The sequence below is a fragment of the Magnolia sinica genome, chromosome 10 (assembly GCF_029962835.1).
Source record: "Magnolia sinica isolate HGM2019 chromosome 10, MsV1, whole genome shotgun sequence".
Taxonomy (NCBI): domain Eukaryota; kingdom Viridiplantae; phylum Streptophyta; class Magnoliopsida; order Magnoliales; family Magnoliaceae; genus Magnolia; species Magnolia sinica.
In genome coordinates this window covers 11,964,340-12,036,428 of record NC_080582.1, presented here as the reverse complement: position 1 = coordinate 12,036,428, position 72,089 = coordinate 11,964,340, and the positions used below count along the sequence as shown (strand labels likewise).

The window sequence follows — 72,089 nt, the reverse complement described above, 5'->3', positions numbered from 1 at the left end:
TCGAGGCTGATACATATATAATAAAATCACATACATGCTACATTTTGTGGTAGAGATATACAATTGATGAAGTCTTGGAGAAATTTGCCTTTTCTATTAATATAGTTTTTCTGTTTCTATTTCCAACACCATGCTTCTGTGTCTTATATTAGTTACGTCCATAGAGATGTGAAGCTTAAAAATTTTCTACAGGATCAGAGAACTTGCTCTGATACCATGTTGACTGCAGACAATTTTATGTGATAGAATGCAAGATGTGATATTTATAAACCTCTAGTACCAAATGCAGGAAGAATCTAGAATAGCTAGGAGGATTGGAGAGATCCAGAAAGCAATATAGTTGCAAGTTTGCCATCACAAAAGAATTACAGGAATGCCATTACAAATCATCCCTCAACAAGTACAGCTTTGTCTATTATATAATATGCACAGGTGATTGATCTTTCTCAAAGTATCTGGGTATCATGATTCCGGGAAAATCAGTACCAGTTCATGTGAAATGGATCAAGTATACTTTACCTGGCCGTGCTTCCCTTTGTATGTATTTTCAATGCATCTTAGGTGAGCATGTGCCTATTGTTCTTTTTTTTCTTTGCATATTTAGCTGATATACTTCACTAAAATCTAATTTGATTTTCTTTTTAATTCCGTAAGTTTTGTGTGCTTGTGTGTTTTGTTATGTTGGTGCATGCTTTCTACAGTTGGGTTTGTTCACATATCGCATGTACATTGATGTCACGCGCTTTACATATGGTGCCTGTAGGTTTCCAAATCAATAGGAGATGCATACTTGAAAACACCAGAATTTACTCTGGATCTGTACAACTTACGAATTATGATTTCTATAGTGTTTTTCTGGTTTTCCACATGGAAAGATGATGATTCAAGTTTTTTTTTTTTATATATATACACACACACACACACACACACACACACACACACTCATAAATATGAAGCTGAGAGTCTGTCGTGTAAATGTGTGATCATTTTTTGGCATATTTACCTCTTTACATAATGGGATAAGATAGAGTACCAGGTCACTTTTCTCACATCTTATCATAGGTGTGAAGGAGCTTGAGGCAAAATGGATTGGATGGGCTGGTTTATATGTACCAGATGAAATGGATAGCGATCACTTACCAAAGCACTAGCAGAAAAGGTTTGTAAGATGCAATCTTCATTCTTAACTTGTCTTTGGCCTTGAATTTAGGATGTAAATGACAATGGAGCCACTTTTCTAGTGTTGGTTTCCTAGAAGACAGTTTTGTTGAAGACCAAACAGGAATTCAACTTTGCTAGGTTTGGCTGGGTTAAGGGTCAACCAGAGCCAACCCGATCTGTGGAGAACCCGATCCACAACCTGCTCTAATCCGTATTGTAACCCAAGTGAGACTGAACAAAAAATTGTTTTCTGGATAGTGCATCTTGCTAAATGGTTCTCTTATATATGGAGATCACCAAAGTATATGATCTGGATGTTGTTTGTGACAGTCCTGATTATGTCCCTGAAGATGTAATATGAAAAGCTTTTTATTCTTAACATGATCTCTTTCTTGTCCTCTTTTGCAAAGTTGTGAATTTTGTATCAATGTTTTATATAAATCTCTCACTCTATGAATCTATTTATCTACCTGTCTCTCTCTGTGTCTATCTATCTACTAATTTATTTTGAACTACTTTCCTTGTATAGTGATGCAGGATTCAGTAGCATTCACGGTGAAATCGATTTACTATTCAATACTACCAGTTCTTGTGATATTTTTTTCAGCAACATTTTAGTAATCCACTATAATTTTTTTTTAACTTTTTTTTCTGCAACATTTTGGTGCACAAGTAGTCACAAAGTGTGAAGGTAAGCAGGAACTGATTTGAGCATGGGAATGGAGAAGCTTCAGCTTCAGCTAGAATAGTGTACTGAGCTGATATGTCCAGTCCATCCAAGCAGGAGTTATGCCTTGGTGATCCAAACTGTTGATCTGATGGGCTCTGGACAGATGTCAGATGCCTCAAAAATCTTTCAGGTTCAAATATCCTAGCTATCCAACCTCTGCACTTTCTCCAGTTTTTAGGTATCTACCAGTTTTTTTTTTTTTTTTTTTCCTTTTTCTTTTCCTTATGGACATGGTGAATTGCTGTATGTGAAAAACATCTTGCGGTTGTAAGCAAAGGCTGTTTAACTTGAATTGCAAATGTTTAGCTTAATCAAAAAGAAATCTAATTGGGTTTTATGCTTTATCATAGTAATAACTATAATTCAATTTGATAGTGCATCCAAACACGCTCTAAGCTGGTTGTATGCAGCCTTTTTGGAGTTATTGTCGTACATGCTTATATCAAAGGCTGGATTTTGAGTCACAAAACCGTTTACTGGAATTGGCTAGAGAAAGAGGTAACACACCTGAAAGCTGCTTTAGTCCTAATTTTGTCTGTATGCCAATGTCATCTCTTCCCTTTTTTCCGGTCTTCTGATCCATTAGGGTTGGATTCTTATATTTAGTTAGTCATGTGCAGGTTGTTTACATATTGGATCAAGTCATGTGCAGGTTGTTTACAATCTAGATTGTCCAGCTTAGCAGCAAACTTCCTAAAGGTCAAAATTCTGGCACCTGTTTGCTAATTATGTTGTGTATGAATCAATGGGAGGATCCTTATAAATTGTTTGGCAAGTCAATCCTTCAGATGTGACAATTTTGGAAGGGATACTAATTTTCCATGATCCTCGGGTTCGAGATTTGATGAACATGAAGATCTTTGTTGATACAGGTTCATTCTTCTTGCTTCTTCTTTGGGTGTCTGAATGTCATTGGGCATCTTGTCTTTGAGAATTTGGATACTTATATTTATGTGAATTTGATTGAATTCAGATGGGCTGCCATAGCTTCTTATCTCCCTCAAAGAACAGAATGGTATCAAGAACTACTGGAATACCTACTTGAAGAAAAAGCTTAAGAAGCTCCAAACATGTGTGGATGGCCATATGAGTAATAGGACCTCAGGCCCACAGCTATCTCCAAAGGACAATGGGAGAGAAGGCTCCAAACTGACATTCACATGGCTAAGCAAGTTCTATGTGAGGCCTTGTCCATTGAGAAATCAGACTCTTTTGGACCCAAAGGTTAGCCATGGCTCCCAATCCCACACCAGGCCACTCCAAGCATCTACCTACGCATGGAGCACAGATACTGTGTCCTGATTGCTTGAAGGATTTTTTTTATTTAACAAGGGGTCTGGCCTTGGTGAAGTTCTTATTTTTTAATTTTATTTAATGTGTTCTTGTAAGTGATTTAACCCATGAAATGAAGTGGGTTGATGGGCATGCATTACGCCACATGAACCTCCGTGGAATGGAATAAGGCCATTTCTCAGTAGTGGTCCAATATAGGCCCCGGCTAGCCTTTTTATTTCTTGGGCCTTGTCAAGTGCTCAGATCGAGATTGGCCCACTCACAGAACTGATGAAATGCATTTGGTATTATGCTATTTCAGAGTGCATCTTACAGTGTTCTGTTTTGAGGGATATGTTGGGATCACTGTAGATGAATCACCCTTTGATATTTGGCCTCTCTCTTGAGTTTTCACCACTAATGTATTTTTCTTCTGTGTTCTTAAGCCATAACATAAGATGGTTCAGATCTATGAATATTGGATATCCACCATCCAATATTTGGATCATCAGACCTTGGGCCCCACATTCACACAATCTGAATCTTGATTATCAGACCTTGGGTCCCACAACCCACTACAAAGCTTTCAAGATTAAGCTTAACCTACAGCCCTATGTGTGGGGCCACTGTTATGTATGCATGACATTCAAATTACAGGTATAAAATATGTAAAATAATAATAATAATAATAATAAAAGGTTTTCAGCCAAGTTTAAGATCTTTAGCCTTTTCTGCTTTTACCTTTTTTCAAAATAGGAAGCAGCAGTAGATCTTCACAATGGCTACATTACCAATAGCTACAGACTTTAACCGTATCTATCTTCCACTACGGCTTTTAACCGTGCTTTTGACTTTTTGGTCATGCTACAAAAGCGGCGTCCAGCACAACCGCCGGTAAAGATTCATGACCGCCGGAAAAAACATTTATCAAGCCACGAACACTGGCACTTACCTGACCGCCGGTAAAACTTTACCGGCGATTTACTGCCTCAGTTAAAACCGCCGCTAAAGGTCAATTTTGATGTAATGATTGGGTCATAGGTCCATGGGCTGTGACTTGGTTTGGGATTTAAATGGTCTTTCTATCTTATAGTAGGCCACTAACCCAAATTAGTTGCACCCTCTACCACTCTGCCTAAATTGGGTTTTTTTTTTTTTTTCTTTACAGTAGTGATGGATCCAAACTTTCAACATTGAGCTTATGATCCATGGCATACATGTATGTCAATTCAAGTGTCTAAATTATGAATACTATTGATGGATTATGCCTCCAACTAGATAGGACAATTCCATACCTTCCATATAAGATAGTTGAAAAAATGCGGCAATGGATATTAAACTAAAAGAAGACCCAAGAGCAGAGGCAAGGATTTTCTACACTGAGCGATATATAGGGCGTGGTTCACCAAAGATGTAGTGCGATAGACCAATGGTCTGGACTACTAACCATTAGGCACCACACTATAGTTTTGGTATTTCTCAAAAGTAATAGATGAAGAAATCCTTTATAATTCTTAAATTTTTCTTGGTGATTTTCAATATGGGGAAAAAAGGGCTAGGCAATGATACAACGGACTACACTTACGAGGAGAATTAATGAGATTTGCAAACCAACTATCTAAATCTCTTATGTTGCTGAATCTTATGCAAAGTCATCACTTCTCCAAATTCATAAAAACAATATTTAAATGAACAAAATATCCTCTCTTTTTAATAAATGTAGCATTTGATGCATGGCTGGCACTGGACCCAAATGAGATCGCTGGCGATGTCCATGGCCAAGTAGTGCGTAAACGATGCGGTGCCAATGCCGATCTGGACCACATACATGAAGGGCTCTGTGTGGATCAGCAACCTCAACTGAGTGGTGGTCGCGTGCCTCAACAACTCCAGGGTTTTTCCGGCTAAAATATTCGTAGTTCGTTAATCATGGGAGCGTCCCTGGCAAGGGAATCTGCAGAGGAATCGTTTCATTAGTAGTAATAAGAGCGGAAATTAGATTGCTACAGAGGGCCCACTATAAATTAATATTAGTTTATCCACACCGTCCATCCGTTTTTCCATATCATCATTTTAACCGTTGATCCCATTATTGAAGCATCCCAAAAGCTTAAGTAGACCATACCAATAGAAATAGTAGAAGTATTGATTTCCACCTGTGGAAGTATTATTTCCTGTGGTGTAGTCCACTTGAGGTTTTGATATGTTTCGATTTTGGGCTTGTGCCCTAAAATGAGATAGTAAAATGGATGGACGGCATGGAAAAAAGACATAATTCATTATGGAGCTCACAAAATTCACTCAGTATGTTACTGATCAGTAATCTTCCAATTCATAGTCCCTTACCTGGGCCATGTACATTGATGATCCAAACCATCCAAGAGGTAGGTCCCATCATGGATAGGCCATGGCCAAAGTGTGAATTTTCACAAATGATCCTAACTATTCGATTGGTGGAAGGGTAAGTTCATGTTCAAGCCATTTTTGATTGAGCCGGGCTTAAATAGAGATCTTTCCAACGTGTGGCCATATGTGTGATAATTAGCCACCCGACCCAGGGATGTACTACCTATCTGTCCCTAACTAGGAACTGACTCTGGCCATAAGATACCACCTTGATGTGTATGGGTTTTATCTACACCGTTTATCAATCTTGTCATATAATTTTAGATTATATAGCCCAAAAATAAATCAGAGAGTTGACGCCAGTTATTGAAACATATATGAGTTGCAATCGAATTTATTCTTATTACAGTATGCTCAAATTCAAAATAATAATAAATAAATAAACAGTAGCTGTCATTCTGCAACTCAATATCAAAGCTTAGATAAAAAAAATCAATCAAAGATTAAATTAAAAAAAAAAAATCAATCACGTGCTATCACTCTGCAATCAAATGGATCAATCCTATGTTATCACTCTATAACCAAATGGATTAATCGTACTGACCATGCCTAATCCATCAATATCTTTTATATGGCTGAACATTGAAATCATTTTCGTGTTAATATCGATTGCATGTTCTTTGTTGTCAGTGAGAGCAAACACAGTTGGACCGTATCTACTTAGACTGAAGCCAAAGGATCTGGTGAGAATCACGGCCTTTCTTACGTCCTTGTAACCGTGAATCTAACTTAATAACGATCATTGGTTCAAAATCAAATGACCCATCATTTTCATATCATCATCTATTATAGAGGATTCAAGCAGACTCGAATGACATGCCGATAAGTGCATCCATTTCCTTTTATACGATTCGTTTAATTTTGAAATTACTAGAATGAAAAAAAGATTTCCAGTTTCCCCTAATCGTTCCTTCGATACCTTAATCCGCGGCTTATATCTCTTCACCGTTGTAAAAATACCAAATGTAGCAGCAGCTGCATGATCACCCTCCACGTCAGAAATGCATGCATCTAGGATTTTTGAAGTCGACAAGCCTGATACAAACATTTGGTTTATCGCAGTGAAAATGGCAACGGTAGTGGGTGCTTTGCAGCCCAGTCCGACATTTATGGAAATTCTTATTCTTAAAGAAATGGATATTCCGACCGAATTTGCATTATGCTTCGTCATGAAGATGCAGCGTCACGTGCAGAGTCTAAAGTAAGAACAACCTCATCTGCAGAGTTTAAAGTAAGAATCAAATTAAATTTATTATAATACTATTCAACCAAAATTTGAGTTAGCACCCATACCTTCAGATCTAAACGCAGGAGTCAAATCGAATTTGTTACTGTAATTCGATTCACTCTTCAACGAAGTTGCGATCGACTCTAGACGATCTGATTCTCTCCTCAACAAAATTTTCATCGACCCTAGATGATCCGATTCCTTCATCAGTGAAGTTGATATTGTCCTTAGATGTTCATCAATCTTCCCATATAATTTTACATTATATGGCCCAAAAATGAAGTAGAAAGTTGATGCCAGTCATTTAAACATATATGAACATATATGAGTCGCAATCAAATTTATTTTTAATACAGTATGCTCAAATCCAAAAAGAAAAATAAAAAAACAGTAGTTGTCATTCTGCAACCTAATATCAAACGTCATATCAAAAATAAAAATCACTCACGTGCTATCACTCTGCAACCAAATGGATCAATCGTATGCTATCATTCTACAACCAAATGGATCAATTGTATTGACCATTCCAAAAACATCAATATCTTATATATGACCGAACGTTGAAATCATTTTCGTACCAATATCGATGGCGTGTTCTTTATTGTCAGTGAGAGCAAACACAGTTGGACCGTATCCACTTTGACTGAAGTCAAAGGATCCGGTGAGAATCACGGCCTTTCTTACGTCTTTGTAACCGAGAATCCAACTCAATACCGATCGTTGGTTCGAAATCAAACTACCCATCATTTTTAAATCAGCATCTATTATAGAGGATTTAAGCAGACTCGAATGACATGCCGATAAGCGCATCCATTTCCTTTTGTACGATTCGTTTAATTCTGAAATTACTATAATGAAAAAAAGATTTCCAACCTCCCCTAATCGTTCATACGATACCTTAATTCGCGGCTTATATCTCTTCACCATTGCAAAACTACCGAATGCAGCAGCAATTGCATGATCACCCTCCACGCCGAAAAATGCATGCATCTAAGATTTCTGAAGTTGACAAGCCTGATGCAAACATTTGGTTTAACGTAGTGAAGATGGCAACGGTAGTGTCTACTTTACAGCCCAATCCGACATTTATGGGAATTCTCTTTCTTAAAGAAATGGATATTCCGACCAAATTTACATTCTACTTCGTCATAAATGAAGATACAGCATCACGTGCAGAGTCTAAAGTAAGAACAACCTCATCTGCAGAGTTTAAAGTAAGAATCAAATTAAATTTATTATACTACTATTCAATCGAAATTTGAGTCAGCAGTCATACCTTCAGATTCAGGAGTCAAATCGAATTTGTTACTGTAATTCGATTCACTCTTCAACGAAGTTGCGATTGACCCTAAACGATTCGATTAATTCCTCAATGAAATTGTCATCGACCTTAGATAATCCGATTCCCTCATCAATGAAGTTGAGATCAACCATCGACGTTCATCAATATTGCCATATAATTTTAAATTATATTGCCAAAAATAAAGTAGAGAGTTGACGCCAATCATTGAAACATATATGAGTTGCAATCAAATTTATTCTTATTACAGCATGCTCAAATTCAAAAAATTAAATAAATAAACAGTAGCTGTCATTTTGCAACCCAATATCGAAGCTTAGATAAAAAAATCAATTACGTGCTATCACTATGCAACCAAATGAATAAATTGTATGATATCACTCTACAACCAATTGGATCAATCGTACTGATCATTCCTATATCATCAATATCTTCCATATGACCGAATGTTGAAATCATTTTTGTGCCAATATTGATGGCGTGTTCTTTGTTATGAGTGAGAGCAAACACAGTCGGACCGTATCCACTTTGGCTGAAGCTAAAGAATCCGGTGAGAATCGCAGCCTTTCTTACATCTTTGTAACTGGGAATCCAATTCAATACCGATCGTTGGTTCGAAATCAAATGACCCATCATTTTCAAATCAACATCTATTATAGAGGATTTAAGCAGACTCGAATGACGTGCCGATAAGCGCATCCTTTTCCTTTTGTACAATTTGTTTAATTTCGGAATTACTATAGTGAAAAAAAGATTTCCAGTCTCCCTTAATCGTTCCTTCAATACCTTAATCCGTGGCTTATATCTCTTCACCATTACAAAACTATCGAATGCAGCAGCAGCTGCATGATCACCCTCCACACTGGAAATGCATGCATCTAAGATTTTCGAACTCGACAAGCCTGATGCAAACATTTGGTTTAATGCGGTGAAGATGACATCGGTACTGGCTACTTTGCAGCCCAGTTCGACATTTATGGGAATTCCATTTCTTAAAGAAATGGATATTCCGACCGAATTTGCATTCTACTTCGTCATAAATGAAGATGCAGTGTCACATGAAGAGTCTAAAGTAAGAACAACCTCATCTTCAAAGTTTAAAGTAAGAATCAAATTAAATTTATTATACTACTATTCAACCAAAATTTGAGTCAACACTCATACCTTCCGATCTAAAAGCAGGAGTTAAATCGAATTTGTTACTGTAATTTGATTCACTCTTTAAGGAAGTTGCGATCGACCTTAGATGATTTGATTCCCTCTTCAACAAAATTTTCATCGACCCTAGATGATCTTATTCCCTCATCAACGAGGTTAAGATTAACCCTAGACGTTCATCAATCTTGCCATATAATTTTAGATTACATGGCCCAAAAATGAAGTAGAGAGTTGACGCCAATCATTGAAACATATATGAGTTGCAATCAAATTTATTCTTATTACAGCATGCTCAAATTCAAAAAATTAAATAAAATAAAATAATAATAATAATAATAATAATAAAAGCAGTAGCTGTTATTCTAAAACCCAATATCAAAGCTCAGATAATAAAAAAATATCAATCACGTGGTATCACTCTACAACTAAATGGATCAATCGTATGCTATCACTCTACAACCAAATGGATCAATCATACTGACCATTCCTAAAGCATTAATATCTTTCTATATGATTGAACGTGAAATTCATTTTCGTGCCAATATTGATGGCATGTTCTTTGTTGTCAGTGAGAGCAAACACAGTCGGACCGTATCCACTTTGGCTGAAGCTAAAGAATCCGGTGAGAATCGCAGCCTTTCTTACATCTTTGTAACTGGGAATGCAATTCAATACCGATCGTTGGTTCGAAATCAAACAACTCATCATTTCCAAATCAGCATCTATTATAGAGGATTTAAACAGACTCGAATGACATGCCGATAAGCGCATCCTTTTCCTTTTGTACAATTTGTTTAATTTCAGAATTACTATAGTGAAAAAAGATTTTCAGTCTCCCCTAATCGTTCCTTCGATACCTTAATCCGTGACTTATATCTCTTCACCATTACAAAACTATCGAATGCAGCGGCAGCTGCATGATCACCCTCCACGCTGGAAATGCATGCATCTAAGATTTCTAAAGTCGACAAGCCTGATGCAAACATGTGGTTTAACGTGGTGAAGATCGCAGCGGTAGTGGCTGCTTTACAGCCCAGTTCGACATTTATGGGAATTCTCTTTCTTAAAGAAATAGATATTCCGACCGAATTTACATTTTGCTTCGTCATAAATGAAGATGTAGCGTCACGCTGCAGAGTTTAAAGTAAAAACAACCTCATCTACAGAGTTTAAAGTAAGAATCAAATTAAATTTATTATACTACTATTCAACCAAAATTTGAGTCGACACCCATACCTTCAGATCTAAAATAGGAGTCAAATCGAATTTGTTACTATAATTTGATTCACTCTTCAACGAAGTTGCGATTGACCATAGACGATCCGATTCCCTCCTCGATGAAATTGTCATCGACCCTATATGATCCGATTCCCTCATCAACGAAGTTAAGATCAACCCTGGACGTTCATTAATCTTGCCATATAATTATATTTAGATTATATGGCCCAAAAATGAAGCTGAGTGTTGACGACGGTTATTGAAACATATGTTAGTTCCCACTGTTTTATTTTAAAAAAAAAAAAAAAAAAACGAGTTGTTACAATTTATGTACCACCTATGTAATTTATTGGAAATAAAATATCAATTACGTGCTATCACTATGCAACCAAATGAATAAATTGTATGATATCACTCTACAACCAATTAGATCAATCGTACTGATCATTCCTATATCATCAATATCTTCCATATGACTGAATGTTGAAATCATTTTCGTGTCAATATTGATGGCTTGTTCTTTGTTATGAGTGAGAGCAAACACAGTCGGACCATATCCACTTTGATTGAAGTCAAAGGATCCGGTGAGAATCGCGGCCTTTCTTACGTCTTTGTAATCGAGAATCCAACTCAATACCGATCGTTGGTTCGAAATCAAACTACCTATCATTTTTAAATCAGCATCTATTATAGAGGATTTAAGCAGACTCGAATGACATGCCGATAAGCGAATCCATTTCCTTTTGTACGATTCGTTTAATTCCGAAATTACTATAATGAAAAAAAGATTTCCAGTCTCCCCTAATAGTTCCTTCGATACCTTAATCTGTGGCTAATAACTTTTAACCGTTGCAAAACTACCGAATACAGCAGCAGTTGCATGATCACCCTCCACACCGAAAATGGATGCATCTAAGATTTTTGAAGTCGACAAGCCTGATGCAAACATTTGGTTTAACACGGTGAAGATGACAATGGTAGTGGCTGCTTTGCAGCCTAGTCCGACATTTATGAGAATTCCCTTTCTTAAAGAAATAGATATTGCAACCGAATTTGTATTATGCTTCGTCATAAATGAAGATGCAACGTCACGTGGAGAGTCTAAAGTAAGAACAACCTCATCTACAGAGTTTAAAGTAAGAATCAAATTAAATTTATTATAATATTATTTAACCAAAATTTGAGTTAGCACCCATACCTTCAGATCTAAACGCAGGAGTCAAATCGAATTTGTTACTGTAATTCGATTCACTCTTCAACGAAGTTGCGATCGACCCTAGACGATCCGATTCCCTCCTCAACGAAATTGTCATCGACCTTAGATGATCCAATTCCCTCATCAACGAAGTTGAGATTGACCTTGGACAGGCCAGTGGATCGACCGTAACTGTAACCAAATTACCTTCCCTGAGTATTGTGCATCCATTCTTGCCATTATGGGGGCCAAGTTTAGCTATAGTTGATGTAGCGAACGTAATAATTGAAAAATCAAAAAACATTAGTTGTCATTCTGCAACCCAATATCAAAGCTCAGATATAAAAAATTAATCGATCACGTGCTATCACTCTGCAACCAAATGGATCAATCGTATGCTATCATTCTACAACCAAATGGATCAATTGTATTGACCATTCCAAAAACATCAATATCTTCCATAATACCAACCGTTGAAATCATTTTCGTGCCAATATCGATGGCGTGTTCTTTCTTATTAGTGAGAGCAAACACAGTCGGACCGTATCCACTTTGGCTGAAGCCAAAGAATCCGGCGAGAATCACGACATTTCTTACGTCTTTGTAACCGGGAATCCAACTCAATACCGATCATTGGTTCGAAATTAAACTACCCATCATTTTCAAATCAACATCTATTATAGAGATTTAAGCAGACTCGAATGACATGCCGATAAGCGCATCCATTTCCTTTTGTACGATTCGTTTAATTCTGAAATTACTATAATGAAAAAAAGATTTCCAGTCTTCCCTAATAGTTCCTTCAATACCTTAATCTGCGGCTTATAACTTTTAACCGTTGCAAAACTACCGAATACAGCAGCAGTTGCATGATCACCCTCCACACCGGAAATGGATGCATCTACGATTTTTGAAGTCGACAAGCCTGATGCAAACATTTGGTTTAACGCGGTGAAGATGACAATGGTAGTGGCTGCTTTGTAGCCTAGTCCGACATTTATGAGAATTCCCTTTCTTAAGGAAATAGATATTGCGACCGAATTTGTATTATGCTTCGTCATAAATGAAGATGCAACGTCACGTGGAGAGTCTAAAGTAAGAACAACCTCATCTACAGAGTTTAAAGTAAGAATAAAATTAAATTTATTATACTACTATTCAACCAAAATTTGAGTTAGCACCCATACCTTCAGATCTAAAAGCAGGAGTCAAATCGAATTTGTTACTGTAATTCGATTCACTCTTCAACGAAGTTGCGATCGATCCTAGACGATCCGATTTCCTCAATGAAATTGTCATCAATCTTACATGATCCGATTCCCTCATCAACGAAGTTAAGATTAACCCTAGACGTTCATCAATCTTGCCATATAATTTTAGATTACATGGCCCAAAAATGATGCCAGTCATTTAAACATATATGAACATATATGAGTCGCAATCAAATTTATTTTTAATACAGTATGCTCAAATCCAAAAAGAAAAATAAAAAAACAGTAGTTGTCATTCTGCAACCTAATATCAAACCTCATATCAAAAATAAAAATCACTCACGTGTTATCACGCTGCAAACAAATGGATCAATCGTATGCTATCACCCTACAACCAAATGGATCAATGTACTGACCATTCCTAAAGCATCAATATCTTCCATAATACCAACCGTTGAAATCATTTTCGTACCAATATCAATGACGTGTTCTTTGTTGTTAGTGAGAGAAAACGCAGTCGGATTGTATCCACTTTGGTTGAAGCCAAAGGATCCGGTGAGAATCGCGACCTTTCTTACGTCTTTGTAACCGTGAATCCAACTCAATACCGATCGTTGGTTCGAAATCAAATGACCCATCATTTTCAAATCAACATCTATTATAGAGATTTAAGCAGACTCGAATGCATGCCGATAAGCGAATCCATTTCCTTTTGTACGATTCGTTTAATTCCGAAATTACTATAATGAAAAAAAGATTTCCAGTCTCCCCTAATAGTTCCTTCGATACCTTAATCTGTGGCTAATAACTTTTAACCGTTGCAAAACTACCGAATACAGCAGCAGTTGCATGATCACCCTCCACACCGAAAATGGATGCATCTAAGATTTCTAAAGTCGACAAGCCTGATGCAAACATGTGGTTTAACGTGGTGAAGATCGCAACGGTAGTGGCTGCTTTACAGCCCAGTTCGACATTTATGGGAATTCTCTTTCTTAAAGAAATAGATATTCCGACCGAATTTACATTTTGCTTCGTCATAAATGCAATTGCAGCATCACGTGCAGAGTCTTAAGTAAGAACAACCTCATCTAAAGAGTTTAAAATAAGAATAAAATTAAATTTATTATACTACTATTCAACCAAAATTTGATTTAGCGCCCATACCTTCAGATCTAAAAGTAGGAGTCAAATCGAATTTGTTATTGTAATTCAATTCACTCTTCAGCGAAGTTGCGATCGATCTTAGACGATCCGATTCCCTCCTCAATAAATTTGTCATCGACCTTAAATGATCTGATTCCCTCATCAAACGAAGTTGAGATTAACCCTTGACGTTCATTAATCTTACCATATAATTATATTTAGATTATATGGCCCAAAAATGAAGCTGAGAGTTGACGCCAGTCATTGAAACATATATAAGTTGCAATCAAATTTATTCTTATTACAGTATGCTTAAATCTTAAAAAAAATCAAAAAACATTAGTTGTCATTCTGCAACCCAATATCAAAGCTTAGATATATAAAAAAAAAAAAATCAATCACATGCCATCACTCTGTAATCAAATGGATCAATCATATGCCATCACTTTACAACCAAACGAATCAATCGTACTGGCCATTCCTAAAGATCAATATTTTCCATATGACCGAACGTTGAAATAATTTTCGTGCTAATATCGATGACGAGTTCTTTGTTATCAATGAGAGCAAACACAATCGAACTGTATTCACTTTGGCCGAAGCCAAAGGATCCGGCAAGAATCGCAGCATTTCTTACACCTTTGTAACCGAGAATCCAACTCAATAACGATCATTGGTTCAAAATCAGATGACCCATCATTTTCAAATCAGCATCTATTATAGAGATTTAAGCAGACTCGAATGACATGCCGATAAGCACATCCTTTTTCTTTTCTACGATTCGTTTTATTCCAAAATTACTATAGTGAAAAAAGATTTCCAACCTCCCCTAATCGTTCCTTCGATACCTTAATTCGCAGCTTATATCTCTTCACCATTGCAAAACTACTGAATGCAGCAGCAGTTGCATGATCACCCTCCACGCCGAAAATGCATGCATCTAAGATTTTCAAAGTCGACAAGCCTGATGCAAACATTTGGTTTAACGCAGTGAAGATGCAATGGTAGTGGCTGCTTTGCAGCCCAGTCCGACATTTATGAGAATTCTCATTCTTAAAGAAATGGATATTCCGACCGAATTTGCATTCTACTTCGTCATAAATGAAGATGCAGTGTCACGTGCAGAGTCTAAAATAAGAACAACCTCATCTGCAGAGTTTAAAGTAAGAATCAAATGAAATTTATTATACTACCATTCAACCAAAATTTGAGTCAGCACCCATATATTCAGATCTAAAAGCAGGAGTCAAATCGAATTTGTTACTGTAATTCTATTCACTCTTCAACGAAGTTGCGATCGACCTTAAATGATCTGATTCCTTCCTCAACAAAATTGTCATCGGCCCTAGATGATTCGATTCCCTCATCAACGAAGTTGAGATCGACCCTAGACGTTCATCAATCTTGCCATATAATTTTAGATTATATGGCTCAAAAATGAAGCAGAGTGTTGACGACGGTTATTGAAACATATGTGAGTTGCAATAAAATTTATTCTTATTACAGTATGCTCAAAATAAAAAAATAATTTAAAATAATTTTAAAAAAGTAGTAGTTGTCACTCCACAACCCAATATCAAAGATTAAATTTAAAAAAAAAAAATCAATCACGTGCTATCACTTTGCAACCAAATGGATCAATCCTATGTTATCACTCTATAACCAAATGGATTAATCGTACTGACCATGCCTAATCCTTCAATATCTTCTATATGACTGAACATTGAAATCATTTTTGGTTTAATATCGATTGCATGTTCTTTGTTGTCAGTGAGAGCAAACACAGTCGGACCGTATCCACTTTGGCTAAAGCCAAAGGATCCGACGAGAATCACGACCTTTCTTACGTCTTTTTAACCGGAAATTTAATTCAATATTGATCGTTGGTTTGAAATCAAACGACCCATCATTTCCAAATTAGCATCTATTGGAGAGGATTTAAGCAGACTCGAATGATATGCAGATAAGCGCATCCATTTTCTTTTGTACGATTTATTTAATTCTGAAATTAGTATAATGAAAAAAAGATTTTCAGTCTCCCCTAATCGTTCCTTTGATACCTTAATCCGCGGCTTATATCTCTTCACCACTGCAAAACTATTGAATGCAGCAGCAGCTGCATGATCACCCTCCATGCCGGAAATGGATGCATTTAAGATTTTCGAAGTCGACAAGCTTGATGCAAACATTTGGTTTAACGCGGTGAAAATTACAATAGTAGTAGCTGCTTTGCAGCCCAGTCCGAAAATTATGACAATTACCTTTCTTAAATAAATGGATATTCCAACTGAATTTGCATTCTGCTTCGTCATAAATAAAGATGCAACGTCACGTGCATAGTCTAAAGTAAGAACAATCTCATCTGTAAAGTTTAAAGTAAGATCAAATTAAATTTATTATACTACTATTCAACCGAAATTTGAGTCAGTACCCATACTTTCAGATCTAAAAGAAAGAGCCAAATCGAAGTTGTTACTTTAATTCGATTTACTCTTCAACGAAGTTGTGATCGACTCTAGACGATCTGATTCTCTCCTCAACAAAATTGTCATCGACCCTAGATGATCCGATTCCTTCGTCAGTGAAGTTGATATTGTCCCTAGATGTTCATCAATCTTCCCATATAATTTTACATTATATGGCCCAAAAATGAAGCAGAGTGTTGACGACGGTTATTGAAACATATGTGAGATGTACATTGATGATCAAAACCATCCAAGAGGTAGGTGCCATCATGGATAGGCAATGGCCAAAGTGTGAATTTTCACAAATGATCCTAACTATTCGATTGGTGGAAGGGTAAGTTCATGTTCAAGTCATTTTTGATTGAGCCGGGCTTAAATTGAGATCTTTCGAACGTGTGGCCATATGTGTGATAATTAGCCACCCGACCCAGGGATGTACTACCTATCTGTCCCTAACTAGGAACTGACTCGGGCTATAAGATACCACCGTGATGTGTATGGGTTTTATCTACACCGTTTATCAATCTTGCCATATAATTTTAGATTATATAGCCCAAAAATAAATCAGAGAGTCAACTGCCTCACTGACCTAGGGAGCTAATTTTGTTGCTTCTAGCTCTTGTAGAAGCTATACTGTTATATAAATAAATAAATAAATAAAAGCGTGTTCTTATCTCATTTTGTCAGCCATGTTGCCCTTGAACACTGCCTCCATTTGAGTTCTTCCTCCTTGAGATGTTGTGAGTATACCACGACAATCATACTGACCATTCCTAAAGCATTAATATCTTTCTATATGACTGAACGTGGAATTCATTTTCGTGCCAATATTGATGGCATGTTCTTTGTTGTCAGTGAGAGCAAACACAGTCGGACCGTATCTACTTTGGTTAAAGCCAAAGGATCCAACGAGAATCACGACCTTGCTTATGTCTTTTTAACCGGAAATCTAATTCAATATTGATTGTTGGTTCGAAATCAAACGACCCATCATTTCCAAATTAGCATCTATTAGAGAGGATTTAAGCAGACTCGAATGATATGCAGATAAGCGCATCCATTTTCTTTTGTACGATTTATTTAATTCTGAAATTAGTATAATGAAAAAAAGATTTTCAGTCTCCCCTAATCGTTCCTTCGATACCTTAATCCGTGGCTTATATCTCTTCACCACTGCAAAACTATTGAATGCAGCAGCAGCTGCATGATCACCCTCCATGCCGGAAATGGATGCATTTAAGATTTTCGAAGTCGACAAGCGTGATACAAACATTTGGTTTATCGTAGTGAAAATGGCAACGGTAGTGGGTGCTTTGCAACCGAGTCCGACATTTATGGAAATTCTTATTCTTAAAGAAATGGATATTCCGACCGAATTTGCATTATGCTTCGTCATGAAGATGCAGCGTCACGTGCAGAGTCTAAAGTAAAAACAACCGCATCTGCAGAGTTTAAAGTAAGAATCAAATTAAATTTATTATACTACTATTCAACCAAAATTTGAGTCGGCACCCATACCTTCAGATATAAAATAGGAGTCAAATCAAATTTGTTACTATAATTCGATTCACTCTTCAACGAAGTTGCGATTGACCATAGACGATCCGATTCCCTCCTCGATGAAATTGTCATCGACCCTATATGATCCGATTCCCTCATCAACGAAGTTGAGATCAACCTGGACGTACCAGTGGATCGACCGTAACTATAACTAAATTACCTACCCCAAGTATTATGCATCCATTCTTGTTGTTATGGGGGCCAAGATTAGCTATAGTTGCTGGAGCGAACATAATAATTGATCTGAAGAATAAAAAAACAGTAGTTGTCATTCTGCAACCTAATATCAAACCTCATATCAAAAATAAAAATCACTCACGTGTTATCACGCTGCAAACAAATGGATCAATCGTATGCTATCACCCTACAACCAAATGGATCAATGTACTGACCATTCCTAAAGCATCAATATCTTCCATAATACCAACCGTTGAAATCATTTTCGTACCAATATCAATGACGTGTTCTTTGTTGTTAGTGAGAGAAAACGCAGTCGGATTGTATCCACTTTGGTTGAAGCCAAAGGATCCGGTGAGAATCGCGACCTTTCTTACGTCTTTGTAACCGTGAATCCAACTCAATACCGATCGTTGGTTCGAAATCAAATGACCCATCATTTTCAAATCAACATCTATTATAGAGATTTAAGCAGACTCGAATGCATGCCGATAAGCGCATCCTTTTTCTTTTGTACGATTCATTTAATTCCAGAATTACTATAGTGGAAAAAGATTTCCAGTCTCCTCTAATCGTTCCTTCGATACCTTAATCCGTGGCTTATATCTCTCCACAATTGCAAAACTACCTAATGCAGCAGGAGCTGCATGATCACCCTCCACGCCGAAAATGCATGCATCTAAGATTTTCAAAGTCGACAAGCCTGATGCAAACATTTGGTTTAACGCAGTGAAGATGCAATGGTAGTGGCTGCTTTGCAGCCCAGTCCGACATTTATGAGAATTCTCATTCTTAAAGAAATGGATATTCCGACCGAATTTGCATTCTACTTCGTCATAAATGAAGATGCAGTGTCACGTGCAGAGTCTAAAGTAAGAACAACCTCATCTGCAGAGTTTAAAGTAAGAATCAAATTAAATTTATTATAATACTATTCAACCAAAATTTGAGTTAGCACCCATACCTTCAGATCTAAACGCAGGAGTCAAATCGAATTTGTTACTGTAATTCGATTCACTCTTCAACGAAGTTGCGATTGACCCTAAACGATTCGATTAATTCCTCAATGAAATTGTCATCGACCTTAGATAATCCGATTCCCTCATCAATGAAGTTGAGATCAACCCTCGACGTTTATCAATCTTGCCATATAATTTTAGATTATATAGCCCAAAAATAAATCAGAGAGTTGACGCCAATTATTGAAACATATATGAGTTGTAATCAAATTTATTCTTATTACAGTATGCTCAAATTCAAAATAATAATAAATAAATAAATCAAAAAACAGTAGCTGTCATTCTGCAACTCAATATCAAAGCTTAGATAAAAAAATCAATCACATGCTATCACTTTGCAACCAAATGGATCAATCGTATGCTATCACTCTACAACCAAACGAATCAATCGTACTGACCATTCCTAAAGCATCAATATCTTCCATATGACCGAACGTTGAAATCATTTTCGTGCCAATATCGATGGCGTGTTCTTTCTTATTAGTGAGAGCAAACACAGTCGGACCGTATCCACTTTGGCTGAAGCCAAAGAATCCGGCGAGAATCACGGCATTTCTTACGTCTTTGTAACCGGGAATCCAACTCAATACCGATCATTAGTTCGAAATTAAACGACCTATCATTTTCAAATCAGCATCTATTATAGAGATTTAAGCAGACTCGAATGACATGCCGATAAGTGCATCCTTTTCCTTTTGTACGATTCGTTTAATTTCGGAATTACTATACGGAAAAAAGGTATCCAGTCTCCCCTAATTGTTCCTTCGTTACCTTAATCCGTGGCTTATATCTCTTCACCATTGCAAAACTACCGAATGCAGCAGGAGCTGCATGATCACCCTCCATGGCGAAAATGCATGCATCTAAGATTTTCAAAGTCGACAAGCTTGATGCAAACATTTGGTTTAACGCAGTGAAGATGCAATGGTAGTGGCTGCTTTGCAGCCCAGTCTGACATTTATGAGAATTCTCATTCTTAAAGAAATGGATATTCCGACCGAATTTGCATTCTACTTCGTCATAAATGAAGATGCAGTGTCACGTGCAGAGTCTAAAGTAAGAACAACCTCATCTGCAGAGTTTAAAGTAAGAATCAAATTAAATTTATTATACTACCATTCAACCGAAATTTGAGTCAGCACCCATATATTCAGATCTAAAAGCAGAAGTCAAATCGAATTTGTTACTGTAATTCTATTCACTCTTCAACGAAGTTGCGATCGACCTTAAATGATCTGATTCCTTCCTCAACAAAATTGTCATCGGCCCTAGATGATTCGATTCCCTCATCAACGAAGTTAAGATTAACCCTAGACGTTCATCAATCTTGCCATATAATTTTAGATTACATGGCCCAAAAATGAAGTAGAGAGTAAACACTAGTCATTAAAACATATATGAGTTGCAATCAAATTTATTCTTATTAAAGTATGCTCAAATCGAAAAAAAAAAATCAAAAAGCAGTAGCTGTCATTTTGCAACCCAATATCGAAGCTTAGATAAAAAAATCAATTACGTGCTATCACTATGCAACCAAATGAATAAATTGTATGATATCACTCTACAACCAATTGGATCAATCGTATTGACCATTCCAAAAGCATCAATATCTTATATATGACCGAACGTTGAAATCATTTTCGTGCCAATATTGATGGCATGTTCTTTATTGTCAGTGAGAGCAAACACAGTCGAACCGTATCCACTTTGATTGAAGTCAAAGGATCCGGTGAGAATCGCGGCCTTTCTTACGTCTTTGTAATCGAGAATGCAATTCAATACCGATCGTTGGTTCGAAATCAAACAACTCATCATTTCCAAATCAGCATCTATTATAGAATATTTAAACAGACTCGAATGACATGCAGATAAGCGCATCTTTTTCCTTTTGTAAGATTCGTTTAATTCTGGAATTATTATAGTGGAAAAAGGATTTCCAGTCTCCCCTAATCGTTCCTTCGATACCTTAATCCACGGCTTATATCTCTTCACCATTGCAAAACTACCGAATGCAGCAGCAGCTGCATGATCACCCTCCACGTCGAAAATGCATGCATCTAAGATTTTCGAAGTCGAAAAGCTTGACGTAAATATTTGGTTTAATGCGGTGAAAATGACAACGGTAGTAGCTGCTTTGTAGCCTAGTTCGACATTTATGGGAATTCTCTTTCTTAAAGAAATGGATATTCCAACCGAATTTGCATTCTTGTTCATCATAAATGAAAATGCAGCGTCACGTGCAGAGTCTAAAGTAAGAACAACTTCATTTGCAGAGTTTAAAGTAAGAATCAAATTAAATTTATTATACTACTATTCAACCAAAATTTGAGTCAGCACTCATACCTTCCGATCTAAAAGCAGGTGTCAAATCGAATTTGTTACTATAATTTGATTCACTCTTTAAGGAAGTTGCAATCGACCCTAGACGATTTGATTCCCTCTTCAACAAAATTTTCATCGACCCTAGATGATCTAATTCCCTCATCAACAAAGTTGAGATCGACCCTGAACGTTCATCAATCTTACCATATAATTTTATATTATATGGCCCAAAAATAAAGTAGAGAGTTAACTCCAGTCATTGAAATATATATGAGTTGCAATCAAATTTATTCTTATTACAGTATGCTTAAATCTAAAAAAATAATAATAAATAAAAACCAAAAGCAATAACTATCATTCTGTAACCCAATATCAAAGCTTAAATTAAAAAAAAAAATCAATCACGTGCTATCCCTCTGCAACCAAATGGATCAATCGTATGATATCACTCTACAACCAAATGGATCAATCGTACTTACCATTCCCAAAGCATCAATATCTTCCATATGACCGAACGTTGAAATCATTTTTATGCTAATATCGATGGCGTGTTCTTTGTTGTCAATGAGAGCAAACACAGTCGGACCGTATCCACTTTGGCTGAAGCCAAAGGATCCGGCGAGAATCGCAGCCTTTCTTACGTCTTTGTAACCGGGATTTCAACTCAATACCGATCGTTGGTTCGAAATCAAACGACCCATCATTTTCAAATCAACATCTATTATAGAAGATTTAAGCAGACTCGAATGACATGCTGATAAGCGCATCCTTTTCCTTTTGTACAATTTGTTTAATTTCAGAATTACTATAGTGAAAAAAGATTTTCAGTCTCCCCTAATTGTTCCTTCGTTACCTTAATCCGTGGCTTATATCTCTTCACCATTGCAAAACTACCGAATGCAGCGGCAGCTGCATGATCACCCTCCACACTGGAAATGCATGCATCTAAGATTTTCGAACTCGACAAGCCTGATGCAAACATTTGGTTTAATGCGGTGAAAATGACAACGGTACTGGCTGCTTTGCAGCCCAGTTCGACATTTATGGGAATTCCATTTCTTAAAGAAATGGATATTCCGTCCAAATTTGCATTCTACTTCGTCATAAATGAAGATGCAGTGTCACATGAAGAGTATAAAGTAAGAACAACCTCATCTTCAAAGTTTAAAGTAAGAATCAAATTAAATTTATTATACCACTATTCAACCGAAATTTGAGTCAGCACCCATACCTTCCGATCTAAAAGCAGGGGTCAAATCGAATTTGTTACTATAATTTGATTCACTCTTCAAGGAAGTTGCGATCGACCTTAGACGATCCGATTCTCTCTTCAACAAAATTGCCATCGACCATAGATGATCTGATTCCCTCATCAGCGAAGTTGAGATCTACCCTGGACGGGCCAGTGGATCGACTGTAACTGTAACCAAATTACCTACCCTGAGTATTGCGCATCCAATCTTGCCATTATGGGGGCCAAGTTTAGCTATAGTTGATGTAGCGAACGTAGTAATTGATCTGAAGACCGGAGTTAATGGTGAGCCATTGTTCGACTGCAGGGATATGAAGGGAGATGCACTTGGATCTCTGCATCTTGCCATAGAAATAAGAGAACGAAGAGTGGGGGGTCGATTGCGGGGATGAACGGTGAGTGAAGGGTTGAAAGGTTTTAATGGATGGGGTAGAAGGGAGAGAGCATGAGTTGAAACAGAGAGACTTGAAATAGCCATTGTAATTGAAATAGAGAGATAGAGAGGAGAAGAGAGTTAAATGAAGAGAGCGAAAGAGAAATTACTGAAGGGTTTATATAAATTAGAGTCAATTTTTCTAAAATACTTCCCTCCTAATAGTTTTTCCGCTAAAATATTCGTAGTTCGTTAGTCATGGGAGCATCCCTGGCAAGGGAATCTGCAGAGGAATCGTTTCGTTAGTAGTAGTAGGAGCGGAAATCGGATTGCTATAGAGAAATTACTGAAGGGTTTATATAGACTAGTGTCAATTTTTTTTAGAATACCTCCCTCTCCTAACAGTTTTTCCCGCTAAAATATTCGTAGTTCGTTAGTCATGGGAGCGTCCCTGGCAAGGGAATCTGCAGAGGAATCGTTTCGTTAGTAGTAGTGGGGGCGGAAATCGGATTGCTACATAGGGCCCACTGTAAATTAATATTAGTTTATCCACACCGTCCATCTGTTTTTCCATATCATTTTAACTGTTGATCCCATCATTGAAGTATCTCAAAAGCTTAAGTAGACCATACCAAAGGAAAAAAAGAAAGTATTGATTTCCACTGGTGTTTCGATTTTGGGCTTGTGCCCTAAAATGAGATGGTAAAATGGATGGACGGCATGGAAAAAAAACATAATTCCCTGTGGAGCTCACAAAATTCGCTCCGTACGTTACTGATCAGTAAGCTTCCAATTCATGGTCCGTTACCTGGGCCATGTACATTGATGATCAGAATCATCCAAGAGGTAGGTCCCATCATGGATAGGCCATGGCCAAAGTGTGAGTTTTCACAAATGATCCTAGCTATTCTATTGGTGCAAGGGTAAGTTCATGTTCAAGCCATTTTGATTGAGCCGGGCTTAAATTGAAATCTTTCTAACACATGGTCATATGTGTGATAATTAACCTATCTGTCCCTAACTAGGAACTGACTCGAGCTATAAGATATCACTGTGATGTATATGGGTTTTATCCACACCATTCATCAATCTTACCATATAATTTTAGATTATATGGCCTAAAAATGAATCAGATAATTGACGTCAGTCATTGAAATATATATGAACATATATGAGTTGCAATCAAGTTTATTCTTATTACAGTATGCTCAAATCCAAAAAATAATAATAATAAATAAATCAAAAAGCAGTAGCTGTCATTCTGTAGGGCTATTCTGTCAAGGGCCTGGGCCCTGAAGGAGTCTTTTAAAAGCAGAACGTCTAGCTTTTAACTGACTTCCTGTATCAAAACCCTCTTGGGGGGACTAAACTAGTAATCAAGTGGGAGAATTTGTCTTAGTCACATTACTGATTGCTAACTCGATCGAGTCAACTTGGACTCAGTTGGTACCACATATCAATCCCCGATTCAACCCCGACTCACGCGAGTCTTGTTGATGAGTCTGACTCGAACCCATGAGTCAGGATGAGTCACTGAATCAAAAAGCCCTGAATAATGAGACTTGAGTAACATGGGTCCGGCCTTTTTACACATATGATCCGGAACCGATACGTCCGGGCCTAAATTATACATCTTCTATTAGAAGCCATGTATAAGCCCGAATATGGGGCTATTTACGCCGCTCTCATCGGGGCTTGGGCTTCTTCCTCAGGTTTGTTAGCCCAGGGCGGGCCTAAATTTTATGCTGAGAATCTAAATGGGCCCTGTCGGCCATTAACAGCCCTATAAATAGTAATGGGATCATGATTTTTATTAGAGTTATGCTCTCAGATTTATGTTGGTTCAGTTGGACCGTCCATTTTACAGAAACTGCACCCATTCATACGGCTATCAACGAGCCAGGCTGGCCCGTGGGCTTTTGTGCTGGGTAGGTATTTGGGTTGGATTTGGGGACGTCCTTTCGGCCCATGGTACTGACTTGGGCTAAGATATCAAAAACTTAACAATGTTGGCCCCATCTTATCTACACAGTATGGTCTGATCGAGACCGTGCCCATTTATCTCTTTTACACTGAATGGGGTAATTGGCTCCGGTTGGCCCCACATGTTACAGTCCTAAGGACAAAAAATTAGGTGGTCCACATGATTGGAAACATTGTACAAGGACGTATTCCAAACTACTTCCCTTGGAGTGGCTCAGCTGAATTGTAAACCAGCCTGATTTTTGGCCCAGTGGCAGATATGTGACAATGCACCACATACACCTTAGGATGGGCCCTGTAAAAAAATCAAGGGTGGGTGTTCCTCTCATAACTGTTTCCTTTAGTGTGGCCCACCAAGTCACAGACCAGCCTTTTTTTTAAGGCCCAGGGTCTAACGTGTGACAATGCACCGGATGACTGGAGTGGATTTTTACACACAAAAAGGGGTGCGGATTAGGTACTACCCCGGCCTGTTCCTAGGGCGGGACAGGCGGAGGCTACGAGGGCCAATGATGGGCCATTGTGACGTATGACTTTTATCTGCATTGTCTATTAATTTTTCCATATCACTTTAGAGTACTGGACAAACACCAACGTGAGTTCGACGGATATGCCCACTAAGGTGGTTCCCACGGAGAAGTTCAAGTTCTATGCAACTTCTCATCAATGTTGTCCATCTATTTTTATATATCATTTTATGTTATGAGAGAAAAATTGAGGTATATCGAAATCTCAAGTGGACCACATTACAGGAAATAGTGTTGAATGAATGTTGACCATTAAAAACGTTTTGGGGGCCATAAAAGTTTTGGATCACGCTGATGTTTACTGTTTCCCTTCATCTAGGTCTTTATGACCTAATCAACAGATTGGATGTCAAATAAATAGTACAATGGGCCTTAGGAGGATTTTAATGGTGGATATCCAATCATTATTGTTTTCCTATGGTGTGGTCTACCTAGAATTTATATCCCTATCACTTTTTGCATCAATCCATAAAATGAACTGTAAAAATGGATGAAACAAATACATCATGGTGGGGCCCATGGAGCACCGACCATCAGCCACAGGGTTGGTGTCAGGGGAAGTAGCCAATCCGTCTCCCATGCAGGTGTGGGTGGCCTCAGGATTGCGTAGTGTAGAACACAGCACCAGGATCGGTACTGTGTTGACGTGTGTTGAAACGAGGTATCTCCACTCAGTCTACCAGTTGAGCTATGGATCTGGGTGTCCACAGGGCCCATTTGTTTTGTCAAGTGAGACCAAAAATGAAGTTGATACAAATCTCAAGCAGTGTTGTTATCATTCAATTTGGACTTTTGGCTATTAGTATTGCCAATGACCTGATTTCAATTAATCATGTGTGATTAAATGAGGGGCCGAGCATATTAAAGTCGTGTTTGACTTGAATCAAATTGAATGCATAACTATTTGGCGCCGAATTAGTTAGAATATGATCATATCTGTAAATATTTGCGTAACTATTTGGCCACCAATTATTACAACAATCAAGCATTTTTACCTTGAAAACAATGATTTTTTTTTTCTTCAACAGTGATACCTTAGATTGTACTTCTCAATAAAGTAATAAAGAAATATGTTAAAAATAACAGCTTGATCACTAATTTTATTAATCAAAGTATCAAAGAAATACAATCAACAAGAGGGAAAAAATAAGCATAATATATTACTTACGATGGCCTGCATTTGTGACAACAGTCATGGAAAATATCAAACGGTCATAAGATGGTTATGGTATGAAGTTAATAGAATGTGACCGAAGATGTACCAGGTAAAGACTCAATAATTCGAGGATCCAATGATTGAGTCACGAATATTTAAATAAACCTACGGGTGTACTGTGGTGACACACTGGACAATAACAAATTAAGTTGAGAACTAATGGCTTTAGACTTATGACAGTATAACTGGATGAAATTGGAGTGAATTAAGCTAAGTGACTAAACTAATATATGTCAATCAAGGATAATAGGGATAAGCAACTATCGTAGACTTGAAAATAGAATTGTTTGACTTGTATTTGTGAGAGCCTTGAGCTCATTATTGTGTGCTACTTTTATATGCTTCTAAAAGGCAGTAGTTGTGCATATGACTCTGTTACTCGAGCGTGAGTATTCCAATTGCATAGCAGTCATATTGTACTCAGATTTGGAGTCCTTGTTGTATTGTGCCATTGAAGACTATTTGCTTATACTTTTAGATGGCTTTCCATCATCCGCTCCAACTTTCTTCAGATCTCCAAAGGATTTTGTACATTTTCGAGTTTTCTTTTAAATCAGAATCTTAAAATGATAATGCCATGCATATGCTAATGTGGACACCTCATCCCGTGCATAATGTTGATACCTCATCTTATGCGGATGACCAATTGCAACAAGATATGAACTATTGATGACTTCGGAAATTTTAAATCCATCCACCTTAAAAAAACCCCAAACCAAACCTAATTCCAAACCAAGTCCCAAGTCCAATTCGTAAGCCTGAGTTGAAATACGAGCTAAATGCAAGCCGAATCTAAGATACATTCAACCCGGATTTTGACTCAAAATCCAAGCTCATGCCCTTTAGGGCTTACTTCTATTCTAAACTAATGACGTTAGGGACATCCAAAAAACCTATGGGAGCTCCCCAAGAAACCTGAGGTCAGTCCGATGGCGAGCGGCACACCATGTGTCGTCTGTCGTATAAATGATTTTGAATTTCTAGGTGCACTTCATATGAGAAAAATAGGAGTACTAATTCATGAGGTGAGTGGCACATCATGCACCCCTTGCCACATGGACCACCTTAATATTTGGCGCGGGAGTAGGTAAATGAGAGAAAAATCAATCACCACCTCGAAAGCCTTGCTCGAGCTAAAATAATCACTCTGCCCCTAGTTTCCATCTAATTACACCACATACGAAGCCCCTCAACTAATGAGAAGTTGCTACATGGCACCCCTATAATACCTCGAAAAATTTAGGCCTTGCCCATGTTTATGAGTACTCAATATATTTACCCTCTTGTACATCCCAATTTGAACCCATACATTTTCTAAGAATGACACTTGAACTTCCGCTCATGTTTAGTCCGCGAACCAACCATTAAAATAGCCATACATCAGTAGAGGGAGACATCCGACTGTCCACATCACTTTCGGACTACCCAATCATAAAAAACCAACTTCAAGATCATCAAATCCGCTCGTGTTCACCCAAAATCACAATATTTGACTGTTAAAATTCATTTGTCTTAAAACTCCAATAACCTAATAAACCATTCGATTTATGAATTTAAAAGTAATACACTTGTTTATTTCAAACTAATTCTCTGTTGACTGAATTAAACTAATTAGAATTGTTCTTTACCAATCTGAACCATCCATCAACCTAATGAATTAAAACACCAATCATCAACACCTCAAACTCATTTTCGCATTTGGGTCATTCACTAAAAGTTACCCAATCCATTATCATCTATCCAAAACAACCAACCACTTGACCAATCCAACCCTTTCATCCAGATGGATCATTCTTGCATTTAACTCTCCCAGCTACGCAATGCATTGAACTCCCATAAAGGTTTCAATAAAAGGCTTTCCTCTCCAATGTTCCTTGTATATATGGCCTACTTGAGCTTTACGGCTTCATTTTTTAATCGGGTCTCATTATTATTTGGTAAAACTGATAGGTGGAACAGATTTCTCATAGACATTTCGATGGACCCTGCAATACAAAAATAGAAAGCCCGAAGTTCCTGTGCAAGTATGTTGGTTGGGGCCCACTGCAATGTATGTGATAAATCCATTCTGTCCATCTGTTTTGAGAGCTCATTTTAGGACATATGACAAAAAATGAGGTGGATAAAAAACTTAAGTGGATCACACAAGAGGGGAAATTGGGAAAAGAAATTCTTACCGTTGAAACCTTCCTGGGCTCCACCTTGATGTGTATATGCTATCCAAACCTTTTATAAGGCCATTCCCAATGGGATGAAGTGAAAACACCGTAAAGCTAGCTTGATACAAAACTTTTATGGCCGTAAGGATGCTTTAGTGTGCTCATTGAGTTCCCACTATTTCCTCTCATGTGGCTCACTTAATTGTTGGATACACCTTATTTTGGGTTGAATGTCCTAAAATAATATAGCAAAATGGATGGACATGGCGAGTTTCTCAAAAACATCTCGGTGGGTCTCACCTAGCATCCTCGTGCATGAACTTCCTATGAAAGGCTTTCGCGGGGAATCCACGTCCCGCACCTTCCTTTATTTCGCTTTGATCAAATTTGGTGGATCCTCTTATCATTGTATGAGGCCCACCAGCATGATATGAGTCGTCCATCATCAGCCTAAGGAGTTTTCTAATGCCAATGTCCAATCCTTGCAGGTTTTTATCCTGTAACTCACTTGATCTTCAGATCTACACTAGACCCATACCTTGATCTGACAAATCTAATGAGCGGATTGAATTTCTCTCAGCATCACGATGAACCCTACCTAACTATTTTGTTGCGAGAAAACCCTCGAAGGAATCTCTCGTGGGCTGTTGGAGGAGATTTCAACGTTACTCATTTCTCTTTTGAGAATCCGGATGGCATCATACTCTCGTCGGGCAAGGCTTTATGGGCCTACGGTGATGTAAGTGTTTTATCCACGCAAGAAGTTTGATCCAAAACTTTAGGGCTTGTTTGATTTTCCAATTCGGTGGTAAATGGAGTGTAAATGCATAATAATTATTTCCTTATGTATTTGCCGCACTCTTCCCTTTATTTGATTTGAGCACTTACTTTTTGATGCAAAAATGGAAAAGGCTACAGAATATTCGTAGGTCCCATCATGATGCATGTCGCTCATCCACACCGTTCATCCATTATGCCAGCTGAATTTATGGCATGAGCCAAAAATTGAGGCATATCCAAAGCTCAAGTGGACTACACTGCAGAAAAAAGTGAATCAAACACTTATCGTTAAAACTTATCATGATCACTGTTTCTTTTGGTGTGGGCCACTTGAGTGTTGGATCTACATAATTTTCCGGTTATGTCTCAAAATGTTATGGTAAAATGGATTAACGGAACAGATATATCATATACCTCAGTCACCGTAAGGTCCAAAAATTAAAACTAGCACTTTTGAACTGGTTTCCAAGGTAGAAATTCCCAACAAATTTCAAACGGGTGAAGGGGGCTCTAAGAAGTTTTAGATGATAGGCTTTAAATCCTCACTACTTATTGTGGTGTGGGCCACTTGAGCTTTCGATGTGATGCCTTTTTTATGTAATGCCATAAAATAATCTATCAAAATATACAGACGTGTGAATCACACATATAATTCATGGTGGGCCCCCACAGTGCCCCCGACATGACCTTAGATTGAAAGGAAAAAAGAAAAAAAAAGTGTGCGAAATCCTAGCTAGTGAGGAGAGAGGAAGAGGACCAAATTGCACATACAAGGAAAGAGATAAAGAGAGACAGTTGTGTTCACTTAAGAATTTTTTTATTCATTTTTCTCATGGATTTTGGAATTCAAAAATTTCTACTGCCGCTAATTTTAGAGATAAATGTAACTTGAAAAATAACCTATCCCATAAAAATTTTGCATCTTTTTCCTGTAAAAAAATTAAAGGTAGAGAGAAAATTAATTATAACTTTTCACTGTAAGCAATAGAGTTACCTATAATTCAACCCAGGCCACTACCATGGGGGGCGGATTAGGTGAGACCCAGACTCACCTAAGATTGTGCGACCCTTGCCCTGGGCTCACCTCGATATATGTATTTACTAACCACTCGGTTTTTATATATTTTTCTATCCAAAATTTTAAGCAGATCCACTTATCAGGCGTACCATACCATAGGAAACAGTGGTGATTGATCATTAATGGGTCACTGAAGTTTTAGATCAAACTGATGTTCGGTTTTCCCTTCATCTAAGCTCACCGGAACTTATCAATAGATTGGATGGCAAATAAACATGAAGGAAACGTTAGGGTGCGCCCTAAGACGTTTTTAATGGTAGGACATTCAATAACCACTGTGTCCCCTGGTATGGTCCACCTGATAACTGGATCTGGTTAATTTTTGGAATAATATCCTAAAATAATCCGGAAAAACGGATGAACGGTGTGGATACAGAATACATACATCAGGGTGGGCCCCACGGTAAGGGCTGCACCGTATTGGGTGGGTCCGGGTCACACCTAATACGCTTACACTACAGTGATCCCTCACACGTATGAGAAGCTGGCAGGTGTCCTGCGATTCAACCCTCCCTTCGTTCTCTCCTCGCGCGCGAGTCGTCGCACAAAAAAAAAAGCAGCGCCAAAACCCTAGAAAAACCTCACGGCCCATCTTCCGTTATTGTTTCGGCTCTCCAACCTTGCCGACGCCGGGAATTCGGCACCGGAACCTTCACACGCCGCAGAATTCTCGTCGGCCGGTGAGTTCGTTTTCCTCCTTCCCTTTTCCCGTTCCCGTTTTCTTCTTTTCCGACTCTCTCTCTCTCTCTCTCTCTCTCCCTCCCAGGGTGGCGGGAATCCCAGCGCGAATCCAAAACGGACGGGGCTAGTCATCCCTGGGCACGCTGTCCTAGCGGGAATCCCGAAACAGCCCATGGGCGGCTGGCGGGAATCCCAGAGCAGCGGCCGGGAACCCCGCCCCAGGCTTGGGTCAGGATTCCCGTCCGACGTCAATGTCAGCAGCTGTGCAGCTGGCTTGATCAGAGCAAAGTCGGCCTGCCCGGCACGTTATTAGCGTCAATATCATTACTTTCCCCCATTCTTGTTTTCGCGATGAAGTTGGAACTAGTGTTCGTAGGGGTGTACACGAACCGAGCTAGCTCGCTCGACTCGGTTCGAGCTGGCACCAGTTCGACTCGACTCGGATCGAACCCAGCTCGAACTGAACCAGTTCAGTGACTCGGTTACTTTGATATTGATGTTGCTCACCAAATGTTTGTTGAAATGACTCAAAGAAGTGTCGCTGGTGGCAAGGAAGGTATGCATATGAAACCAACACCCTTTTTTTTTCTTGATTTTTATGTTGCTTAGAAGGTGTTTGATAAAATACCTGTAAACCCATTGCTGCTATCTCAAATACAGTGAGATTTTGAAGGTGCAGTCCAGGTGTTTGTGAAAATGCCTCAATGTCGAACTTGGCTCGAACTCGGCCCGAGCTGCTGAGCAAACCGAGCCGAGCTGGCCAGTCAGGCTTGAGGACTGAGCTGAGCCGAGTTCGAGCTGAGGTCAGCTAGTGGCCGAGCCTCGACTCGGTTCAACTCAATGTACACCCCTAAGTGTTCGTAATATCGGTATCGCACCATGTATCGCACCCTTGGGATATAGATACATATTGGTTATTACACGGGATATATCATTGTATCGCATAATTTATCGCACTTTTGGGAAACATGGCGAAGCATTGGGAAAATTGTTGAATTTTTCAATGAAACTTCAAGGATTATTGAAAAATACCTTAATACACACTTTTAAATTATAAACTCTCAAAAAAGAAGTGTACATAATAGGTTTCCTTTACAAGGAGTCGTAAGCTATGCGCTGGCTAATTAAACTAATGTAACTATATTCAAATTGAATGCATAACATTAATAAATGTATTAAAACATGTATGAAAATATAATTAATTCATTCAAAAGTAGAAATTGTAAACATACCCATCAATAATGCGACTAGTTGATTTTTGGGGCATGATGGACGTTTAATGCTCATCGTTTCATATCGTGCAGCCCACTTGATCTTAGAATCTGCCTGATTTTTGGTATCATGCCTTAATATGCTCTGGAAAAATGAATGGACAGAGTGGATTTCTCACAAGCATCATTGTGGGCCCCACCATGAGCCCCATAGGACCATCCATCTCTAACTTGGTCCTAGCGAGATGTAAATTGCCTACTGATCTTAGGGCCTCACCATAATATATACAATTTATCCACTTTGTCCATCTATTTTTCCAAATAGTTTTGGACCATAATCCAAAATATGAGGCAGATTCAAATCTCATGTGGACCACACCGTTGGAAACATGGGCAATATGAAGTTTTTAATGATGCATCAGTGGAATTTGGATCTGCTTAAAATTTAGGATTTTTTTTTTTAAATTTTTAATTTTTTTTTTAAATTTTTAGTGAGGCACTCAATCACCACTATTTCTTATGGTATGGTCCACCTAATATTTGGATTTGCTTAATTTTTGGGACCACATCCTATTCCTAATATGGGTTGGAGAAACGGATGGACAACATAGATATATTACACATCAGTAATGTGATGTATATGTTTTATCAGTGGTTTGTGGGGCCCAGTTTAATGTATATGTCTTATCCACGCCGTCCATTCATTTTAATAGATAATTTTAGAGCATTAGCTAAAAAAGTAGGGAGATCTAAGGCTCAAGTTGACCACACCATAGGAAGCAGTGAGGATTGAACGGCTATAGTTGAAAGTGTCTTGGGGGCACATAATTTTTGGATCAAGCTAATATTTATGTTTTCTCTTCATCTAGGTCTGTTAGACCTTATGAACAGATTGGATGGCAAATAAACATCACGATGGGCCCTAGGAAAGTTTCAACGGTGGGCATCATTGTCACCACGGCTTCCCGTGGCGTGGTTCACTTGAGCCTTAGATCTGCCTACTTTTTAGGCTCATGCCCTAAAATAACCTAACAAAATGGATGGACGGTGTGGATTCACATAATCGTGGTGGGCCCTATAGAGCCCCCAACAAGACTATTAATATCCGCTACCAAATTTGTATGTGGACGTTAAAAAAAAAGGACGCGGATTAGCCCTGCAGGTTGAGCAACGCTACTAAAGTAACATCACCAAGTTCCGTGGGCCCCACCATGATTTATGTGTTGTTTCCACACAATCCATCCATTTGGAGAGATCATATTAGGGCATTGGACAAAGAATGAGGCAGATCCAGAGTAGTAGTGGACCCCACCATAGAAGACAGTGGGGAAACTGGAGAGTGACTCCCACCGTTGAAACCTTCCTAAGGTCCACCGTGATGTTTATTTGAGATCTAACCTTTCCATAAGTTAACAGACATGAAACAAGGAAAAAACAAATATCGGCTTGATCGAAAACTTTTGTAGCCATTAGAAGTGTTTAATGGTGGGCGTCACTCTTCTCGCCGTTTTCTATGGTGGGGTCCATTGGAGCTTTGGATCTGAATCATGCTTTTTATCATGCCTTAAAATGATCTCTCCAATTGTATGGACGATGTGGATACAATGCATACATCATGCTGGGGCCACGTAACTTGGTGACGTCACATTAGTCGCGAGTCTCGCTACTCAAACCTGTCGGCAGCTCATCCGCGTCTGTAAAAAGGCACCTGAGGCCCCTTTTTTTTTTCGAAATAGAGGAACCCTAAATCCCCAAAATCTTGCTTTTTCTCTCATATACACTCCACATCTCCGATTTTTAAGATTATTTGCCGAAATCGAAGGGAATCGAAGATTTTTTCGCACTTACCTACGAACGGCGCACGACTTTGATTGATTGCCACACCAAATGCAACTTCCGATTAGGCAATCTCTTCTACAGGTACCAAAATACACTATTTTGAAAGTATTTCCTTTTTTTATATATATTTTTCGATTTTCTGGGGCTGTTTCGTTTTTTTTTTTTTCGACTTCTGATTTGTCGACATTCCTGGCCCTTTAATTGCGAAGGAAATGTTAAAATCCCTGATAAAAAAACGGTAGAAGTGATAATATCTATCGATATCGCATGATATTTTGCGATACCTCACGATATTTTGCAATATATCGTACGACACAAGATTCTTTGAAATTTTTGTATTTCAAGGGCCCTCCGAGGGGTTTGGTATCGCTCGCCATCGATACCGATAATATCGGCTGATAGTATCGATATTACAAACACCGATCGGAGCCATCTCTCGCTTCGTAGCACATGGCAAAACTGTCTCAAAATTCAATGGGGATATGATGGCTAGGATTGTTTGATTTATATGTTCCAACTAAGGGCCATCCACAAGTAGGACCTGCTAGATGAATGCTTGTAGTCTGCATCAACTGGCCCACACTCCACGTACACTTGAGATAAGATGAGCTCACCAAGAATACATGTTAAGTGTCACACTGACCTGCAAAAATCAAAGAACTTGGTTCTGCATCTAATCATCATTTGATCTTTGGTTGGACGATGATGATGTTATTTCACCATGCATGTTTCATGTGGAAGCTCTCTTCCTTGGATTACCTAACACATCTGTCTTTCTTCATAATATTTACAAATTTCTGAGTCACTCCAGTTCTCTCTTTCTCACATGTTTTTTCCCTGTATAATAACCACATTCTGTTGTTGTTCGTTTTTAATTGTTTTCAGGTGTGGAGACTTTAACTTGTTGAGCCATCACAAAATTCGTTTAGCGATTTGTTTCTACTTGGGTTGTTCCCGAATTGTCCATTAGATACCAACCATCGTACATATGTTTTAGATCCCTACAGGCAAGAATTTGAATGCGCTCATTGGGCTTGTAGATCCTTTTCCTTCAAGCAAGCTGAATATTTTATTATGGGTAAGGCGTGCTTTTTTTGTACTTTTGTTACTGAGTAGCCATGACTTGTAAGCTTGATAATCAAATTTGATTACACATAAATCTTCCATTGTTTGTTGGTTCAGGTTCATGCCCTTTTAGTTTTAGCTCAATATGACACTATATTTGGTGCTGTCTTTTCAGAAAAGAATCAAACCACATTTTAACTGTACATGTTTACCACAGTCATTTCATTTATGAATTCCTTAAGTGGAAGCTTACGGTTAGATCAGAACGTATGTTTATTCTAGTGGGCATTACCTGATTGGATGACACAACACCCCCTCCTGTCTGTGTCCACGAGTTTGTGATAATTTTTCTCGTGGCTTGTATTTCACCTTATCCACTAAATTTTGTTTTTGAGCATTCACCTTATCCACTAATCCCTTTGCTGTGGGATGAATACCGATCTTCATTTGTTTTATCATCTTGAAACCTTTAAGAAGAATTATATGGTACCCTGGTGGGTTATAGTGGATACGCATGCATCCAATTTATCAGTCCAGACCATTGTGGATGGGCCATATCCCAAAAATCACATGGTAGGCTGGACAACCTTAACAGTTCGCTTGATGGTATCAAACATACTATGAAAAAGGGAAAAATGAAGTGAATTGTCCAAGTGCAATTGGCAACTGTCCATCTGCTGAACAGTTAGAGCCATTCAGTCTCAGAGATTCAATCATTCACAGTGGGACCTACAAATTGGACTGTTTAGATTGAGCACATATTGGACACCCTGTGGTTGCACGCATTCATATGATTCATTGGACTGTTCCACAGGCCCAGATTATATATAATTGTTCTATCTTTAACCCATGATGTGGTGTTAGTCAATCTGGTTGTCGTCGGGTTTCACTCTTCATGGTCAGTGATACCCTTTTCAGTGCTATTTTCAGATGGCAAGTCAAGAAAAGAAGGGAGAAGTAGCAAAAAAGGGCGACATAAATTGAAGAAGAAGAAGTTATTGGAAAAGGAAGGTTTTGTTGAACCCCATGAAGTCAATCATATTTGTTTTGAGAAAGAAGATGGCCCAGAATTCATGAAAGGTATGCATGAATTCTCAATTTATGCTTTTGTTCATCTTTAGCATTTGCTTAGCTGCTTTTATATTGATATAACAAAGTAAGTCAAGCTGGAAAGTTTGATGGACTAGATTAAGTTGGTTTGGGTTTTAGATACACGTGTGTCATGTGCCACTCAAACGTGGCAATCATTACAGAAAATAGGGAGTTGGTGATTTCCCCCATGATTGATTAGATATCGAGCTTATCCAGCAGAAGCCACATCGAGCAATGTTGCTCAACAGGTGACATCCTGTGTCCTTGCACGGCTTGTTCTTCAAGCCCTGCTTCTCCCTTTCCCTTCCCCAGGGAATGACATTGTATCTGATATGTTGATCATCATTGATGCAGCCTTGTCCTAGCTATTTGGGGTTGGCCTTTTGTTATTGCTTGACAAAATTTCGATGATCGGGTGCCTACTTTATGTCAAACCTCAATTTTCACCCGAGCTGGGCAATGTGGGTGCAATGGTTGCCAACACATGCAAATTGGATAATCATCTGATATGCAGATCATGTTCTAAAAATTGCCCAAAATATATTGCATCTTGAAAGAATCAATTTTGGATAGAAAAAGAAAATGATCTGTTATTTTAAGAGAGATTTGCTAAGCTTAGATTTGCGTGCGATAAAGCTCGTATACACTCGACACATGTGCCAACATGGCATGTAAGTGTGAAATCCAATCCATACATCCATCAGGTTTGTCCGACCTCGTATGTTTTCCCCAAAATAAATCTGGTCTACCCAGCATGTGGGCCCCGATATTGGAAACAGGCTGATGGGTTAGAAACCTTCAGCCAAGATGTTCAGAGCTGCACATCTGTTTTGCAAACTGTGCCCACCTGAGCAGTTGATCAACCTGATTCTTGGGCTAGGGCATCAATTTAGTGGTGCTGTTTTAACAGATGGATTGGATCTTCGACCTATCATGCCATGCTGGCACACGCGTGGGGGCTTAGCAAAGCTCGTATTAAGAATGTTATCTAAAAAAAAGGAGCAACGTCATGGCTTCTTCCCCATGGGGTAAGTTTTACTTTTTTCTCCTTTTTATTCCATTGCCATTTTTTGCTTCATTTTAATTGGATTGTAGTCCGAGTTTGGAATTTGGATGACGGCAACAGCCAATTAAATCCGTACTCTTTTTCATCCCAAGCATAGAGGCTGTCGTCTCGCTGGTTTGTGTGTCATGTCCAAGAGTGGAGAGGAAATGGTTGAACGTTGATGAAATCAATTTGGAGCCATGAGGTTATCTTTGTTGTTCCATGTTGGTTGTTTAATGAGTAGTTAGGCGTGGTCTTCAAAATTTGGGGTAATGGGAATTTCAAGAACACATGCAAGATTTTATAGCATTTGCTCCTTTTTGCTATTTGTTGGGAGATTTGAAAGGAGACAAACAATCATATTTTCAATGATGCGATGATGACTGAGGTGATTTAGTAGAAAGAATCAAGAGTTGCATTGTCTTCCAGTTCTCGTGGTTCTTTGTTAGCCTTGCTGAGAGATTGGCATTGTGGTGATGATTGAACCTTGGGAATTCAAACTCAAACCTCAGTGGTCTCTTCCGCCCTCTACATATTGGAGGTTAAACTTCGGTGGTTCATTCCTTGGCAATCTTGGACCACGTGGTGTCATATGAGTCATGGCCGGCGATTAGGATGCCATTCATATGGTTTTCTCGAGCTCTCTTAAAGAGGGAGTTGTGTGCCCTTCATGAAGGGGGTAAGTTTATTTAGTAGGGATTACTCTATGCTTATGGTGATCTAAGGCCACTCAAGGAATGTCTCTGCTTGGGTGTCTAATGAGGGTTCAAAGATATGGAATGCGAGTTTTGTATTAATGAAATTTGGTAATACTGCCTCAAGGTTAAACATGTCATTTCTCCATGTGGGATTAGATTTGAGAGACTAACGTTATTATCAGTGTTTTGCTTGACGAGGGTTTGACCCACGTTGCCCCAAGTCCTTGGACATCTTTCCCTCTACTTCTTCTTCCTTATTATTATTTTTTTAAATTTAAATTTTATTCAACTAAGATTCCTCTTATCTTAAAAAGAAAAAAGTGATGTAATACAAAGAGGAGAGTTAAATGTTGGCTAATATCTTTGCAATACTGAAATATTTGATGTTTGTGTTTTCATCGATACAAAAAAGGAAAAACATTTCATTTTGAATAGCTGCTGCGAGTGGAAGCAATGCGGAACTTGTTTCATTGCGTCAATTTCATAACCCTTTGAATTTGGATCATGGACTTCCCCTTCCTTTTTTCTTTTTGAAATTAAATCTAGATGCAAGAATGAATTTCGAAAGTTTGTTATTTTACATTTTCGTCTAATTACTTAAAATTGATCAGTTTCTTGATATGGTGGTATACACGAAGGTGGTTTAAGTTTCATACAGTGAGAAACACAACCAGATCTTTTGGTTTTGTTGAAGTGTTACATAGTGTAAAACATCTTGAAGAGTGTGCACCTTGAGGCTCTGCTATGAATGATTATAGAAATTGGGTTGGATAATAAAAATTAGAAGATGAGATAGCCTAACTAAATCAGAAATCTTATATTAATGCATATTCATCATCATCATCTAAGCCTCATCCTAATTAACCAGGGTTGGCTAAGTGAATCCTTGTTTGCCATTCCACTTTATCAAGGGCCATAACTTCAATTGGACCATAGGCCATCAAGTCTTTTTAGTTAGACAATGTCCATCTGGGCCTTCCCCTTGCCCTATTAGAGCCCTAGCTTGTGCCAATTCACTCTTCTAACTCACACATTTCTTGGTCACCTTTGCACATGACCAACCATCTAAGTGTACTTTTCCTCATCTTATTACTTATTGGTGCTACTCCCAAGTTCCCTCAAATGCATTAATTTCCAATTCTATCATTCCTTTTCTTGCCACTCATCCATCTCAACATCTTTATTTAAGCAACACTCATCCTATGAATATGTTGTTCCGTAACTACTCAACAATCTATCCCATAAAGCTTGGTTGGTCTTCTGGCTATCCAATGAAATTTCCCTTTAGTTTGAATGGTACACGATGATCACATAAAATTGTAGAGGCACGTCTCCATTTCTTCCACCCCGCTTGAATTCTATGGGCAACTTCTTGATTTATCCACTCTCATGAATTATCGACCCAAGATATTGAAAGTGGTCATTTGGGAATTTTCCTGGTCATTTTTTTAAAAAAATAAAAATAAAAATTACAGAACTAATTCCTTGTTTCCACTCTTGTTTAATAAAATTGCACTCTATATACTTTGTTTTAGTCTGACTAATTTTAGATCTTTTAGATTAAAAAAGATAAACTAATTCCTCTCTATATAACCGTTTACTAAAACTAATTTTGTTGCCTTAAAAAAAATCCTTTAGATTCTAAAGCCTCCCTTTATAACTCTAGCTTTGTCTTTATACCCTCCCTCATCTTGCCAATCGAAAGTATGTCATTTGCAAACAACATTCACCATGGGATATCTTCTTGCAAATGCCTTGTTAACTTGTCCATAACCAATGTGAGAAGGTACGACTCAATGCCGATTCCTAAGGCAAGCCTCTAGTAATTGGGAACTTGTCTCTTCACTCCTGGTTCTCACATTGTTACAGCTCCTTCATTCATATCCTTAATAATGTCATGCCAATTTATTCTTTTGAAACTCCTTTCTTTCCCAACACCCACTAGATTAACTCTCTAGGGACCTAGGCTTCTCTAAGTCAATAAAGACCAAGGTAGGGCAAAACGGTTACATAGCGATTGTTATATAAAAATGGCTTGTAATGGCTACATAACGGCCATCCAACATTGGAGAAGCTAAGGCGTGATTTCCTGTGACAAGGCGTGCTGGATTCCCAGAAATTCAATTTGGTGAGGTGGGATGTTGTTTGCAAATCAATTAGGGAGGGAGGAGCGGGGGTTAGAAGGTTGGATATGATTAATGAAGCTTTGCTCGGCAAATGGCTGTGGAGATTTGGGACGGAGGAGGAGAGCCTGTGTGGAGAGATGTGATCATAGCCAAATATGTAGTGACAGGGGATGGTTGGTGTGTCAAGTGTTCTTCCTTATACCAGGCATCCAACATTTGGAAGGCTTTTGAAAGCGTTTCAGCTCCCTTCAAAGAAGGTTTTGGATTCATAGTAGGGGATGTAGAAAGGCGTGCTTTTGAGATGATGTTTGGCTAGGAGATGAGATTGTGGTCCGAATTTCCGAGACTGGCGACGATTGCTTCGATTAGTAGCATCACCATTGCTAAATGCTTCTCTGAGTCAGGCAGGGAATGGGTGTGGTCCCTGCCTTGTAGAAGACATCTGGTGGATGAGGAGGCTGAACTGTTTTTAAGAGCCTTGGCTTTGCTTCAAGGGTTTGCCCTTCTTGGGGGGTAAGAGATACCATGGTTTGGAAAGTGAAGAACTCTGGAAAGTTCTTGGTTTGATCTTTCTACAAGCTGATCACTCGAGGGGGTTCACAATTGGATTCGACTCGCTAGCATGTGTTTGGGAGTATGGCACTCGTCCCAAGGTAGCGGTTTTTTCTTGCTTGGTAGGGACTAGGGGAAACCATTGACAAATTATCCCCAACATTTGTTCCATGTGCTTAAGTGATGCGGAGATGGTAAACTACTTCTTTATTCATTGTTCAATAGTGAAGGTGGTATGGGAGAACCTTGTGGGGGGTTTTCAAGATTCCTTGGGTGATTCTGGGTTCGATTGAAGGGCTGATGCAAGCTTGGCATGGAGGTGGCTGTGGCAAGGAAGGGAGGGCAATGTGGAGGCTTGCTTGTTAGCGGGTCTTTGGGCCATTTGGGGTGAGTGTAACAACCGGCAGTTCAGAGATAAGCGCAGCTCGCTGTCTAGGGTGGTTTAGAGGGCTAAAGCGGATGCAAAAGATTAGGCTCCTAATCAAATTTTGATGTGGATTGGTTCTCTTAACCTCCTTTGGGATGCTCCTTGTAGCTTTCGTGCACTTTTGGCATTCTTTTAATAAAATTTCCATTATCTTAAAAAGAAAGAGGCCCTGTAACAGGGCCAAAACAGATTAAAAAAAAAAACCATGACGGTAACAGCGGTGGTCATTGCGGCCATCGTTCGTTACCATTATGGGATACCTTGATAAAGACCATGTGGAGATCCTTCCTCCTCTCTCTATATCTCTTCTTCAATTGTCTAAGTTGGAAAATAGCTTCAATGATGGACCTCCCTGGCATGAAACCAAGTTTAAACCATGAAATGCTTAAAACCGTGAGAAAAATAATGCATCTCCAAGCTAAATCACATTGGAACATTCCTTGCCATTTTTTCATTCGAGTGAAAGAAGTTAATGTTGTCATATATTTAGCAATTTCATTCTCTCCCTTTCAATTCACAAAACAAAAGTGAAGACCTCTAACAGTCATGAAACCTGTGGCTTTCCGTTCTTGATGGAATTCTTTTTATTTTTATTTTTCAAAGATCTGATGGAATTCTTTGATAAATATAGTATTTTCACCTCATGCTCAATTTTCCATTGTTTTAATTGGAAGTTGAATCGGACCTTCCGATTTGAATCTTGAATTTACTGATTTTAACAACACTAGTTGTAAAGAAGGCTGCTTTATTCTAAATGCTATTCCAATTTAGTGTGAAGTGGATTAATTAGGTAGCCTATGCTGTTTCCAGAAGACGAACCAAGTACGGCGGACAGAGAAAAGAAAAGAGATAAATCGATGACAAGGAAGAAAAGGAAAAAGGAGAAGGGTACTGAAGTTGCTGATGGCGAAGTTAATCAGCTTGGTTATGAGGATGAAGATGGCTCAAATGAAGTAAAATGTGAGTAGTATGACCTGCATGTATATTTTCTACTGCATGCCGTTGCTTTAAGGTGAAAGTCATAGTAGTTTTCTCACATCTCGTGGATTGGGTTTTGATATGATGTTGCACCAAAGACAACACAATAGGCATATCTTATTCAGTGCATTTATTTATTTACCTACTTGATGAATTAAAAACCTCCATTTAAAAAAAAATAATTATTGGAAGATTATTATTATTATTATTATTTTTTAATGGCATTATTGAAAGAAATTTGTTTTAATTCTTATGACTCTTGCATTTTTTATTATGTAATTCCCCTTGTTTAAATGAACCCGATCATTGAGTCCTATTAAATATTGTTGAACCTTATTTTGTTTTGCATGAAAGGAATATTTTTCTTTTCGGATTCTGTTAAATCTCGCCATTTCTTCATTTTTATTGGTCAATTAAATGCTTGGAAGGAGTGACACGACCCATATTCTGCGGACTCTAGCCATGATGTCATTCTGACGCAGCAAGTTGCAGGCTTATTTTGTGTTGAAAAGGGTTTCACAAGTTTCATCTATGAAAATCTTGGGTTTTCATATGACCCGGAAGACTTAAAAGAAACTCTAGGGGTCATTTGGATGCATGGAAACTAAAATCGAATTTTAATCATGGAAATTTTCTCTTGGAAGGAGAATTCGAAGAAAAAATATTTTTATGGTTTGAACGGCAATAGAAAAATTCCATGGATCTGTAACCATGGTGTTCGGATAATGACTATTAAACTCCAAAATGACTGCATAACAGTCTGCCACACGTGCTTACCTGTGCAAGACTTGCATTATGGATAGTGTCAGCCTCAATTCCAATGCGCTCCATTGTGAAGCCAAACGTGTACACTGAATATATGCTCCTTCATGTGAAATTGACGTTCAAATTTTCCTTGCCAACACATCACATAGCTAGGAAATCTAGTCTGTGTAAAATATGGGCCTCAACATGAAGATCACTGGATTTTGGATATCCATGTAAAATTTTGATCTTGGATTGGTAATATGGGAGAATTGGGGCAAATGGAAAATTTATGGTTAGGATTTGGGGAATCTGGTAAATTATGATTTAGAATTGGGGGAACTCAGGGAATTGGGGATATATGGGGTTTTAGGCTGAGAGGAATTGAATGTTGTTGACTTCGATTGATTTAAAAAGTCAATATATCTATAAACAGTCATATTTAGGGCCTGTTTGGTTTGGTGTAAATGCTTGTAAACAATGGTAAAAACATATCTATGGTAAACACTGTTTGAAATAAAGTGCGAACTTCACTTTGAAAAGCGGGAAATTCTCAACCTTATAATAGGTGGGTCCCACCATGATGTATGTATTATATCCATGCCATCCGTCCATTTTTTGCAGATCATTTTAGGGCATGAGCCCAAGGATGAGGTGAATCCAAAACCCAAGTGGGCTGCATCACATAAAACAATAGGAATTGAACACCTACCATTGAAACTTCTTGGGTGCTACGGAAGTTTTGGATCTTCCTCATTTTTGGGCTCATGCCCTAAAATGATATGAAAAAAAATGAATGGATGGCATGGAAATTACACGTACATCATGGTGGGGCCCACAGAGAATAGGTGACGGAATTAAAGTCTCTTTTCAACCCGTACCTGTGGAAGTCTGAAATGTCAAATGTAAATCATCATTACATATCTACTACCCGTTTAAAGGCATTTACAGCAAACCAAAAAGGCCCTTAATATTCTATGATATAAAAATATTATTATGTATGATGTTAAATATCAATGTATATGAAATCTATTCTATCCACATGTGTGAGCTCCTCATGTTCACTGTATATCACAAAAAATAAGGCCGATCCAAAACTCAGGTGGGCCACACTATAAGGAGTAGTGTAAAATCATGCCTAAAACCTCCAAATCCACGTGGTGTGACTAGTGGCCTTCTTGAGATTTTTATGGCCTGATTTTTGGGGATATCCCTTAATCTTGTTGGGGCTTGCGTGATGACTTGATTGGATTGCATGTATACATTATGGTGGCCCCACAAACAATCTGGGAGGTTTAATGGATGGGCGTCTCCTCACAACCGTTCCTTGTGGTGTGGCCCACTTGAGTTTTGGATCAGCCTGATTTTTGGGCTCTGGGCCAATCTTGTGAGGTCACATCTGATTATCAGAATGGATGTCATGCATGCATCATTGTGAGCCCCATTTTTTGACTCTACCGTAACTTATGGTTTTGCTTACTCTTAAAAAAAGGGTTTTCTTGTGAAGGGATAGGTCTCCACAAGGCTAGGACAAGTTGAAAGGAAGAAATCAGATCATGCAAGATCCTCAACAAGGTGGGATCAAATGCCAGATCTTGAGATTGGAGTGGAGTGAAGGTTGTAATAGGGTGTGATAGAGCAACTTCCAAGGAAGTCTAGAGAAGAGATGTATCATATATGCCAATGGCCTATGGCAAGTTTCTAGTGTTGTGGAACATCCCACTAGTTGTGGAAAATATGGTATTTGTTGCAGAAATTTATGAGGGTCAAACAGGGTCAAACAGAGACCTCCACAGTCCATAAACTGCTATCAACTTACCAGGGCAGAGTTCTTCTCAATTGGGAGCGCTGTTCACTCTTGACCCATGCACATGAAAAGTGCAACCAGGGCAATCCTATGGGCTGTCCAAGAATATCAACATAGAAAATCCAGCCTGCATGCCATTCAGCATGCTACAAGGACAAAGGAATCTCATGGAGTTTTGGCACTCATTTTTTACACCCGTACTCAAAACAAACTCATAGCATGGCCCTAAAAGCGGTGATGATGTCAAAACTAATGGAGAATTTACAATTTTACTACTAACTGGGCTATGATTAGGGGCTTCGTGCATAACAAGTTTCGAATCATGATTTGAAGTTGGTGGCGGAAGGTGATTATTCTAAGACAAGAACAGTGGCTAAGTGGAAAGAACCATCAGATTGCTCTCTCAAGCTCAACTTTGATGGGGCTTCGATTGGAAATTCAAGACTTGCTGATATTCATGGCTTGTCAAGAAAAAAAATGGGTGAAATTAAAATAGCATTTTGCAACTTATTGGAGCTAAAGGCTTGTATGAGTACAGTACTCTTGAACAATTGAAGATTTTTGGATATCTTTGTGATATCTTCGGATATCTTTGTTGAAGACAACTTTCTTCACTGCTATATCATGGCACTGAAGAGAAGCCTGGTACTTGGAGACTGATGTCATCATTCATTGCATTCGAGATTCATCTGATGATGTAGGGGTCTATACGAGGTTAATGAATTAGTCTATATTCATGCTAAAGCAGAGTCCAAACCATCTCTTAAACTGAGCAAGCTTTGTCCATTGTGGCTGTACTCTTTAGCATTTTTCATTTATCAATGCCATTTATATGTATATAAAAAAGACATAAGGAAAACTCTGTGTGCTTTTCCACTAAATTGCTTCAAGGAACATCAAATGCCAATTCTATTCTTTCATTGCTTTTTGGAATTTATTTCTTTGAAACATAATGAACAATTCTTTTCAACCGGGAAAAGATCTTTTTAAATTTTTATTATTTTTTTTAAAGTAATAATTTGTCTGTTTATTTTTACTGCTTTTCATAATTTGCATTGATGAGCTTTGCTAAGCCGTGTGTGTACAAGTCAGCTAATGCACATGCCAGTGTGGCGGAAAGGCGAAATATCCAACCATCCATCAGGTGGACCTCACCAAGTAAGATGTTACTGCCAAAAGATAAAGGCAGTCCACTAGAAGGTGTGCCTTGGTATTGGAATCAAGTGGATGGGTTAGAAAACTTCGGGCAAATTTTTTCACCACCATATTGTTCAGTTAATTGTTGGCCACCTGACTAGTGGACCAACGTGATTCTTGGGACAGGGAATCTACATAGTGGTACCCTTCTGATGGATGGCTTGGATACTGCACATGTTTGCCATGCTGTCTTATGTGGTGGCATGCGCGTTGACGTGTACACGTGTGGGCTTACCATAGCTCTATATTGATAATAGATGTACAATTTCTCAGCTGGCGGGATTACTGGCAATGGCAAAGCAAAAAAATTAAGCCAATCCAAGAAGCAAATCAAGGTCAATGGCAAAGCAAAAAAATCAAGCCAATCCAAGAAGCAAATCAAGGTCGATTCTGTAGAGTCCAATGAAGCACACGCTGGAACTGATGTTGCAATTAGTATGTACTCTGCAACTTCCTTTCTTCTTTTTGTCCCCTATATAAAAAAATCTGATAAAACTACAGGTTGGTCATTTTCAATAGATTAGGCAGCTGAATATCTTTCAATTCTCTCTCTCCTTTGTATTGCTATTTGCTAGTGGATAGATCAAAGAAAGCTGGGAAAAGCAAAAAGAAGGATCGTGTTGTATCAAAGAAAGAAAGAAAGAAAGTGGAAAAGAAAGCTGAAGTTGAAGAGGATGAAGTTTATCACATGTCTTCAGGGGATGAGGACTGCTCCAAAGGAATGAAAAGTACGTTTTTTTAAACAAGTATTGAGTTACATGATTTTTATTTATTTTTTATTATTAAAATTTATTAAAACAGAGAAAAAGACAAGTACAATCCATCAAGGCAAGGGATAATAGTCACCTATAAAAAGAGATATTTATCGACTCACGCCTTTGCAAGAGAGTTGGTAATCTACTTGGCTTCTCTTGGAACCTGATGAAAAGAAATAGAAGAAGACCAACAACTCATTCTGATGTCATTTAGACAAGAGATAATAAACATGGGGATGATGCCTTCCCAGATGTCCGTGCAATTGCCGAAGAGTAGTCTCCTACAGTAGGCGGCCCTTCAAAATCATCATGAAATAATTCGACCTAGATTTTAGTCGCATAAGTTCAGCTCCATTAGAATTTCCACTTCCCACTGGACCCAAGAAGCAAAGAACAATATCACCACTCTCATATCTCCCCCCCACCGATACTTGACTCTCCAAGATTGCCCAACGAGCCACCATCAACATTGGGTTTCCAATCTACCCAGTGGCAGGGGAAAAGCATGGAATATTATCCATAACTCTGGCACATACTCTGTCTTCCTGTTATTTTGTTATTGTTGTTCTGCTGGCATCCTCTGGTGGCATGAAATATTGAAATATAATCCTATTTGGTGTAGACTTGTTTGCTTCTTCAGGTATCTTTCTTGAAATATTTTTCCTGTAAATGAAAAATATGCAATTAACTTAAAGGAAGATTTTTTTTTTCCCCTTTACTTTTTCCATTGAAAGATCTTATTGCTTCTAAATTTGTAATGCATATTTTACTTTTTCCAAACTTCCCTTTTCCTCATTGTGCCAAACCTGGATATTTCTTCTTTCCAGTTAATCTGAAGTTTACGGTTTGAGGTGAATTATTGAAAATTAGGAGCTTTATCACCATCATTCGCTGAGAACATTCCAAAATTCCAATCGATCCCTTTGGTTGTTGATCATATCTTACTGAAAATTAGTTTTGCTCCTATGCGATATTAGGCCATATTGCCTAGATGAAATTGACCTTCTTTTAATAAGAAAAAATTGGTTACCTTTTCTTTTTTTTTTCCTTTTCTTGTTCTCAAGTGCTACGGGGATTCGGGTTGGGCGGGGAGAGGTTGGATATGATAGAATTGTTTTTGTGTCATGGAATCCTCATTGTCCATTTGTACTTTTTGAACATGGTTCACCCTCTGATAAAAAGGTGAAATTTGGGAAAATTTTATAGCTAAACCATCCACATTGTAGAATTATTTTTCAATTTTTTCTTTATATATTTTTCTAGTTGTACAGAATGGCTCATCCCCCATACACATGGCATACATTTATAAATCACTTCAGCCTGTCCAAATCATGGGGCATTTTGTAGATGGAGCATATGCTAAAAAGCTACATAGATCAAATGCCTAACCATCCAAATGGTTCCAAATCCAGAAAACAGATGGGATTCTAGGATTCCTCCTCTGGGGCAAATACTTCTATGCTGTGGCACCAAGAGGACTAGATGGTTAAGATTGTCTGATCCATGCTTCTTGGGTGGCAATGCTTTGTCCAGAACAGGGCCTACGATTTGGATGGTCTGGATTCCCAATTTCCTGAACATGCGATATTAACTTCTAGGAAGATTTTTTTTTTTCCCCTTTACTTTTTCCATTGAAAGATCTTATTGCTTGTAAATTTGTATTGCATATTTTACTTTTTCCAAACTTCCCTTTTCCTCATTGTGCCAAACCTGGATATTTCTTCTTTCCAGTTAATCTGAAGTTTACGGTTTGAGGTGAATTATTGAAAATTAGGAGCTTTATCACCATCATTCGCTGAGAACATTCCAAAATTCCAATCGATCCCTTTGGTTGTTGATCATATCTTACTGAAAATTAGTTTTGCTCCTATGCGATATTAGGCCATATTGCCTAGATGAAATTGACCTTCTTTTAATAAGAAAAAATTGGTTACCTTTTTTTTTTTTCCCTTTTCTTTTTCTTTAGTGCTACGGGGATTCGTGTTGGGTGGGGAGAGGTTGGATATGATAGAATTGTTTTTGTGTCATGGAATCCTCATTGTCCATTTGTACTTTTTGAACATGGTTCACCCTCTGATAAAAAGGTGAAATTTGGGAAAATTTTATAGCTAAACCATCCACATTGTAGAATTATTTTTCAATTTTTTCTTTATATATTTTTCTAGTTGTACAGAATGGCTCATCCCCCATACACATGGCATACATTTATAAATCACTTCAGCCTGTCCAAATCATGGGGCATGTTGTAGATGGAGCATATACTAAAAAGCTACATAGATCAAATGCCTAACCATCCAAATGGTTCCAAATCCAGAAAACAGATGGGATTCTAGGATTCCTCCTCTGGGGCAAATACTTCTATGCTGTGGCACCAAGAGGACTGGATGGTTAAGATTGTCTGATCAATGCTTCTTGGGTGGCAATGCTTTGTCCAGAACAGGGCCTACGATTTGGATGGTCTGGATTCCCAATTTCCCGAACATGCCATATAAACAGGGGTTGGGCATCACGATTTGAGAAATGATGGTGAGCACATACTGTAGCTAGCCCATGCACCCCATGCACAATTCAATTTTCTTGATAGGGTACTATTCTAAGGTCTGGCCCCTGTTTGCATCCAAAGGCATATGCTTGAGTGTGATTGGGAATGCATGCAAAGTTCCGTATAGCAATCTGGCACTCATTACTTGCTGGGTGGTGTGGTCAAGAGGCATGTGGTAGAAACACAGAGTCCAGGTGTGTGTGCGTCTGCCTCCAAGGGATGCCAGATGTCTCTTTGACAGCAACTTAGGCATTGATTCTGAGAAGTTATGCATACAATATGTCTCTTCACTTATCTTTCTCTTAGAAATTGGACATTCATGCTTCATTACAGGGCTGCTGGCAGACTAATTTTTCTGTTTGCAACAGAATGGATTACTGAATACCATACAAATAGACCTGGTTTGAAGATATTGCAACAAAGAATTGACGCCTTCACAACTGCTCATGAGGCACAAGAGGAACAGGTGTCTTTCTTTCTTTCTTCCTTTGTTGTTGTTGTTGTTGTTATTTGCAGATTCTCTGTGATGCCTACAATAAAGTTGTTAGTCTCATTATTAAAACACCCAATTGACCAGTTCTGTGATGTATCTGAACACATAGCCATGCACACACATCCATTGTTTTAAATATTGTTATCGCGTAATGTATCGCACCCTTGTGATACAGATAAATATCAGTTATTGCATGGGATATATCAGTTGTATCGCTTAATGTATCATTGTTGTTGGGAAACATGGGAGCATTGGGAAATAGGTTGAATGTTTCAATGATACTTCATGGATTGTTGAAAAAGACATCAACACAATCAAAACATTACAAAAAAATGCACATAATAGGGGTTTCCTTTGTACGGGGTCCTAATATATGTGCTTTCCAACTGAACTGATGGAAGTATATTCAAAGTCTATTCATATAATTTATAAACGTAAGAAGACATTTATGGAAACACAAGCAATACATATCAATTAAAAAAAAGAAAGAAAAGAAAACAGAAAAAAAGAAAAAAGAAAAAAGAATCACTAGATCAGGTTACATACATGTTTAATTTTGTCTTTGGATACAAAGATTGCAACTGATTTGTGTGAAATTGAGAAATTTTGTTTTTTCTCAATTTTCTGCAACTTGACCCATCTCCCCCAAATCTCGAAATTGAAGTTCCAAATCCATAATTTTTCATGGAAGACATGAAGAATCATAGATTTGTAACCATTTGACACTATTTTAACGTAATTTACAACGAAAACATGGATCGAAAATTGAAAATGCTCGCTGGATCGAATAGGTGCGATATATTGGCACTACTTGTGCGTTTCGTATTGCACAGGTGGGATACAAGATATAATCCGCTGACGCTGAACCGGGAAAAAAATTCCTGAAGAATTTACGTGATAAAGGGGCAATGGACGAAGAGATAGTCCATCGATTCGTCGCTCTTCATACAGCAAAGGCAGATATTTACCAACTGCATCCCTTTCTTCTTGAGATTATCTATAGTGAGAATTTGATTTTTTGATGCCAACGAACTAATGCATAAGTACTTAGGAGGGACAAGGTACTTCTAAATAAAAGGGCAGGCGGGGGTTTTGAGGGGGTGATGGGGGGCGAAAACATCATAGAGAGATTTGACTGAGAAGCTGGAAGATTTGTCTCTCGACCAGATAATTTTTTCCTGCTCAGATTAGATTAGGGAGGTCGAGGACAACAGAAGGGCCGTGTAATCAGATGCCTCCCTATCATCCAGATTTCTGTAGCATTTGATATCCCACACCGTCCCGAAAGAGGATTGAGTGAAAAAATCGACGATTACGCCATCCTTGCTAACAGCAAGGCGATGAATAGAGGAGAAACTATCCTTCAGCCTTCTTCCCCCCAGCCAGAGGTCGTCCCAGAACTTGATTGCCGCCCTGTTCCCCATTTGGAAGGCAGTGTGCTGAATGATAGAAGATTTGGAAAGCAAAATACCTTTCCAGATGCGGGAAGCTTTGTAAGAAGCTCATTGAGACGTGCCATATTTATTCTTGATGACAACATTCTACAAAGCTGCCGGTTCAGATCCCAATCTCCAAGTCCATTTGCCCAAAAGGGCCTTATTCGTAGCCTTCAGATTCTTAACGCTTGCTCCACCATCCTGGAAATGACGATAGACCTCCTGCCAATCTAGCAGATGGAACTTGTTTTGATTCTCTTTGCCGCACCACAGGAAGTCTCTTCTGAGCTTATCAATATGAGCCAAGATCGAAGGAGGACAAATAAGGAGAGACATGAAGTAGGTGGTGATGTTGGACAGGGCGGCTTTAATGAGGGTGAGCCTACCTCCTATCGACACTTCCATCTGGCTAGATAGAAGTCAAATCTTTTGATGACTTTGTCCCAGAGGTGTAAAGGGGGGGTTACGAATGCAAAGAGGAAGGCCTACAAAGGTAGTGGGTAGGTTACCTATCGGACAGTGAAGAGTATCAGTGTGAGTATTGAGTTTCTTCCACCATCAGATTGACCCCAAAGATCTTGGATTTAGCCAAATTGATTCTTAGGCTTGAGACTACCTCGAAGCATCGAAGGGTAGTGTGATGGTTATTGATTGCTTCGGAATCCGCTTCAATCATAATAAGCGTGTCATCAGCGAATTGAATATGAGATATTGGAGTAGGAATTCCCGGCATCGATATACCCCTAAATAACCGAGAGCTTTGGCCCTTTTACAATAACTGAGAGAGAGCCTCAGCGATGAGGAGGAAAAGAAGGGGAGAAAGGGGGTCACCTTGGCGAAGACCCCTCGAACTGGGAAAGAATCCTTTAGGAACACCGTTGAGAAGGATCGAGAAGTGCGATGATTCAATGCAGGCCTTGATCCACATTTTGCATTTAACACCAAAGCCCATATGAAGAAGCATATAATGTAGGAAGCCCCAGTCGACGTGGTCATAAGCCTTCTCGATATCGAGCTTATAGAACACACCCTTAATTCCGGATCTGTGACAAGAGTGGAGAACTTCATCTGCAATCAAGGCCCTGTCGATGATCTGCCTACCTTTAATGAAAGCATTTTGATACTTAGAAATGAGCTTGGATAGAATTTTGGCCAGAATTTTATACGAACTGCCAATCAAACTGATGGGCCTGAATTCGAAAAAAGAGCTTGCTCCAACAACTTTGGGAATAAGTGCTATGAATGAAGCTCCGATACCCTTGGGTAGCTTTCCCCTGGAGTGGAATTCGTTGAGGAAGTTCATGACATCTGGACAAACGCTGTCCCAGAAAGTATGGAAGAAACTCATGGGAAACCCATCAGGTCCTGGGGATTTGTCTCCTTCCATCGCATCAAGGGTCGCTTTTGCCTCTTCTTCCGAGAACGGAGCCTCCAGAGGATCTGCTTCCGATCTCAGGAGTGAGAGAAAAGGGATCCCGTCCAATCGAGGTCTAGACCATCCCTCAGAGGAAAGAACTGATCTGAAGTGATCCACAGCTATTTCGGATATGACCTTTCTGCCCTCAACAGTGATGCTGTGGATGGCCTTAGCCCGAGCTCTCATGTTAGCTAAACTGTGGAAGTATTTTGTGTTCTCGTCTTCCTCAGAAATCCACCTCGCCCGCGATTTGATCTTCCAGGTTACTTCGTCTTCAAGGGCTCTGGAGGATAAAGAGTGGATTATCTGAATACGTTTGGCTAAAAGGTCTGAAGATAGGATATCACCTTCGACACTAGAACCGAGCTGGTGCAAACTCAACGAATAAGCTTTGGGATTTAATTTCTCTCTTCCTAAGAACTTCAGTCTTCCAGACTTTAATTTTCTCCTTGAGGAGTCTCAATTTGGAGAGTAGGCTGTGACCAGCGAAACCATGAACGTGGAAAGAGTCCCACCATTCCACAATCGAATAGGTGCGATATATTGGCACTACTTGTGCGTTTCGTATTGCACAGGTGGGATACAAGATATATCGGCTAATATCGTCGATATTTAAAACACCACACACATCCACGTGTGTATATATTCATATGTATTTGCCTCATGTGTGCCTTTGGACCCGCAAAAAGGTATGTATGTATTATTTTTGATAGGCATTCCTAAGGCATTTATAATGTATTTCTATTCGTATATGTGTTTGTATGCACGCATGTTTATGTTGATAAAGATCATGTTGGATCTTATGATCCACAGTCCAGATTGATTGTGGTGTATCTACGGTCCACCTGGTGCAATGTATTTTGTAAAGGTAACGGCGGCCATAACGGCCACCACTGTTACATTTAAGATACAGGCTGTAACGGCTGTCACAGTTTCTTTTTCTTTTTCTTTTATTTATTTATTTTTTTTGAAAAAAACCCAAAAAACCTGTACCGGCCCCATAATGGACGGTTACAGCCTTTACCGGGGGCATAAAGGGCCATTACAAGGGCTGTAATGGCCGTTACGAGTCATCTATTCTATAATGGCCGTTACGAGTCATCTCTTCTATAATGGCCGTTACGACCCCATTACGTGTAACGGTTGCCACTGTTACCTTTACCTAACAGCCTTTACGGCCCCATAACAGCCGTTACGGCACACCATGACCTGGTGGCTAGCCGTATAATCATATGGCCCATTTCCTTTTATCCTTTGCTCATGGTCCTTATTGTGTACGCTTTGTGTACTAATGAGATTGTAATAAGTGAGGGCGTTTTTGGCTTTTTTTTTTTTTTTTGAAAGGAGACTTGAAATTGTATTAAAAAAGAAAGGGGAACAAAAGAGAAGAAAGGCCTGCTGAGATAGCAAGCCAATGCTCCTAAGAGAACGAAAGCAAGTTACAATCCGTGGAGGAAAAAGAAAAAGAGACCCTTTTTGGCAAATTTTTTTCACTCGACTAAATTTAAAAAGAGGGAGGCGGAACGTCCAACCCTAATTCCATCTTTTCTTCTCTTTTTTCTTCTCTCTTCTTTTTTTCTTCTTGCTTCTTTCTCTAAGTAATTCCACAGTTTATGGATGTAAATGCATGCATGTGTTTGAATTCTTAAAATTACTATGATCATATTCCTTGCTGTAACATGCAGTTCATTAAAATCTGACAAGTAGCTTCTATAGTATTGGATTCTTTGCCCTCACTTTGGTATTCATTCCGTCTACTCTGAATTTTGTAGGCAAAGAAAGAGAGAGAGTCACGTGTAGCAGAAGGTGGATGGACTGTTGTGAAACACCACAAAGGAAGGAAAAAGACAACAGATTCCGAAAGTGGAGTTGCCGTAGGCGCTGTTGCAGAGGCTGCTGTGCTGGATAAAATGGCCCAAAAGAAAAAGAAAGGAGTTGCTCTCAATTTCTACAATTTTCAAAGACGGGAAGCTCAGAGGAATGGTATGCTAAATTCTACGAATAAAATGTCCTTTTATTTTTCCATTCCAGAAACAATTAAAACTGTTCAATGAAAAAAAAAAAAAGGGGTGCAGTAGCTGATGTTGCTGCTGTATAATGTTGCATCTTTTCTTTTACGTCTAGAGAGTGCTGTTCTTGATTTATGCTATTAGAGCCCTGAAACTGTGGAACCCAGAGTCCAAAACATAAGGCTGGGATGTTTGCAACTTACGAACGGTTTGGGAACAAAAACTGTGAAATTGCTATTCCAGCCGGCCGTTCGCCGTTTGGGAAGGTGTATGGTTGGAATTGGAAGAAAAATCATTACATAGGATTCCATTTTTGTGCCTTTCCTGTCAAATCATTATTTGGATAATTTCAGGTTCAGAAATAATCCATAACTTGATTTAAATGAAAAAGGATCCTGCCCACCCATGTTTATTGGAACATCCAAACTTAGAGAAACAGACAGATAGTAGCCATCATTTTTTCCCCATCTCTTCCAAACTATTTTCCCATGTTGGACATGTATCCATGTCAGTGGCAGAGGCCAATACAGGTGTCCGACTCGGTGACTTGTAAATTTCAGATTCGCTAACACATCCCACAGAAACTTCATCATCATCTATAAAATAATAAAATACTATATATTAATAGTATATTGCAAATTTTTGTATGTAACAAATATCAAAAAAGAAATAAAAATAGTAAAAATCCTAAGAATAAATTAAATGTAAAAAGAAAGAACTGATTTTTTTAAGGGTTCCAAAAATAAAAGATTTGCTCAAGATTTGCTGCACCATATTCTTTGTAATGACCAATGGCGCGTTTATCAGCTAATAAGGAATTTAAATCACTGGATGCTTCACTGACTTGATTCAAGTATAATCAAGGTAGTCAGAACTGAGTCGTAAAAATCTTATTTTAACCGTGCGCAGTTGATCAAACAAAAATGTTAAAATGATAGCTTTTAGTCGCAGGTTAAGTGAATCATGACTTTACCATAGTTCAAAAGGCCAAAAGTTGAGTCAACTTGATGTTCAACTGAGTCAGGTCAACTCGAAGACTTGATCGAGTCTTGACTTGATTCAATATTCTAATAATTAAATCAAAAGTCTTTAGTGATGATAAATATTTAACATTGTTGAAAACAAGAAAATTAAGTAAAATAACAAAAAATAAGCACAACCACAGCTTGTGGCATGTTGGTAGCTGGCCCATGGTTTCCTGATGAGATTGTGAGTTTGAGTTTCACATCCTCATTTTACACAGTTCAAAAAAATAAAAATAAAAATCCCCATTTTACTTGTGACCAAAAGCAGTTGACTAGGCTAGTGACTCGGTTGAGTCAGGCGAGTCGTATCTAGTTGGCCACGTTTTTTAGTGGACTGGATGAGTCTTGTTGAGTTTGGACACAGTCAAGCTTGTCAGTGAGTTTCCAAGAGAGCTCAAAATCTCATCGAGTGAAGTTGACTCGGCCAAGTTTCAACTCAAGCCACCAAGTTTTAGGACTATGATATTTACTTCAACAATGTGGGGGGTTTTGGCATTGCTTACAAGGGAAGAATTCTTTTAGTAGGGTGCCAATGGCTTTGGTGATAATCTGATATAGAGTTGGAAGGAGGAAAGAAAAGTCTGTTATGTATGACTGTAAATTCAAACATCATTTGACAATTGCGTCAATAATTGTAACCGACCCGAATTTGTTGGGATGGGGCTTAGATGATGATGTTCTTAATTGATGAAGGGCCTGTTTGGGGCATGGAACTGCAGCTGTCCTATTTCAGTCCTTCTAGAAGCAAGTGGGCCCTGTGACTGCTCCCGCTAGATGACACTGAATGCTGAATTGTCATCAGTGGGGCCTACTTGCTTACAGAAGGACAGTAAATGAGAACAGAGAGAGGTTTACTGCTGAGGGAGTTGTAGTGAGGTGCGCCAACATGGTGATAGCTGACTGATTACCATGGTTTGAGGTACTGAAATCTCCTTAATCTGGTGAAACCACTTCCTCTTTAGTTATTTCTACTCAGGAATGCCTCATCTTATTTATTCTCTAGGACTTTTTGTCATTTAAGCACCCTCATAATTCGGAAGGAAGAAAGAGATGCGATCTTCTTCATGTGTTTAAAACACTCTCATAAATGACAAACCAAACTACTGCCTTATGTGGTTAACCGGACCTCCTGGATCTTAGCTTCCTTGAGCTGCTAAACTTCACCAAGGCATGAATCTACCAATTTGGCTCACAAGAACTAAAAAATATATATCTGATAAACATATGTTTTCAAAGCTGAGAATTTATGAGTTCTGCTGCTTGATTTTTACATTTTTATAAATAAAATTTGGGTTTTGCTTCTAGGTTGAATTTGAGAAATGCTCATATATAATGCTATATGTAAATTTTGCTTCTAGGTTCAGTTTGAGAAATGTTCATATACAATGCTCTATGTTAACTATGACATAGAACGTTTTATTTTCCACTGATGTGTCATCTTAGTGGAACATCTGAGCCGTGAAAAGGACGGACTGTACCATGAAGTTCACCTGGAGTAATGATTGGAACCATCCACTCACCAAGGTGGGCCAGACACCTTGAGTCTGACCATCTGCTGTCCATGGATTTCAATGGTGTACCCTGCTTTATGAATGGACTATTGTGTTTTTTGTCCCTGATAATCATGGTATCCAAAGAAGGTTATGTAATAGCCATTATGTAATGGTAACAGTGGCTACTGTTATGTGTTATGGGGTCGTAAGGGCCGTTGTGGAAAAAAATGATCCATAATGGCTGTTATGGTGTTGTTTACAGTGTCTTGTGTTAATTTTTTCACCATAACTGTTACGGCCCGTATTGTAACGGCAACGACAGTGGCCACCTTTACCATTATCGAATGCCTCACTGGTGATCTTTATGATTGGGTGCAAGTTTCTCACCGGTTGGATGTTACGAGCCAAGTGACATGCTGGCAGGAAAGAAGACATCACATGTCGAAGTTAACATACAATGTTGTATTTGATCATTTCTCTTTTATTTTTCAAGTGTTTATCTAGAACTTTTGTACACGTGTACAATGATACTAATTCATACGCTGCCACATGTTCTAGGGTAGCAGACATGCAATATCTGAGCCATCCATAAGGTGGTCCTGACCATTTCCCTGTTCTGCCCCTAAAATCAATCCGGTCCATTCAGCAGGGCCACAATTTCAGACACATTTGGACAGTTAAAAGAAACTTAAGTCAAGCCACAAATTTATCTTGTAAACTGTGGCCCATCTGACAAATTGGCCCAGCCTAATTCATGGGTGAAAGCATCTGAATTGTGGTATACCTCTAATGAATGGATTAGATCTCGTATCACGGAGCCAGGTTGGTGCATGTGGTGATTGTTCACATGTGTGCACTTAGCAAAGCTCCTTTATCTAAGGAGGGTGTTTGCCAGTTGGCTCTTTTTATTGGGAATTTCATTCCGAATCAATTGATGTTCCTTTTCTTTTAATGCAAAAATATTCTTTGTTGCAGAGGTTATGATGCTGCAGAGCAAATTCGAGCAGGATAAGAAGCGTATACAGCAGATGAGAGCTGCGAGGAAGTTCCGGCCATACTGACAGTATCCGCATTCCGTGTTGTTGAACTTCAGATGCAGACCGCCGACTCAAAAGTGAGAGATTATTTTGGACTGCCAGCACAGCTTATTAGAGGAATAAAATGGGGTTCTGTCAGGTGAGAGGCGATGGTGAGAATTTCAAATGCTCAATGGTCATTGGATGGGAAATTTTTGTAGAACAATCTGTTATATTGCATTTCATAATGGTTATTAGGGGCGTGTTGGGATGCACAAACGAAATGAATTGTGAAGAGGGAATGACAGAGTTGTAAGTCATCAGCTGGCTCATATCGCAGTTGCACTTGGTAATGATAACTAATGGAATTGCAGGTTGATTCCACCTTATTAGACTATTAGTTGGCAATCTCACTACAGAGATTTACTGTTGCTCTATAGGGCATGCTATATAACGTTGCATGAACCATACATTCTGTGGATGTGTACGGTGGCCTGGACCACTTGTTTGGTGGGGTCACCAGATTAACGGGCCACTGTCCCAAACCCATTGCAATTGGATGGATTGGATGGTATCTGACTGTATGAGTGTTTTTGAGGGCCAAAGCGCTTTATATATATATATATATATAGGTGAATGCTCATCTGCGCACCAGTTCCCACCGAACTCTTGCGAACTTTTTGGACAACTCATCATACGTGATGTGACTCCAAAATCTGAATGGTCCACATGTAGCAGCACCTCATGAAATCTCCAGGGCCTAATTTTTACTTTGATTCAAAACTTTGGTGGGCCATGAAAAATGAAAACAGTTTCCTCGATTTTCGTTTCTCTTTGCTATGACTCACCAGAATTTTAGATGAGGATGAAAATTTGTACGAAGGGGTTTCATGGGATTCCGTATCACATGGACTGTTTGGATTAGATGCCCATGACACGTGTGCAAAGGTGCACAGGTGAGCACGACTCTCTCTCTCTCTCTCTCTATATATATATATATATGTGGGAAAAGGTGCTATGCGCTCGACCTCACGCGTCCGTCCCATGAGGTCGAGCTGTGTGGGTCCACCGTGATGCGTTTCGAACATCTACCCCATCAGTTAGATGCACCATTCCATCGTGGGCCTAGGTCTCAAAAATCAAGTCAACCCGTGACTTGTGTGCGCCACACCACATACAGAGGTGGGGAGGGGCCGTGCACCATTAAAACATTCATAATCATTTCTTGGGCTCACTGAGATGTGGTTTGCAAATCCATCCCTCCATTGTGTGTGTCCCACTTGGATGAGGGTTCAGACCAAGTTTCAACAGCATTCAAAACTCAGGTGGGCCCCACCAAGTGATTTTATATGTTTTAACGGTGTCTTCACATGATTTTAGATGGTATGGCCCACCTGAGTTCTCTATACGGCCGATTTTTGGGATATCCCATAATTTAGAGGGGACCCATCAAATGCACGGTGTTGATGGTCGATAGGCATCATGGTGGGGCCCACACAGCTTGACTTCACGGGAGCTTATCATGAGGTCGAGCGCATGGTACCTTTTCCTATATATATATATATATATATATATATATATATATATATATATATATATATATATATATATATATATATATATTTCAACTTGGTTTTTAACTATCTGCATGACATGCATTTGTGTGGCTGCCATTTGTGCATTCATCTAGAATTTTGATGAATGGCCCCATCAGGAAGGTGGGCCATTGTCTGTAGTGTGGCCTTCCAAGGTGGAAATAGTGATGTGTTGTGATGGAAGCCGTTTTCTAAAGAGGACGGAAGGGTTTCAAGTGGTTGGCTGCGCACTTCTGTTTACAGCCGTTTGATGAAAAGGACACGAGTTCTCTTTGGGATGAAATAGGTGGGGCCCAGAGAAATGATTGGCATTCATGTAATTCCCGTTCTATCTTGTGGCTTTTGGGCGCTAATCCAAACAAAGAGCCGGGGAAACTAATGGACGAGTGGGACATTTGGAGATTGTGGTGGGCCCCACGGAGCTTTGGGTTGCACAACTCTCCCTGCAGCAACTAAACCATTCATGATCTGAACCTTAAGACTAACATTTGATTGCGCATCTTATGGACAGTTCTGATGTCTCAAAAACATCAGTGGGCCCCACTCTACTCCAACGTCCAAAGACTCTAAAAGATGCTATATAACTTGTGGGGATTCCATGCACTGTGGGGCACATGAGATGATCACCCGACCATGGGCAGCAGTACTACGATCAAACCTAAAGCCTATAAACCGGGTCTGGGGCATGTTAAGAGGCCCACCTAATGAATGGTCCAGATCACCGGACTCAGATCATCAATCCCACTTCCTCCAGCAAATTCACCTGCCATTTCAACATACAGTGGCCGACATTGCTTGTGTAGAGTTCATACATTTTTTTAAACAGTTGATTTAGCAATCAATTTCAAATTCCTAAGAATATTTTACAGATTTCACACATACAACATGGTGATGGGACTCACCTACGTGGCAAAGTTCTGTGGGCCTCACCGTCAATGTCTGTACACAATCCATCCATTTTGCCATAAGCCCAAAAATGAAGCAGATCCAAAGATCAAGCGGACCACACCACAGAAGGCAGTGGTGGGTAAGGGTGAGGATTAGTTGTTAACCCGGTAACATCTCAGTGGGTGTTACCCACACCGTGTGGGGCCCAATTTGATGTATTTTTGTATATCCGTGCCGTCCATCTGTTTTTCAATCTCATTTTAGGACGCTATGCCTAACCTCAAGAAGATCCAAATTTCAGGTGGACCATAGTATTAGAAACAGTGATGAAAGACCATTAAAAACTTTATGGGCCACAAGTTTTGGAAATCGGACTGCGTACTGAGGACGCGGATATCCTGTTCCTGCGCTGGAAACGTAGGTGGGGCCCACTGTGATGTTTGTGAGAAATCCATCCCGTCCATACGTTTTTTGAGATCATTCTAACACATGGGCCAAAAATGAGGAGGATCCAATACTCAAGTAGGCTTCACTGAAGGAAAAGGTAGGTAGGGAAATCCCCACCGTTGAAAACTTCTGGGGTCGACATTTATGTTTACATGCCATCCATGCCCTTCTTAACGTCGAGATGAATTGAAAATACAAATATTAGAATGATTCAAAACTTCTTTGGCCCCACAAATATTTCAACTGTGGACGTTTAACCCTCACGTTTTCGGCCCACTTTAGTATTGTATCCGTCTCATTTTTTACCCCCCATATCTTAAAATGATCTCAAAAAACGTATAGACGGGATGGATTCCTCACAAAAATCACAGTGGCCCCATTTAGGTTTCCAGCGCAGGAACTCTTCCGCGTACGCTTTCACTGAGTTACTCAGTGCGCTTTTATCGTACTGAGTACGCGTTTATCGTACTGAGTAAACTCAGTTGGGCCCACTGTGAATGTATTTGTCTTATCCACTCTGTTCATCCGTGTTTTCAGATCATCCTAGTGGTTGAGCCAAAAATCCAAGTATATTGAAAGCTCAAGTGAACCATACAACAGAAACCCTGAGAAAAATGATTTCCACCGTTGAAACCTTTCTTTGCCCCAGAGTGATTTTTATTTGTCATCCAATATGTTCATAATATTACAAAGACATGAATGAAGTGAAGAAAACAAATATTAGATTGATCTAAAACTTCTGTGGCCCCCACGATATTTTCAATGGTAGATGTTCAATTCACACTGTTTCCGGTGGTGTGGTCCATTTGAGCATTGGATATGCTTCGTTTTTAGGCAAGATATCTAAACTTATCTGCTAAAATGTATGGAAGGAGTGGATAAAATGCATGAATGACTGTGGGACCCACACAGTTTACTCAATACGCTGCGTACTGAGTTACGCAATCCGCTTCCTTCATTGAAAGCCTTTCGCAGGAAGTAACTCCGATTTTATTGAAAGCCTTTCGCGGTAAGTTACAGCGCTGGAAACTTAAGTGGGGCCCACCGTGATGTTTGTGTTAAATCTACCTCGTCCATTCGTTTTTTTAGCTCATTTTAGGACATAGGGCCAAAAATGAACCTGATCCAAGACTCAACTCATCCGAAAACATGAGGATTGAGCGTCCACAGTTGAAATATTGGTGGGGCCAAATAATTTTTGAATGAGGATAATATTTGTTTTTTCAGCTCATCCTAGTGGGAATGACGTTACGAACGGTATGGATGGCCTGTAAACATCACTGGATAGCCCACAGAGGTTTTAACGGTTGAAATTTCCCTAAACACCATTTGTGCGGCCCACTTGAGTCTTGGATCCTTTTCAATCTTGCATCAGGCCTAAAATGAGCTAAAAAAACGGATGGACGGAATAGATTTCTCACAAACATCACGTTTGCCCCCACCTAGGTTTCCAGCGCAGGAACTTCTCTGCAAAGGCTTTCGCAGGAAATCCGCTTCCCTCCTTACTCCCTTCTCTCTTTCTCTACCTACTCTCTATATATACGTAAAAGCGAGCTTGTATGAAATCCATACAATCTATTACGTGTTTTTAACTGTTACAAACTATGACAATGCTTGCCATCTTTTTCATATTCGTCTTCTTCTGTTTTCCTTCTCTCTCCCTCTCTCTCCCTTTAGATATCACCATCGAGCCTGGACGCTTCCAACAGCTCGATCTAGGCGGTCTGGTTGGGCCAGAGAGCATAGCCTTCGATCCAGTGGGCCAGGGTCCTTATACAGGTGTCTCAGACGGTCGAGTTCTTAAATGGCAAGGCGCGGCCCATGGCTGGACTGAGTTTGCGGTCACTTCACCACACAGGTAACAATGGACAGTTGTGATTATCAGCAAACGTGTATCTTGATGTTGCACTATATTTTGTACATGTGGGGCCCATGAGGTGAATCCGGGGTAACGGCTTAGTCCCTGATCATGGGGCCCACCTTGATGTATGTGTTGTACATCCACACTGTCCATCCCTTCTTTTAGCTCGTTTTATTGCATGGCCAAAAAATATAGCTGATCCAAATCTCGGGTGGACCACGCCACATAAAACAGTGATTATTGACCATTAAAAACTTCTTGTGGGGCCCAAAAGTTGGGGATCTAAGCTGATATTTGTGCTTCCGCTTCATTCATATCTGTGCGACCTTATCAACAGATTGGATGGCAAATAAACATTATGATGGGCCCTAGGAAATTTTTTTTGTGGGCATTCAATGACAACCGTTTAATGTGGTGTGATCCACTTGAGATTTGGATCTGCTTCATTTATTTACCATCAGATAAACGGTCTGGATCTGTAAGAGCTGGCTCCATTAGTACAATCTAGGAACTTGAGTACATTTGTCAAATCCTCGGGCCTAAGATTATATAGTGCTAAAGAGAACCGGGTTCTTACAGGTGGGTCCGTTGTTCTCTGATTTGGACCTTTGATCTAATGTTCCCTGGCATGGGTGGGCCATGCACATACTCTACGGAGGATCATATGCTTTTGTTTTATTACAATGAGGAAGGAGGAGTGCAATGGCCATGATAAGCCTTGGTTAGAAGACACGTGCGGTAGGCCACTGGGCTTACAATTCAGTAAGGCCACCGGCGATCTATACATTGTGGATGCCTATTACAGGCTCTTTGTGGTGGGGCCCATCGAAGGATCGGCCACCCAACTAGCCAGTGGGGCCCAAGGGGTCCCCTTTCGCTTCACTAACAATCTAGATATTGACCTGGCGACCGGGATTGTTTATTTCACAGACGCTAGCATGATATACCCAAGGAGGTACTATTCCATCACTCATACCAACCGCTGCATTTTCTATATCAAACTTGAAGATTACTTCTTTCTTGCTTGACCGATGCCGAATATCTAAGCATTTATGAGCAATTAGAGCAATTTTCGTAATTTGTTTACCTTCCATAAATGTCCCTTGAGGTTTGAATATTACCTTTAATAGTACCACTTAGAACATTGAAGCTAGAATTTTCACTAAAATTTTGTAAGAACCTCCGTGAAGCTTAATTAGCACCCTCACACCCTCCTTTAGAATAAGAGCAATGAAAGTTTCTTTCAGTTCTAAAGCTAGATGGATTCCTACAAATTCATTTATAAAGTTCTTCAAAGTCCAACTTCACCGCCTAAAAGAATTTAAAAGAATATAATAGGAAAGTCATCTAAGCTAGGGGGCTTTATTGCTGCCTAGCTCCTTCATTGCTGATTTGAGTTCTTCCTCCAATATTGGCCTTTTCAGACCATTTCATTTGATCTTCTTGAGAGATTTTATTGAAATGAATATTGTTAAGGTGTGGGTGGTTCTAATTAATCTTTTACAAAGAGATTTTTCTAGAAATCGACAATCGCGATGCTTACACAAGCTTTGCTATCTATTCTTCTACTATTCACCAATAAGCTTTGAATCTTGTTTGAAGAAGCTTGGATGCTAACAATTACATGAAAGAATTTTTTTATTGTTGTCCCCTTCTTTTAACCATATAGCTTAGGAGTGTTGGTTCCATTTAATTTTTTCCTATCTCAATTTCATATTGTATTTGGCTAGGTAGTCTTGGATTTTTTATTATTTTTTTCTAAAAGCATTTTATACTTCACTTCACACTTTCTAAGACCTCTTTCTTCCAATCTTTAATCTTTTCTTTTAAGAGTTTTAGCTTCTGAAATAGCTTGAAACTAGCAAAATCTTCTATTGATAATGATTCCCACCACTCTTTTTCAAGAATCAAGAAACTTTTAGTTTGGAGCCATGCTCATTTAAATTGAAATGGGCATGACCCCCTGTTCTCTTCTTCTAATGACAATATGATTGGATAGTACTTATCGAATACCAGGTGAGGGAGGCCTCTTTAATGTACTAGAGGGAACTTCTTCGCCCAATCCAATGACAATAAAAATTTGTCAAGCTTTGATTTGATAAGATTACCTAATCATCGGTCTATATGAACATCACAATGTACATGAAAAGAAATTAAATATTATATCTTTTATGATAAAGCAAGAATATTTGGACAATTCTCTACTATTTTTATATTATTTCTTTATCCCAATAAAAATTTTATATCGATGCATTACCATATACATGGGAGTAAATTGAATATTACATGTATCTCTAGCTATTGATAACTTCAGTTAGAACGTATTTCATCAAACCTTTTCTCTTGTAGGGGCAACACATTAGTCATTATAAGTGGCGATCGGACAGGAAGATTGTTGAAATATGATCCACGGAGCAAAGAGGTGACCATGTTGCTTGAAGGCCTCGTCTTCCCAAATGGGGTGGCAATTAGTAAGGATAGCACATTCCTCCTCATCGTCGAGACCACCACCCAAAGAATTTTGAGGTTCTGGCTTCAAGGTCCTAAAGCCAGAGCCCTTGAATTTTTCGCCCAGCTATCAAGATACCCAGATAACATCAAAAGGAACCCTAGAGGATAATTCTGGGTAGCTATCACACCATCATCCATCAACGGTGTGATTGGAATGTGTTTTAATGAGAAGGGTGAGATCATGGAGGTATTAAATGACAAATTTGGAATGATTACTTCACATCTTAGTGAAGTAGAAGAAAACAATGGGAGTTTATGGTTGGGATCTGTGGTTGCGCCCGATGTTGGCATTTACAAGCTTTAGACACTTATATAGTTTATTTGCTAGTAATGTGGTTAATTAGAACATTTGTTTATGTTTATATAGTTAATTTGCTAGTAATGTGGTTAATTATAACATTTGTTTATGTTTTCATAAAATTATATTATGTTCAGTTTATTGAAATATCTCATGGTTTGAGTTAGTTGCGTATCAGATTCTAAAACTCACTAACTCGACTTGAAATCAAGTTGAAGTGAGTCGCTCACTTAAGTTGAGTTTTATATTAGAGATTTGAACTCAAGATCTCTAATTAAGAGAGAAATGTCTCTGACCAGCAAGTAAAGCACCACATAATTACATGTTCTTTCGTTATTTATATTGGAGAATGTGGCATATCCAACCCATGTTGAGGGAGGGAGATAGGAAGAGAGAAATTGAGATTGTCATGTGGAACAAACATGCATCAGATCCATGCTGTCTGTCAGTGTCCGTCACATTTTCACCATGGATCTGGAAATTCAGTAAAATTCAAAAGTTTCAAGACCACACTGCAGGGAACGATGTAAAATCATTCCTAAAACCTTTAAATTCACATGGTTTGGCCAACATAAGCATTAAAATGTCTTAGTTTTCGAGGAATATATATGTTAATCCTGGTGTGGAATGGGAGAGAGCGGATTGGATTGCATATAAGCACCACAGTGGACCCCACATGCAATTTGGACTATTTTAATGATGGGACTTCCCATCTCGGTTGTCCTCCATGGTGTGGCCCACTTGAGTTGAATTAGCCTAAGTTTCGGAGCCATAGTCCAAACACTGGGTTATGCACTTGTTTGATGGGGTGGATCTCATCCACATGAAGATGTTCCCTCATGCGTGCACATTGGAAATTGGATCAAGAGAATCACAGAAAAAAAAAAAAAAACTCGGGTGAAAAGATTTACCGCAAGTAAAAGATAATCCATTGGCTAGCAATGTGGATGAAATTTGAGCTTTCCGTTGGACAACAGTTACATTTTCAAGTTACTAAAATATCTACCTTTGATTAAAAAACCTTAAATATGAAAGATGTCATGCGACAGAAAAAAGCACTTACATATTAATGTTTCAAAGATAATTGGTGAACAAGGAAAGAATAGGAGAAAGTCATAACATGGTAATTGGCATACACATCAAAAAATCAAGATAAATTGAAAGATACCTCTGCCAGTAGGAGGCCAATTCAGTTGTCAGATGTTGTCAACAGATCCAAAGCATCTGATAAGGAAGAAGAATCAACAATAAACTTATCTTCCTCTTCTGCAAGAAAATTGACACTACATTCTTGGAGCTGATGCTGAAGAATTCCACATTCATGCAGCAGTTTCACCCTTGCAGTTTTTGCATGTTCCCTTATTTGCTTTTCCTTTTGAAGAATCCTCTGAAAGTGCATATAAAATGGAAAACATCAAATATTTTGAAAATTAGAAACACTTTCCACCACAAACAGGTTAAGGAATTTTGGTGCATCACTTCAGAGGAATGACCTAGCTTGATCAAGAGTAGAAACAGGAGTTCTCATAACTTTATAGGAATTTTGTTGCATCATTTGTATATGGAATATGGAATATGTACACAGATGAGCATGCATATATGTGCGTATCTACCAACTCCAATACACTACAACGCGTTCTCCCATGTTTTCCCAGTCCTGGCAAACAGCGGAACATGAGGTGGGAGAGTAAGCACACCAATGAAACCTATCTCATCAACCAGAGCATCTATTTTTTTTTATTTTTTTTTAAAACAATATATCTTTGTATGTATAATCAGAGGTACAAAAAGAAGATTTCAGGTGGGCGCCCCAAAGTCAGGCATCACCTATCATATAATAAGGATAGCAAAAACATGAAAAGGAGCCCATAGCCTAACACCAGATTAGTACCGGACAACATGGACTGCTCTTGGTTCCGCAACTATAAGATTTATCTTTTCTGCTGATGCTAACATCTCAACTGTAGAACTAGTCAAAAAACTAGTTTCTCCGGATGTTTGGACACCAATCGGATAGCCTGATCCTTCTTTGTCTTGATTTTTACCAGCCCACCTGTTACATAATCCACAAAGATAACAACCAGAAGCTTGAGACAGCAAAGGCCTCCAAGCACTCCCAGTTGCTGATCAGACCTCTAAAACTACACGCTGTGATACCAACATTGGACTGGATCAGCAGTTAGTGCAAGCTTCAGATACGGAAGCAACATCTTCTTGAAGATGCATGCATGCAAGAGTCTCCCATACTAAACTCTTCAAAGTTCATAGTATTTTTTTTTTTTATTGCGGAAAGATCATTGTCATCCCCATAACCTACTGTGTGCAGGTAGGTTGGCCTACACATTTGATGGGGGAAGCTTGGTTGGACGATTGGGAAAACTATTGCATTAATCAATTTGGCCTCTAGGTGATCCACTGATTGGCCAGTATTGATGGGCGGCATATGGACAATGGTTCAGATATTGAGTTTTTGTATGTATATTTATAACGTATGTGATTGCTTGCCTCTGATTTCTTCAAATGAATCAGGGACCTCCAAGCTGCCACCAAGGTGGATAAGGTGGTTGTTCTGTGGACAGATAACACAAAAAGATACAGTGATGTAGTTGTTGGGTTGAACGATACCACAGAAAATCTCTTGACATCTTTGGACAGGAATGAAGCAGAAATATCTCCGTCGATGTTGTATGCTTTAGCATGTGTACTAGTGAATGTTCCTTTCATCAACGGGAAGCCCACAAAACACCTTTGTTCCAGGTTTGAAATTAAGATTTAAAACTTCATACAGCTTTGAATGAAAACCTATGAATGGAAAGTTCTAGTTCTTAAACATGTCCTTTGTTCACTGATTCTATAGGTCTGATTGATTTGGCTATACAGAGGAACAATTTAATTGGTGGAGATGATTTTAAGAGTGGGCAGACCAAAATGAAATTGGTCTTAGTAGATTTCCTGGTTGGTGCTGGAATTAAGGTACATACAAGTTTGTTCTTTAGTAACGTAAGGAGATGAAAATGCAATTGGAGCGTGTTTGGCTTTTGTTTTTGCAATGCTAGAAACTAGAGTGAAAGTTTAGTTCCACTGTTTTCTTTGATTTTATGGTAGGATGGTAGGACTCTGTTCATCTGCAAGTAAATCTAATTTAGTTGGTCTTTATATCTTCTTAGTTTAAAATCAAAGAAATATACAATTAAAACTTATTTGATTCCCATTCTTCAAAGGACTGAAAAGGAGAATATATATACATTTTCTTTGGGCCTGTTTTGGTGGCAGCCATTTACCATTGAAAATGAATATTGGTATGCCTGTGGTGCCTCCTTTGAAAAGAAATTGAGTGTTTATCCTTGGAGGAAATGACTTTGGTTGGCTGTTTTTTACCACCAATCCAAACAGCACGCATGCTACTGCATCTTGCATGTGTGCTTGATCCAAATTGTCCATTAGATGCGCCTAGTCATGATTTTACTGCCAATCCAAACAGCCCCATGCTAATGCATCTTGCACGTGTGTGTGATCCAAATTGTCCATTAGATGCACCTTGTCATGATTTTACTGCCGCCAATCCAAATGGTGCACATGCTAATGCATCTTGCATGTGTGCATGATTGAATTTGTCCATTAGATGTACCCTGTCATGGAACTCCCCATCATGGATCTGTTTTTTCATGTGGGCCATTGTTGTAAGGGAAATCTGAACCATATATTGAGTTTCTCTGTACACACATGGCCTATGTCCATGCCCCTTTTGGATCATTCCAATCATGGATGAAGCCGTTGCCCGAAAACCACCCTGATTGGATGATCTAAAATTTGGAGCTCTGGCCTCTTCATGAATTGAATGTTTTGTACCCTAAGCACAATGATGCAGGACAATTAACCACTTGCTCTAAAAGCTCGAACTGTTAGAGCGTGGCGAATCAATCCCTTTATCTCATAGCCCAGGCCCCACATCACATGGGTTAGGACCTCGGCCGAACCCCCCTCGTGGGCCCCAAATCACATGGGGCCAGCCTCACATGGCCCGCCCACCCTGAGTGTGCCCCTGCATCCCACAGGCAACCCCACTCGAGCGCGGTGTGAAAATGCCCCTGCATTACACAACCTTAAGGCCATTCCCCCATCCCCAACAGATGACATTTGCGTTTCCGGAATAGGAAACAGCTATGTGTGGTGTTGCTGCTTTTCACCCACCTTATACATTACCTTCTTCAACTTCTGCTACTATTAAAGAAGACATTCTGTAAATAGATTCTTGATTTGTAATTAGTCTTGTAATTCTTTAGATTTTGTATTAATTTTCTAGATTTGGTTTATTCTATTTTTAGACCTGTACCATCTCTATAAGAGTGCTTTTCCATTTCAATGAAATATAGTGAGATTCTTCACTTTACAGCTATCTAGTCATGAGTACTTATTGCTTTGCATGTTTTCAGGTGGGTCATATGATTCAAGCATAATTGGATCCACAGAAGAGGGATGAGTATCTCCATAGGTTGATGGAACTTTCAAATCAGGTCACTGAATTTTGTTTGGATTAGATTTCAAGTGTTGGGATTTGCTTGATGTTAGAACTTCAAAGTTCATCTTTTCTTTCATTTGTTCCCTTCCCCTGCTTTCACTAGTGTCAAGCACAATCCTCAATAAGTTGCTACTGATAAGCTTGTTGTCTAATATGCAGAAATGGGCAGAAATTATTGGACAGGCACACCAGGATTTGAACATTCTGAAGGATCCAGATGTAATCATAACTGTACTTAACATATTGCAGGTACTCCTGTCCAAGCACAATTAAATGGTAGATTTTCCAGGTGACTCAGAGCTACAGCAACTGCTTCACATCTTCAGGTACTTGTTGAAGAAGTGCATTATGGATTAAAAAATGGCTATTTGACATAAATCACTGATTTCTATTGAGTCATGCTTCTATTGCTATTTTCACCGTATAATATCTCATACAATGTGAGCAACGCCTGAAATTTTGATCAAGTTGGGTGCTTGTGTAACGTTTACATTTATACGTGTGTGGGTTATTTGGAGGGAAATCCCTTTAAATGCATCTAAGAAAGAACAAAAAACACAATTCTTTTTTTGATTTGCTATAGCCATAATACAAGGTCTGACCTGGACAAAGCTTCTATTTTCTTAGTTTTTAACGTGGCATTAACAGCCAAGGATATCATCCTTATGTAATGTGATGGATTATTATGGGTGTGGTGCAAGGCAAAAGTGAAAAAGGAAAAATATATGAGATTCTTGCTTAATTATCTTTTTTTTCTACAGGTGGTCACTTGGAGCTATCATGTATGAAATGCTTGTGGTTTATCCACCATTTTACTCCAATGAACCAATGTCAACATGTAGAAAGGTAAGGATAAGATTCAGGATATTGTATTTGTGTTTGTTTTAAATTGATATTTTAAGACATGCAAGTTTCTATCACAGGGAAAAAAAAACTGGAAAAGGACTGTAAGAGTTCTTGTCATACCTTTTTGTTTTTGTATGCCAACTGCTGCACTAGTTTATTTGATTTAGTTTTAAATTTTGCATCTCATGTTCTGTATTTTAAACCTAATATTTACTTTAGCTTGAGGAAATGGTCTAATTTCAGGGTTTTCCACATCTTGATGTTAGAATAAAGTGGCCGAATGATCTTTACTTTAATGGCCTTAACGTTGGTGGCATCCTGTGCACCTCAATATATAAATCAAATAGGTTCAATGTGAGTGCTGGAAAAAGTGCTTGTTTCTTCTATTGATAACCTATTTTGCTTTCTTAGTCAGCATGGTTGCACATGCCTTAGTTGAATTGAAGTTGTGGAGATGTTTTTCTCGTGATAGCCCATTGTCTTTAACATCAAGATGTGGACCATTGTCTTTAATTGGTTTGTCAATCAATTTTAAAGTCT

The 72,089-nt window shown here is 38.8% G+C and overlaps 2 protein-coding genes across 9 annotated transcripts; both read left to right on the top strand.

Annotated features, from left to right (window-relative positions):
- The first annotated feature begins 31,459 nt into the window (after positions 1 to 31,459).
- Positions 31,460 to 58,968, top strand: LOC131257988 (ribosomal RNA-processing protein 7). 7 transcript variants are annotated; one of them, XM_058259003.1, is made up of 9 exons: positions 31,460 to 31,616; positions 35,553 to 35,745; positions 36,663 to 36,812; positions 42,486 to 42,632; positions 46,672 to 46,833; positions 46,974 to 47,126; positions 50,064 to 50,161; positions 54,814 to 55,024; positions 58,544 to 58,968. In XM_058259003.1, the coding sequence occupies exons 2-9, from the start codon at positions 35,742 to 35,744 to the stop codon at positions 58,627 to 58,629; spliced, it is 1,011 nt and encodes a 336-aa protein (XP_058114986.1). In that variant the 5' UTR covers positions 31,460 to 31,616; positions 35,553 to 35,741; the 3' UTR covers positions 58,630 to 58,968. The 7 variants fall into 7 exon arrangements, with proteins under 7 accessions (XP_058114986.1, XP_058114985.1, XP_058114988.1 ...); XM_058259002.1 differs by having other exon boundaries at positions 42,483 to 42,632; positions 46,672 to 46,837; positions 46,981 to 47,126; XM_058258999.1 differs by having other exon boundaries at positions 31,462 to 31,616; positions 42,483 to 42,632.
- A 4,059-nt stretch (positions 58,969 to 63,027) lies between these two features.
- LOC131257351 (protein STRICTOSIDINE SYNTHASE-LIKE 10-like) lies at positions 63,028 to 66,186 on the top strand. 2 transcript variants are annotated; one of them, XM_058258245.1, is made up of 3 exons: positions 63,064 to 63,372; positions 64,064 to 64,330; positions 65,725 to 66,182. In XM_058258245.1, the coding sequence occupies exons 1-3, from the start codon at positions 63,119 to 63,121 to the stop codon at positions 65,993 to 65,995; spliced, it is 792 nt and encodes a 263-aa protein (XP_058114228.1). In that variant the 5' UTR covers positions 63,064 to 63,118; the 3' UTR covers positions 65,996 to 66,182. The 2 variants fall into 2 exon arrangements, with proteins under 2 accessions (XP_058114229.1, XP_058114228.1); XM_058258246.1 differs by lacking the exon at positions 64,064 to 64,330 and having other exon boundaries at positions 63,028 to 63,372; positions 65,725 to 66,186.
- The last annotated feature ends 5,903 nt before the right edge of the window (positions 66,187 to 72,089 follow it).

Coding starts and splice junctions, on each gene's coding strand:
- LOC131257988 (XM_058258999.1), top strand. Junction 36,813..42,482: donor TGGCCCAGAATTCATGAAAG/GTATGCATGAAT, acceptor TGCTGTTTCCAG/AAGACGAACCAAGTACGGCG. Junction 50,162..54,813: donor ATGAGGCACAAGAGGAACAG/GTGTCTTTCTTT, acceptor TGAATTTTGTAG/GCAAAGAAAGAGAGAGAGTC.
- LOC131257351 (XM_058258245.1), top strand. CDS start 63,119: ATGACAATGCTTGCCATCTTTTTCATATTCGTCTTCTTCTGTTTTCCT. Junction 63,373..64,063: donor GCGGTCACTTCACCACACAG/GTAACAATGGAC, acceptor TATTACAATGAG/GAAGGAGGAGTGCAATGGCC. Junction 64,331..65,724: donor AGCATGATATACCCAAGGAG/GTACTATTCCAT, acceptor TTTCTCTTGTAG/GGGCAACACATTAGTCATTA.